The following is a 72,089-nucleotide window of genomic DNA, read 5'->3' as shown; positions in this document are numbered from 1 at the left end:
GGTGAATATCTTAGTCCAAAATTTTTAAGATATCTTAAGGATAATGGCATAGTCTCTCAATAGACGCCTATCGGAACACCTCAGCTTAATGGGATATCCGAAAAGAGGAACAGGACCTTATTGGATATGGTCAGGTCCATGATGAGTTTCACTGATCTATCCTTATATCTTTGGAGATATACCTTGTTAACCATCATTCACCTATTGAATAGGATTCCATCAAAGTCTATTCCTACCACACCATATGAGATATGGTTTGGTAAGAAGTCAAGTCTAAGTTATCTTAAGACTTTAGGATGTCTGACCTATGTTAATAGACAGATGGCGGATAAGTTAGAGGATAGATCTATTATAGTTCGTTTCATAGGATATCCTAAAGAATTCATGGGATACTACTTCAACTTTTCATAAAATCACAATGTAATTGTGAGTCGAAATATCGTATTCTTAGAAAAATAGTTTATTTACGACGGTGGCAGTAGGAGGTTAGTTGAGCTCGAAGAGAAGATCTCTAAAAAGCAAAGAGCTATAGATCCTTAGGAACTCATTATTCATGAGCCAGTAGTCGATATTCCTCAACCACCTCATAGATCTAGCAGGATCTCCCGACTTTTTGAAAGGTACATGGGTATGTTTACAGAGCAAGTAAAGAAAATATTTCTTATGGGAGATAAGGGTCATGATGATGATCCTAATACTTTTGACGAGATGACATCTGACATCGATTCTGAGAAATGATTAGATGCGATGAAGTCAGAAATTGACTCGATATACTTGAACCAAGTATGGACCTTAGTAGATCCATGTGAGGGTATTGTACCCATTGGGTGTAAATGGATCTACAAAAGAAAAATGATGCCGATGGTAAGGTAGAGACCTATAAAGCTAGGCTTGTGGCTAAAGATTATAGTCAGTGCGAGGGTATTGACTATCAAAAAATCTTCTCACCGTAGCTATGCTGAAATCCATCCGCACACTGTTTGCTGTTGCAGCTTACTATGATTATAAAATCTGGTAGATGGATGTGAAAACTATTTTTCTAAATAAATATCTTGAGGAAAATATCTAAATAGAGCAGCCCATGAGTTTCATATCTGGTGATGGTGATCACAGAGTCTGCAAGTTGCAAAAGTCTATATACGGATTAAAGCAAGCTTTTCAGAGTTATTTTGATGAGGCAATCAAATCGTTTGATTTTATCAAAAATGAAGAGAATCCATGTATATATAAAAGGATCAGTGGGAGCGTGATAACATTTCTTGTATTATATGTGGATGATATCCTCCTCATTGAAAATGATATTCTCATGCCGACCACGGTCAAAACATGGTTGTCCAAGAAATTTTTCATAAAAGATCTAAGGTAAGCATCCTATATTTTTAAAATAAAGGTCTACAGGGATAGACCTAAATGGATACTAGGCCTATCACAAAAGCTGTACATAGAGAAGGTACTGAAGAAGTTCAACATAGAAAACTCTAAAAGAGTTCTTTTACCTCTTAAGCATGGTATTAATCTTTCCAAGACGATGTGTCCGACCACATCTGAGGAAGTTTAGCGCATGAGTAGGATTCCTTATGCCTCAGCCATAGGGAGCCTCATGTATGTCATGCTATGTACTCGACTTGATATTATCCTTGTTGTGAGTGTCACGAGCAGGTATCAGTCGAATCCAGGTGAGGAGCACTGGATAGCTGTGAAGAATATCCTTAAGTACTTGAGAAGGACTAAGGATTTGTTCTTGATCTTTGGAGGAGATTCTGAGTTGTGAGTCGAGGGGTATACTAACTCAGACTTCATGTCTAATCCTAATGATAGAAAGTCTATATCAGGATATGTGTTCGTTTGCAATGATGGTGCAGTTAGCTGGAAGAGTTCGAAGCAACCCATCATAGCGGATTCGACCATAGAGACTGAGTATGTCGCTGCTTCGGATGCTGCAAAGGAAAACTTCTGGTTCAAAAAGTTTATCATGAAACTTGGAGTTATGACATCGGATGCTATAGTACTCTACTGTGATAACAATGGAGCCATAGCACTTGTTAAGAAGCCGAGATCTCATCAGAAATCAAAGTACATCGAGCGGCGGTATTATATCATATGCGACTACCTCAAAAAAAATATATTGAGATGCGAAGAGTAAATTTTACAGACAACGTGACAGACCCGTTGACAAAATAGTTGAGCCAATTGAAAATAAAAATCCACCTTGAGAAGATGGGACTTAGATTTGTGGCTAATTGACTTTAATCCAAATGAAAGATTGTTAGATGTATGTCCTAGAAGTCAATATGACTGACACATTGTAATAAATCTAAAACATAAATTTATACTAAATACATTGATTTGATCAATAAAAGGATAAGTTTATTTTTCATTCAAGTGTGATATATCCTTGAATCGTCCATGAAATTAATTTTTGATATACATTCTCAAAGTGTTGAGAATTAGAGACATGTATTTAATTCTTAAATACTTTTTATTATAAGATCATCATGAGAATGCTGATTGATCTGGATAGACTGACGCACAGATTACTTCTTTCGAAATAGATGATTCTCTGATCTACAGTGTAGAGACACTGGACGATGAGTGCGGATAGTTGTTAGAGAACAACTAGTACTGAGTGTGACAATATAAGAAATCACTTGAATTTTTACTCGATCATCAGTGATAGTCTCCATGCTGTAGTTGTGTAACTGATCTTTTGACCTGAGATGGCACTGCTGCTCGCAGTGTGGCTGCTGGAGATTGATTGACACATAAACATGGGTCTCAACGAGCCTTTATAATGGATATTGGTAATAGTTTGTCCACTGTAAGAGTAAGGTGTTTATCAAGATGAGATCTATCGATCTTGATAGAAAGGAGTAGTCCTATAAAATTTTAGAGGCTAAGTTCGAGAATCTGTGGCCACAATAGTGTGATTGATAAAAAAGAATTTTCTTAGAAGTCACAACTGGATTTGTGCTAATCGAATCTATCATATGACTGATGTTGAGGTTTGACGATTTATCCATGACCTGCCATCTAGTCGAGACTCACGATAGAGGGACTAAATCACACGTAAACTACACCTAGAGATTCATTTCAGTTCTACCGGATTGCCATTACATACTGCTAGATGTCACTTATGGATTGTGAGAGCTTACTAGGATTGTTCTGGATTAACAATCCTTGATGAGTCAGAGTAGAATTATTCCGATCCAATGAAAAGAGTTTCAATGATACTTTGATAGAGATCATTGTATATCTCACTACCAAATAGAATTGAACCGGGGTCACACAACAAAGGGATCAGATTTGAAATTAGCAATTAAGCTTATGAAGTGTCAATTGGATTTAGAAAAATCTGATTGGATTCAAGGTAACATTGCTAGCACATGGTTAGATCCAATTTTCTCTTTTCATTTGAATGTTTTATTTAATAAGATAATTTAAACTTAATTATCTGCTAATAATCTAAGTGAATTAGATTCATTGGACTCCAATTGTTGGGTGTCTAAGGTTTAGATCATATGAATTAAAGGTGCAAGTCCCTAATTAATTTCTTTGATAGTTATTATGGGGCACCACCTTGATTAGATCAAGTTGGGCATGTCCTATGATTAGAGGGCTTATGGATCTCATATGGTGTGTCCCTTGAGTGCAAAAGAGGATGTAAAATAATGGGTGCAACGGCTCCAAGAGTTGGCGCCTAATAGGATTCCTAGTGTAAGTTGAATAACTTAAGTTATTAAGAAACCTAATACAAGTAGGACTTGTATATGAGATTGAATAGGATTCAATCCTCACATCTATTTAAAGGGACCTCCCCTAAGGTCCCTAGAGCATCCAACCAGCAGTCCACACACCCTATAGAAAGTGCCCACGCCCTCTCTTCCTCTCCTTTTCTCTTCTCCCTTGGCATCCCACATGCCCTACCTTGTTGGGCGTCCCACTTCCCTTCCACACCCAAGCTGTTGGGCGTCCCCTCCTTATTGGTTCCTAGTGTTTAGTAGCAGCACAAAATAAGGGAGAAAGGAAAGAGAAGAAGAGAAAAAAAAAATCAAGGAAAGAGATCAAGTATTGATCGCGATCTAGGCTTCATTCAGATTCAGCAGGTAAAATTTTTTTAGAGAAAAAAATTCAACTTGAAGAGGACTGTTCTACGCTGATCCCAAGTAGATACCCATAGAGGCCAGATACTTGTGCGGCTAGAAAAAAATTTTTTCTCTTCTAGATACAGATTTGAAGAAAGAGATTGTGAAACATGTATGCGATTAGATCACAATCTGAATTTCAGTATATATCAATTTCAGTACATGAACTAGATGCTTGTGATTTTATATTTTTACGCATGCATGATTCAGATTAAAAATATTTTAATCTTGTATTCTGCAGTAGAGTTTAGAAAATAAAATTTTAAAACACACATGTATGCCCCAAATCTCGATTTCTAATAGTGGTGTGTGAAAAAGTGGGTGAAAATGAAGGAACCAGATCTAGGGTTTCAGGGTTAGATCTTGAAACTTTTTTAAGATCAGGCAGCGGAAGACTAAAATAAATCAAAATTTATCTTATAAAATTAGAGAATCCCTAGATCTAAGATCTTATTACATGATTATTATATGGTATTAAATCAAAAATTAAAATATAAAGAGCAAGAACTACATGTTGATCATATCAACATGTTTCTATACTACATCTAATGTATGTAATATAATAGATCAGATCTATTACCTTGCAAGTTAAACATTCTAACTTCGCTGATCTTAGCTTGAGGATGATGTTGTGAGCCGCACACGCATCCGACCTCTAGGAGTCGTCCACACGAGCTCATGAATCACGATCAGAAGTCCTGATCCAGGAAATCAGCACAGTATGCTAGTACTGCGCTGATTCTTCTTCGATGGTCGATCAGATGCCTCCTTCTTTTTGATTAAGATTCTTCCAAAGATGAAAAGTAGGAAAAGGAGTTTTAGATCTGAGACACTCTCAGAAAACTCAAGATGGAGGAAGGAAAGAGGTGAACACAGCAACCCTAGAAGAAGACCCTCTTCTTCTTCTCTTTGCTCTCACCTAGACACCTAGTCTTGTGTCTATTGTATCTCCATGCCCAACCTTCTTTCTCCCTAATTTTTGCATTCCCCAAAGGTCTCTCTTTTTTCTATTTTTCATGAAAACTTTATGAAAAAATTTATTTTAAATAGAGAGATATGATAGAGTCCTTGTCTAGGTCAAATACCTAGTCAAAGATTATTCAAACATGGCAAGACAAGGGGCGCCCAACTCTTGGGCGCCCCCTCTTTCTTTTTATGTGTGGACTACCAGCAAAGGGTGCATATTATGTGCCATAAAATCCACAAAAATTCTAAAAAAAATCTAGATAAAATAAATGCCATAAAGAAAGAGTTTTGGTTTCCTAAAACTCTATCTCATAGAATTTGAAATCCAAACTAATTCCTACTTTGACTTGATCCACAATCACTTTCCATGTAAGAGAAAAAGAAAGGAAAATTTTGGGCATGTGTGAAGATCTGGGAGAGAAGTTTTGTCGCACAAAATAAGAGAGAGTGGGCATGGGATAAGAAAGAGTGGGCATGGGGGCAAAATTGGTGCAAGGTGGAATCCTAGTCTTACTAGGATTCAATCTATGTCTTGTTCCAATCTGGTTTCTCAAACCAAATCAAACCAAAACTAAATCAACCCAATTAAAATAGGTCTTAACCCAATTAAGAACCTAATTTAATCAGATTAAATTAGATTTAAATCTAATTTAATTTTTTAATTGAATTAGAAATTAGATTGACCCAAGTCCTAATTGAACTAGGACTAGTTTTTCCTTGCACTTGGCTTATCCAATAAACCAATTAGACTTGATCCAATCAAGCCCAAACTAAATCTAATTAAATCATATTCAATTAGACTTAATCTCAACCTATTGGCTTAATCAAATTAAGTCAATTAGTAATTAAATTTCTAATCGATCCTCCTGCAACACTTGCACTAGGTTAAATGTCAATCATATTGATCATTTAACCCTAGAACGATTCTTAATCATTGATCAACCATTCGATCGGATTGTGAACTCTAATATGTGTGACCTTATAGGTCCGAACCTAAGTCTATAGCATAGAAATAAATTTCTGTCCTAATCGAAGTGATCATCTAGCAATGGTATCCGATGGTCGGATAGGTCGAATGTGTAGAACAACATCCTTAGAACCCATGCGGATATAGTTTCCATATAATTCATCACCTTAACCAAAATGCTCATAGGATACCTCAGAGTTCAACTGTCAACTCTGATCAGGTTGTCCACATTGTATTTCAAAATATCAAATCCATCTAATGGATTATCCCGGTCAAGATTTTGCTAAATTGAAATACAGCGACTCATTCTTCTCCAACTCTTGGAGTGGTCAATCCCATCTCGATCACACTCTGACTTCGCAAGTACTTAACTATGCCCAGAAGCCTTCCATCACTGAATTAGAAATTTAGTTAGTCCAGTACCAAAGTACAGTGAGTTGCTTGCAAATCACAGAGGCGATCTCAGGTCTAAGAGACACTTATACCTATATCCCATCAGAGACATTCTCGACAGCAAAATGCTCTGGAGTTGGTCATATTCAATGATGATGTACCCTTACATCTCACCTGTATGCCATACCAGTGTCTCCAAACTCCTTGGTTAAGAGGACAACCAATCCATATAGCCTACAGCGATCTATGCTCGATAGAAGTTGTCGTCCTTATTAACAGCCTATCATTTGGTTATGAATAGTTTTAAGGACTAATCGATAAATCCTCTCTTTATTGAACCTAAATAGTCCTAAAGACTTCATCACAACAACGGAGTTTATTAGAAGATGAAAACTTGTGATGAAAATATCAAAAATATATTTTATTTATTAACAAATTAATTACAACACAAGGTTGCTCAACCGTCAATAGCTTGACGATTGACTTTTGGGACATATTTTTCAACAACTCTCACTTGTCCTAAAGCCACTCGGCACAGTATCTAATACCCATCTTCGACTTGTGGTTGTCAAACTTTTTTATTGCCAAGGCTCTAGTGAAGGGGTCGGCCAGGTTCTCCTTTCTGTCGATCTTCTGAAGGTCGACATCACCTTGATCCACGATCTCCCAGATCAGGTAGAAGCGGCGCAATATGTGCTTCATCCGCTGGTGTGCTTTGGGTTCCTTCGCCTGAGCTATGGCACCAGTGCTGTCGTAGTAGAGCAGGATCAGACCATCGAGGGAGGGTGCTACTCTGAGCTCGGTGATGAATTTTCTCAACCACACAGCTTCCTTCGCAGCATCCGATGCTGTGATGTACTCTACCTCACAAACAGAGTCTGCCATAGTATGCTGCTTGAAACTCTTCCAGCAGATGGGTCCACCATTCAAAGTAAAGATATAACCCGACATACTTCTGCTGTCATCATGGTCAGATTGAAAGCTGGAGTCTGTGAACCCTACAAGTTTCAGATCTGACTCGCCATAAACCAACCATTGATCCTTAGTATTTCTCAAATATCTAAGGATGGCTTTAACCACTTTTCAGTGATTTTTTCCAGAATCAGATTGGTATCTACTCACTACTCCTAGTGAGTATGCCACATCTGACCTTGTACATGTCATGGCGTACATGATAGATCTCACGATCGAGGCATATGGGACTCTACTCATATGCTTTCTCTCTTCAGGAGTTGTCGGACAATCCTTCTTAAAGAGAGAAATTTCATAGCCTATCGGTAGATAGCCCTTCTTGAAATTCTCCATGCTGAACTTCTACAGTACAGTATCTATGTACGTAGACTGGGATAACCCAAGCATCCTTTTAGATCTATCCCTATAGATCTTCATCTCTAGGATATAGGATGCTTCACCCAAGTCTTTCATGGAGAACTGCGATGACAACCAAACTTTTATTCCCTTTAGTGCGGGGATGTCATTCCTGATTAAGAGAATGTCATCCACGTACAGGACAAGGAATACCACAACTGGACCATTTGCCCATTTATAGATGCAGGGCTCTTCTCTGTTCTTAATGAAGCCATACGTTTTGATCATCTTATCAAAGTGCATGTTCCAACTCTGAGAAGCTTGCTTCAATCCGTAAATGGATCTCTGAAGCTTGCACACCTTAGACTCATCTGTGGATGTAAACCCCTCAGGTTGTATCATATACACCTCTTCGATTAGCTCTCCATTCAAGAAAGCTATTTTTACATCCATCTGCCATATCTAATAATCCAGATGGGCAGCTATTGCAAGCATTATCTGAATGGATTTGAGTATTGCCACAGGAAAGAACATCTCGTCATAGTCAATACCATAACATTGACGATACTCCTTGATAACCAGACGGGCTTTATAGGTCTCTATCTTTCCGTCTGCGTCCCTCTTTCTTTTGAAGACCCATTTACACCCAATGGGTTTAACCCTTCAGGTGGGTCAACCAATGTCCATACATCGTTGATCTTCATGGACTCTATTTCGGATTTTATGGCTTCAAGCCATTTTTCGAAATCAGGTCTCTGCATTGCATCTATATAGGTGATCGAATTCTCATCGTTCTCATCGAGTTCGATGGGATCACCGTCTCGGACCAAGAAATCATAGTATATGTCTGACTGACGCGGTACTCTACCGGATCGCCTTAATGGTGCAGTTACATTGGGCTCCAGATATGATCTAATCAAATCCGACTCAGGTTCAGCTATTGGTGTCGGTCCTTCTATCTGTTGAACTTCATCAAGTTCAACCTTAGAGGCAATGGTTCCTTCACCAAGAAACTCCTTTTCTAAAAAGGTTGCCTTAAGGCTGACGAACACTTTGTTCATCAGTATGGTAGAAAAAATATCCTTTGGTCTCTTTGGGGTATCCTATGAATGTGCATTTGTCAGACCTAGATCCAAGTTTATCTGTAACTAACCGTTTGATATAGACCGGGCATCCCCAGACCCTAAGGTATGAAAGTGCTGGCTTACGTCCTGTTCATATCTCATATGGAGTTTTAATTACTGACTTACTTGGAATCCTATTTAACAGATAACAGGCCGATTCGAGTGCATATCCCTAGAAGGATATCGACAAGCTGGCAAAACCCATCATGGATCGGACCATATCTAACAGAGTCCGATTTCTCCTTTCAGATATACCATTATGCTATGGTGTTCCTGGAGGAGTCCATTGGGAGAAAATTTTATTCTCTCCTAGATATGTGAAAAACTCATCAGAAAGATATTTTTCTCTTCGGTCGGACCGAAGAGTTTTAATACTCTTCTCAGTTTATTTTTCTACTTCACTTTGAAATCATTTAAACATTTCAAATGAATCCGACTTATGTTTCATCAGATAGACATATCCATATCTGGATAGATCATCCATGAAAGTGATAAAGTAGAAATATCCACCTCTAGCACTTGTGATCATAGGCCCATATACATCAGTATGTACTAGGCCCAAGAGCTCAGTAGCTCTCTCACCTCTTCGAATAAAAGGTGACTTGGTCATTTTACTAAGAAAATTGGACTCACAGGTTGGAAGTGATTCACAATCACTGACTTCGAGGATTCTTTCTTGAGTCAACTTGTTTATCCTGTTCTTATTTATATGACCTAGCCTGCAGTGCCATAAGTAGATATCTGATACACTATCTAATCTAGAGTGCTTGCCAATAGAATAGACTACGTTAACAGGTTGTGATAACATATACACACCATTGTTCAAATATCCATAAAATATAGTAACACCATTCATAATGATATTACAAACTTGTTTCTTTATTAAAATTTCATAATCATTTTTGGTCAGAAGGCCTACAGAAATAATATTTAAAAAAAAATTAGGACAGAAATGACAATCATTAAGAATAATGGTATGGGACTCAAATATAAATTTCAAGATTTCTAATGCTAGAATTGGAACTGGTCTTCCATCTCCAACATTCAGGAACCTCTCGCCTTGCTCGAATCTCCTACTGACCTGCAACCCCTGCAACGAATTGCAAATATGGTAAAGACTATCAGTATCCAATACCCAGTCAGTTATATCATAAATAAAAAAATTGCAAGAAATTATTATATAAATACCTTATCCAGCAACAGCTTGCTTCTTTCTCTGCCTGTTCAGGTCCAGGGAGGTAATGTACTGAGAACAGTTCTTCTTCCAGTGCCCTTGCTTCTTGCAAAAGAAGCATTCAGCTTGACTCTTATCGGGCTTGATCTTTCTGGTCTGGCCCTGCACAGATGTCCCAGCCTGAACTTGCACCTTCTTCACTTTCTTCTTCTTGTTTTTCTTCCCTTTCTTAATGGGTCGAGAACCAGAAGATGTACCTCCCATTAAGTTCACCGACTCCTTGTGGAGTTGGTGATCCTTCTCAAAGTTCTGAAGCAACCCCAGTAACCCGTGGTAGTTTACTTCAGACTTTGATATTCTATAATGAGTGAGGAATGGGAGATAAGACTTGGGCAGCGAGTTCAGTATTGCATCTTTCCCAAACTGCTCATACAAGGGAAAGCCGAGGTTGCTCAAACACTCCATCAACTTGATCATGTATAATACATGATCAGTGACAGAGGCACCATCCCGTATTTTGGTGTTGAAGATGGCACAACTAGTCTTGTGCCTCTTCACATCATTGGGTGTGCCAAAGGCATCCTCCAACACATAAAGCATGTCCTTTGGTTGAGCCATCTCAAATCTGTGACTGAACTCGTTGCTCATGGCAACCAGCATGATGCAGCACACCGTGGTCTGGTCACTGAGCCACTTCTGATAAGTGTCTCTGACTGTTCCATGTGCATTGGCAGCTGGCTCCTCAGGTGCAGGATCCGTTATCACATATAGAATCCGTTCATGCTCCAGGACCATCTTCAACTTTCGGTACCAGCTACCGAAGTTGGGTCCCACCAACTTTATATTGTCCAACAATGATCGGAGCGATAGGAAAGTGGCCATATCTGTACCAAAAAAAAAATATAACCTAATTAGTAATTGATTCGTTAAACCTAAAGATTTAGACTTTAATCAAAAGGTTTCTCCCACTATTTTATTCGAATTGGTAGCCTCTATCTCCAATTCGAGGAATTATCCTAATTCCTTAGTGGGTACTAGAATCCACTTAGACTGCACACAAGCCCAACTTTGGTTGGCCAACCCATGTACATTTAAGAGTAGGTTCATAACTAATTATTTTTCTAAATAATTTTTAGTAATTTAAATTTTGTCCCAGTCCCTAATCAATAGGCTTTGGCCTCCACTAAAAATGTCTGGTTAGGTCCAACCATTAACATGACCATACTTGGCCCATTTGGCCAATGAATGATTAGACCCAACTTTGGTTGGCTAACCTAACCACCATTTAGAAAGATACCATCAAGAAATCATATTATGAATAACAATTCCATCAGTCGATAAGTACTAGGCCTTTGGGCCTCCAATGATTAACCAACTGATGGACCTATTATCATCCACTTAATGGAAGGCTATGATCTAGTTATCACCATAACTATTTCATTTTAAGGACCCAATAATTTTAGAGGATTTAATTAATTTAGAGGAGGAGGTCAGATGAACCAGCTTATCATGATCCTCCCACTAGCTTCACCAAGTCAGCTTAAGAGAGACCATTAAAAGGGTTGGTCTAAGAGCACCTAAATCAGTCATACTGATTTACCTAGCTAATATGGGTTAGCTCGAATAGTCAAGTGATCCGATCAAAATAAAATTTCACCAAGAGGTCAGGTAAGTTCGATCGATGGGGGGGTCTGCCAAAGCTTGCCTTAGACACCATCAGAAATGACCAGGTAAGTGGGTTGCCAATTAAAAACCATCGGTCTGGTTTATCTTAGACACCAACTGGTTTAATTAGTTTCGATTAGATCAATCTAACAGTTCGTGCTAGATCGCTTAGCCAAGAATCAAGTCCATTTGATTCTCGTTAAAGACATGGACTTGACCAACTACAACTATTATAATTGATCTAGAGAATCCTTGACCTAATCTAAGACAATAATTGATTAGATTTAGTCAATTCTCTAATTAAGTCCATCTTTAATCTAACCTTAGGTCTAACCCAATTAATGGACCTAATTCCTACTAATCCATTAACCCAATGTGTTATGGTTTGTGTCTTAGATTTTTCAATTCACAATCCTAGAACCTAATCAAACAACTTCTTAATTCTCAATTAAGTTTTGGGCTGAGGGTTGGGGTTCGGCTTTTCGAAAATAATTTTTATATTTGTAAAATAATTTTACAACATGGTTCTACCAATCAAGTTACATGTTTGATTCATAATCAAAATGCAAGTGAAATAATCATGAAACTACTTTAGATCTAATCTAAATAGGTTCATGTAAGTGAAATAATTTCAACTTTAAACTGCGCAAATTTCTCGGACAAATATATGATGGTTCTTTGTGCAAAAATTATTAAAAAAATGATTTTATTTTAGATTTAAACACCTTTTAAATCTAATAAATCATAAATTTAATCTAGATCACATCTAACAAATTTATGATTAAAGATAAATCTACACGAATGAGGACAACCTTTGCACTGTAAGGGGTAAACCTTACAGTAGGACAACCTACAGTTCATGATTAATCTAAAAATTTTAATTTTAGATTTAACAATCAGATTATAAATTAGATCTAATCTAAGAAATAATCTAAGCACGTATAAATAATTATGTAATAAATAACCTTGCTCTGATACCAATTGAAGGAATCAGATCTAGAGTTTCAGGATTAGATCTTAAAATTTTTTCAAGATCAGACAGTGGAAGACTAAAATAAATCAAAATTTATCTTATAAAATTAGAGAATCTCTAGGTCTAAGATCTTATTATATGATTATTACATGATATTAAATCAAAAATTAAAATATAAAGAGCAAGAACTACATGTTGATCATATCAACATGTTTCTATACTACATCTAATGTATGTAATATAATAGATCAGATCTATTACCTTGCAAGTTAAACATTCTAACTTTGCTGATCTGGGCTTGAGGATGATGTTGCGAGCTGCACATGCGTTCGACCTCTAGGAGTCATCCACACGAGCTCACGAATCACGATCAGAAGTCCTGATCTAGGAAATCAGCACAGTATGCTAGTACTGTGCTGATCCTTCTTTGATGGTCAATCAGATGCCTCCTTCTTCTTGATTAAGACTCTTCCAAAGATGAAAAGTAGGAGAAAGAGTTTTAGATCTGAGACACTCTAAGAAAACTTAAGATGGAGGAAGGAAAGTGGTGAACACAGCAACCCTAGAAGAAGACCCTCTTCTTGTTCTCTATGTTCTCACCTAGACACCTAGTCTTGTGTCTATTGTATCTCCATGCCCCAACCTTCTTTCTCCCTAATTTTTGCATGCCCCAAAGGTCTCTCTTTTTTCTATTTTTCATGAAAACTTCATGAAAAAATTCATTTTAAATAGAGAGATATGATAGAGTCCTTGTCTAGGTCAAATACCTAGTCAAAGATTATCCAAACACGGCAAGACAAGGGGCGCCCAACTCTTGGGTGCCCCCTCTTTCTTTTTGTACATGGACCACCAACAAAGGGCACATATTATATGCCATAAAATTCATAAAAATTTCAAAAAAAATCTAGATAAAATCAGTACCATAAGGAAAGAGTTTTGATTTTCTAAAACTCTATCTCATAGAATTTGAAATCCAAACTAATTCCTACTTTGACTTGATCCACAACCACTTTCCATATAAGAGAGAAAGAGAGGAAAGTTTTGGATGTGTGTGAAGACCTGGGAGAGAAGTTTTGTCACACAACATATGAGAGAGTGGGCGTGGGATAAGAGAGAGTGGGCATGGGGGCTAAATTGGCGCAAGGTGGAATCCTAGTCTTACTAGGATTCAATCTATGTCTTGTTCCAATCTGGTTTCTCAAACCAAAACCAAATCAACCCAATTAAAATGAGACTTAACCCAATTAAGAACCTAATTTAATCAGATTAAATTAAATTTAAATCTAATTTAATTTTTTAATTGAATTAAAAATTAGATTGACCCAAGTCCTAATTGAACTAGGACTAATTTTTCCTTGCACTTGGCTTATCCAATAAACTAATTGGACTTGATCCAATCAAGTCCAAACCAAATCTAATTAAATCATATTCAATTAGACTTAATTTTAATCTATTGGCTTAATCAAATTAAGTCAATTAGTAATCGAATTGCTAATCGATCCTCCTGCAACACTTGCACTAGGTTAAATGTCAATCATATTGATCGTTTAACCCTAGAACGATTCTTAATCGTTGATCAACCATTCGATCGGATTGTGAACTCTAATATGTGTGACCTCATAGGTCTGAACCTAAGTCTATATCATAGAAATAAATTTCTATACCAATCGAAGTGACCATCTAGCAATGGTATCCGATGGCCGAATAGGTCGAATGTGTAGAACAACATCCTTAGAACCCATGCGGATATAGTTTCCATATAATTCATCACCTTAACCAAAATGCTCAAAGGATACCTCAGAGTTCAACTGTTAACTCTAATCAGGTTGTCCATATTGTATTTCAAAATATCAAATCCATCTGATGGATTACCCTGGTCAAGATTTTGCTAAATTAAAATACAGTGACTCATTCTTCTCCAACTCTTGGAGTAGTCAATCCCATCTTTATCACACTCTGACTTCGCAAGTACTTGACTGTGCCCAAAAGCCTTCCGTCACTAAATTAAAAATTTTCAGTTAGTCCAATACCAAAGCACAGTGAGTTGCTTGCAAGTCACTGAGGCGATCTCAGGTCTAAGGGACACTTATACTTATATCCCATCAGAGATATTCTCGACAGCAGAATACTCTGGAGTTGATCACATTCAATGATGATGTACCCTTACATCTCACCTATATGCCATACCAGTATCTCCATACTCTTTGGTTAAGAGGACAACCAACCCATATGGCCTACAGCGACCTATGCTCGATAGAAGCTGTCGTCCTTATTAACAGCCTATCATTTGATCGTGAACAGTTTTAAGGACTAATCGATAAATTCTCTCTTTATCGAACCTAAATAGTCCTAAGGACTTCATCACAACAATAGAGTTTATTAGAAGATGAAAACTTATGATGAAAATATCAAAAATATATTTTATTTATTAACAAATCAATTACAATACAAGGTTGTTCAACCGTCAACAATTTGACGATTGACTTTTGGGACATATTTTTCAACAACTCCCACTTGTCCTAAAGCCACTTGGCACAGTATCTAATACCCATTTTCGACTTATGATTGTCGAACTCCTTTATTGTCAGGGCTTTAGTGAAGGGATCGGTTAGGTTCTCCTTTCCGTCGATCTTCTGAAGGTCGACATTATCTCGATCCATTATCTTCCGAACCAAGTGGAAGCGGCATAAAATGTGCTTCGTCCACTGGTGTGCTTTGGGTTACTTCGTCTGAGCTATGACACCAGTGCTGTCGCAGTAGAGCAGGATCGGACCATCGAGGGAGGGTGCTACTCCGAGCTCGATGATGAATTTCTTCAGCCACACAGCTTCCTTTACGGCATCCGATGCTATGATGTACTCTACCTCACAAACAGAGTCTGCCAAAGTATGCTGCTTGGAACTCTTCCAATAGATGGCACCACCATTCAGAGTAAAGATATAACCCGACACGCTTCTGTTGTCATCATGGTCAGATTGAAAGCTAGAGTCTATGAATCCCGCAAGTTTCAGATCTGACTCATCATAAACCAACCATTGGTATTTAGTATTTCTCAAATACTTAAGGATGGTTTTAACCACTTTCCAGTGATTTTCTTTAGGATCAGATTGGTATCTACTCACTACTCCTAGTGAGTATGCCACATCTGACCTTATACATGTCATGACGTACATGATAGATCCTACGGTCGAGGCATATGGGACTCTACTCATACGCTCTCTCTCTTCAGGAGTTGTCGGATAATCCTTCTTAGAGAGAGAAATTCTATGGCCTATCGGTAGATAGCCCTTCTTGAAATTCTTCATGCTGAACCTCTTCAGCACAGTATCTATGTACGTGAACTGGGATAACCCAAGCATCCTTTTAGATCTATCCCTATAGATCTTCATCCCTAGGATGTAGGATGCTTCACCCAAGTCCTTCATGGAGAATTGCGATGACAACCAAATTTTTATTTTCTATAGTACAGGGATGTCATTCCTGATTAAGAGAATGTCATCCACGTACAAGATAAGGAATACCACAACTGGATCATTTGCCCATTTATAGATGCAGGACTCTTCTCCATTCTTAACGAAGCCATACCTTTTGATCACCTTATCAAAATGCATGTTCTAACTCCGAGAAGCTTGCTTCAATCCATAAATGGATCTCTGAAGCTTGCACACCTTGGACTCATCTGTGGATGTAAACCCCTCAGATTGTATCATATATACCTCTTCGGTTAGCTCTCCATTCAGAAAAGCTATCTTTATATCCATCTGCCAGATCTTATAATCCAGATGGACAGCTATTGCAAGCATTATTCGAATGGATTTGAGCATTGCCACAAGGGAGAACGTCTCATCATAGTCAATACCATAATGTTGACGATATCCCTTGACAACCAGACGGACTTTATAGATCTTCACCTTACCGTCTGCACCCCTCTTCCTTTTGAAGACCCATTTACACCCAATGGGTTTAACCCTTCAGGTGGGTCAACCAATGTCCATATATCGTTGACCTTCATGGACTCCATTTTAGATTTCATGGCTTCAAGTCATTTCTCAAAATCAGATCTCTGCATTGCATCCATATAGGTGATCGGATCCTCATCGTTCTCATTGAGTTCGATAGGATCACCATCCCGGACCAAAAAATCATAGTATCTATCCGATTAACGCGGTACTCTATCAGATTGCCTTAATGGTGCAGTTACATTTGGCTCCGAATCTGATCTAATCAAATCCAACTCAAGTTCAGCTATTGGTGTCGGTCTTTCTACCTGTTGAACTTCATCAAGTTCAACTTTAGAGGCAACAATTTCTTCACCAAGAAACTTCTTTTCTAAAAAAGTTACCTTAAGACTGACGAACACCTTTTGTTCATCAGCATGGTAGAAAAAATATCCTTTGATCTCTTTGGGGTACCCTATGAATGTGTATTTGTCAGATCTAGGTCCGAGTTTATCTGTAACTAACCGTTTGACATAGGCCGGGCACCCCCAGACCCTAAGGTGTGAAAGTGCTGGCTTACGTCCTGTCCATATCTCATATGGAGTCTTAACTACAGACTTACTTGGAACCCTATTTAACAGATAACAGACCGATTCGAGTGCATATCCCCAGAAGGATATCGGCAAGTTGGCAAAACCCATCATGGATCGGATCATATCTAACAGAGTCTGATTTTTTCTTTCAGATACACCATTATGTTGTAGTATTTTTGGAGGAGTCCATTGGGAGAAAATCTCATTTTCTTCTAAATATGTGAGAAACTCACCAGAAAGGTATTCCCTTCTTCGGTCAGACCGAAGAGTTTTAATACTCTTTTCAGCTTATTTTTCTACTTCACTTCGAAATCGTTTGAACATTTCAAATGAATCCAACTTATATTTTATCAGATAGATATATCCATATCTGGATAGATCATCCGTGAAAGTGATGAAGTAGAAATATCCACCTCTAGCACTTGTGAAGGCATACATAGATCTGAAATTTGTTCTAGATATGATTCTAGTTCATATATATGTGATATATAGATGCATGCATAAAATTAAAAATTATTTTGATCAGATTTATGATTCATGTATGAGATGTATTATTGCATATTTAGGTCTAAAAATTTATTTCAATAGGATTCATGATTTGTATATGAGATATATAATATCATGTTATGATCTGAATTTTTGTTTAGATCTGAATTTTACATACATATATGAAATATATGCTTGTATGTTAAATCTAAAAATTTGTTTCATGATTTAAATTTTTTTTTTTCATGCAAAAAATTTAGATATAAAATTTAGTTTTAAAATCTAAAATTTATATTTGTACATAAAAATTTTAGTCATAAAAAAATCATAAATTAGATCATGTAATTAGATTGCATTTAAGATTTTTGATTTGAACATAATGAACCTAATTCGATTAAATAATTGATCAAACTAAGTCAAGTATTGATTAGGATTAGGTCAATTAAGTTTAAGATCATGCAATTATTATTGATCAAATCGATTAAATCCATATGTAGAATCGATTAATCTAAGGACCTAATTCAGCTTGATGGCTTGAGCCTGATTCACTTAAGCTAACCTATTTAGATCAATTGATCTATCGGTGTCTAAAATAAGTAATTGAGAGATGGTTATTTAATTAATTTTATTTGCTTATCTAACCAATTTATTAATGTCTAGGAAAAGCAATAGGGGGACCCCCATCGATCTCCACTTACCTAGCCAATTTAGAAGATTGAGTCTTGAATAAGGTTGTTTGGCGATTTAGTTTAGCCCATGTCAATTAGATTGATCATATAATGATTGATTAGAGGAGATCTAAACCTAAACTTCTCTATAAATATTAAGTCCATAGGTCTTCCATCATTGTAGATGTGTGGGTGTGGTACTAGTGTTGATTGTTCTCAACTGGTCATAGTGGTTCAGTTGTACTGAAAATACATAACCACTCTATTAGCAAAGAGTTACTCCAAGGTAAAGATGGGGTTGGACTCAATAACTATTAGGTGAGGGATCCAATGACGGCTTTGTACCTGCTTGTGAACGGTGGATCAAATTTAACTAAAGAGTGTGGTCAATAACTATTAGGTGAGCTAACATAACTTAAAGACCAAGTCGCTGCAATATGCTTAAAGAAGCATCTGGGCAAAAGATTATCCACGCATCGGTGTGCATGTTGTCAATAACTGTTAGGTAAGGTATATGACATTGGTGGGACTGCAGTACCCACTAGAAATTCAGTTATCGTGTTAAGATTTTTCATTTTTCACCCGAGGAGTGGAGGGATTTGAAAAAATAATGAGAGTCATTGTTTGCTTCTTAAAGTTTCTAGAGCAAATATAAATTTAAAGTATAAAAATCTAATTTGAATCTCTACTCTCACAGTTAAATAATGTCAGCTTCAAACCCTCTAGTTTGCATCATTGAATCCAACCGTTTGATCAGATCCAATTTTAAAGACTAGCTTAGAAATCTTAGGATTGTCCTGACTTCTAAAAATTAGATCATATATTTGATCAAGAACCCCTAGTATTACCAAACCATCCTACTGCTAAGCAAAAAACAATATATGAAAAATAGACGAATGAAGATAGTCGGGTTAAGTGCTTTGTGCTAGCTTCTATGTCAAACGAGTTAAAGAGCCAACATGAGTATTTGCCCACTGTCAGGACTATGATCACTCACCTATAAGAGGTGTATAGTGAGCAGAGCCGCACAGCACACTTTGAAGTGTTCAAAAAACTCTTCAATCTAAAAATGCGTGAAGGATAATTAGTCCATGAGCACTATATGATAGTGATCAAGGACATTGAGGAGCTTGAAAAGCTCAGGCTTGATATGCAAAAGAAATTATAGATAGATTTGATCTTTCAATCCCTTACAAGTTCATATAGTCAATTTATTGTAAATTTTTATATGAACAAACTTGATTGCACCATATCTGAACTGGTCAACATGTTGGTCATTACTGAAAAAATCTTGAAGAGTTCAAGGGATACTGTTCTTACTGTGGAGCAGATTTTTTCATCCAAAAAAAGTCTGATTGGAAGAAGAGTAAATCCACGAAGAAGCAGAAGAAAGAAAGCAAGCCAAAGAAGGATGCTTCGAAGAAGACTAAAGGAAAAGAAAAGTGTTTCCTCTGTAATGCTGAAGGCTATTAGAGGAGAAATTGTTCACTCTACCTGGAGAGCTTGAAGACCAAAAAGGGTGATAAACATTCAGAAGGTATGCTCGTTATTGAATCTAACTTTAGATTTCTTCTACTTGTAGTTAGATATTAGACTCTGATTTGATTGCTCATATATATACTTCAATACAGGATCTAATAGAAAATAAGAGATTGAGGAAAAGTGACATGATTCTTCAGATCGATAATGGAGTAAAAATTACTACAGAAGTCGTTGGCACTTATCCTCTTCAATTACTATTAGGATTTAGATTAATTTAAAAGACTATTATTTTATTCCTGTAGCTAGTCTGAATTTGATTTCGATGTTTGTGCTAGTATAGAATGGTTTTAATTTTAATTTTAATAGAGACTTTTATTTTATTTATTTGTAAAATAAATTGATTGCACATGATCTTTTAATTGACAGTCTTTATCACTTATATATTGATGCGAATATAAATTTAACTGAGTAAATAGTGAGTGCCATAGGTCAAAAGAGATCCAGAGATGAAATTAACCAAAAGTACTTGTGGCATCATAGATTAGGCTATTGGAGAGGATAGGATAAACAAACTAAAAAAGGATAGAATCTTTGGCTCTTTTGATTCAGAGTCATATCCAGCTTGTGAATTTTGCTTTCAAAAAAAAATGATCAAGTTACCTTTTGTAGGACATAGGGAAAGGGCCATCGAGTTACTTATCCTGGTATACACTGATGTGTGTAGGTCATTTGATGTGCAGATCAGGGATGGTTATAACTACTTCATTATTTTTATCGATGATCTATCACGGTACAAATATGTATATCTGATGAAACATAAGTCTGAAATCTCTGAAAAGTTTAAGAAATTCAGAAATAAAGTAGAAAAACAAACAGGCAAACCTATTAAGGTTCTTCAATCTGATCGAGGAGGTGAATATCTTAATCAAAAATTTTTAAGATATCTTAAGGATAACAGTATAGTCTCTCAATGGACTCTTCCTAAAATACCTCAGTTCAATAGAGTATCCAAAAAGAAGAACAGGACCCTATTAGATATGGTTAAGTCCATAATGAGCTTCACCGATTTACCCTTATATCTTTGGAGACATGCCTTATTAACTGTAATTCATTTATTAAATAGGATTCCATCAAAATTTATTCCTACCACACTATATGAGATATGGCATGGTAAGAAGTCGAGTCTAGATTATCTTAAGACTTAGGATATCCAGTCTATGTCAAGAGATAGATGGCTGATAAATTAGAGGATAGATCTATAATAGCTCATGTTATTAGATATCTAAAAGAATCAATGTGATACTATCTTTACTTTTCATAAGATTACAATATGATTGTGAGTTGGAATGTCATATTTTTTAAAAAATAGTTTATCCAGGATGGTGGTAGTGGGAGGTTAGTTGATCTTAAAGAAAAGACCTCTGAAGAGCAAAGAGCTATGGATCCTCAGAAATTCATTATTCATAAGCCAGTAGTTGATATTTCTCCACCACCTCATAGATCTAGCAAGATCTCCCGACCTTCTGAAAGGTACATGAGTATGCTTACAGAGAAAGTAAAAAAAAATATTTCTTATGAAAGATAAGAATCATAGTGATGATCCTAATATCTTTGATGAGGTGATGTCTGACATCGATTCTAAAAAATAGTTAAATATAATGAAATTAGAGATTAACTCGATGTACTCGAATCAAGTATAGACCTTAATAGATCCATCCGATGGTATAGTACCCATTGGGTGTAAATAAATCTATGAAAGAAAAATAGGTATCGATGGTAAGGTATAGATCTATAAAGCTAGGCTCATGGCAAAAAGTTATAGTCAGTGCAAAGATATTGACTATCAAAAAATCTTCTCATCTGTAGTCATGATGAAATCCATCCATATTCTGTTTGCTATCACAGCATATTATGATTATGAAATCTAGTAGATGGATGTGAAAACTGTCTTTCTAAATGGATATCCTAAGGAAGATATCTATATGGAGCAGCCTTTGAATTTTACATCAAGTGATGGTGATCATCGAGTCTACAAGCTGCAAAAATCCATATATAGATTAAAGTAAGCTTTTTGGAGTTGAAATCTTCATTTTGATGATGCGATCAAATCGTTTGATTTCATCAAGAATGAAGAGAAATCTTGTGTATATGAGAGAGTCAGTGAAAATGCAATAACATTTCTTGTATTATATATGGATAATATTCTCCTCATTAGGAATGATATTCCCATACTGACCTTGGTCAAAAAATAGTTGTCCAAAAAATTATCCATGAAAGACCTAGGAGAAGCATCCTATATTCTTGAAATAAAGATCTATAGGGGTAGATCTAAAAGGATGCTAGGCGTGTCACAAAAGCTGTACATAGAGAAAATACTGAAGAGGTTCAACATGAAAAATTTTAAAAGAGAACTCTTACCTCTAAGGCATAGTATCCGTCTTTCTAAGATGATGTGTTTGACCACATCTGAGAAAGTTCAGTGTATGAGTAGAATTCCTTATGTCTCGACCATAGAGAATCTCATGTATGCTATACTGTGTACTCGGTTTGATATTATCCTTGCTGTGAGTGTTACAAGCAGGTTTCAATCGAATCCAGACGAAGAACACTAGATAGTTGTGAAGAACATCCTTCAGTACTTGAGAAGAATTAAGGATTTGTTCTTGATCTTTGAAGGAAGTTTTGAGTTGTGAGTCAAAGGGTATACTGATTCAGACTTCATATCTGATCCTGATGATAGAAAGACTATGTCAGGATATGTGTTCGTATGCAATGGTAGTGCAGTTAGCTGGAAGAGTTTCAAGCAACCCATCATAGCATATTCGACCATAGAAGTTGAATATATCGCTGCTTTGGATATTACAAAAGAAGGCTTCTGATTCAAAAAATTCATCGCAAAGCTTGGGGTTATGACATCGAATGCCATACTACTTTATTGCGACAACAATGGAGTCATAGTACTTGCTAAGAAGCTAAGGTCTCATCAGAAATCAAAACACATCGAACGACGGTTTCATAAAATACTCGACTACTTCGAAAAGAAACATATCGAAGTATGAAGAGTAGACTGCACGGACAATGTGGCAGATCCACTAACAAAACAATTAAGCCAAACAAAGATAGAAGTCCATCTTTAGAAGATGGAACTTAGATTAGTGGCCAATTGACTTTAGTCCAAGTGGAAGATTGTTAGATGTATATCCTAAAAGTCAATATGGCTGATACATTGTAATAAATCTAGGATATAATTTTGTACCTAAAATATTGATTTGATCAATAAAAGGATAAATTTTAATTTTTATTTAAGGGTGATGTATCTTTGAATCGTCTATGAAATTAATACTTCGATACATATTCTCAAGATATTGAGAATTAGAGGTATGCATAAAATTTTTAAATACTTTCGATTATAGTATCGTCATGAGGATGGTGATCGATATGGATACACCGATACGCAAATCACTTCCTTTGAAATAGATGAGTTTCTGATCTACAGTGTAGAAACACTGAGTGACGAGTATGGATGGTTGTTAGAGAATAACTAGTATTGAGTATGATCATACGAGAGATCACTTGAATTTTTAATCAATCATCAGTGATCGTCTCGATGCTGTAGTTGTGTGATTAGTCTTTTGATCTATGATGGTATGATTACTCACAATAAGGCTACTGAAATTTGACTGACACATAAATATGACTTCGATGAGATCTTGTAGTGGATGTTGGTGACAGTTGATCCACTATAGGAGTAGGATATGCATCTAGATAGAATCTATCGACTTTGATAGAGAAAAGTAGTCCTATAGATTTTGAGAGGCTAAGTCCGAGAGTCTGTGGCAACAGTAATGTGATTAATGAAAAATAATTTTTATGAGGATCATAATTAGACTTGAGCTAATTAAATCTATCATATGACTGATGATGAGGTTTGACGATTTATCTATGACCTGCCATCTAGTCGGGACTCATGATAGAGAGACTGAATCACATATAAACTACATTTTGAGATTCTTTTTCGATTCTATTAGATTGACACTACATACTGCTAGGTGTCACTGGTGGATTGTGAGAGCTCACTAAGGTTGCTCAGGATCGACAATTCTTGATGAGTTAGAGTAGAATCATTCTAATCCATTGAAAAAAATTTTAATGATACTATGGTAGAGATCATGGTATATCTCACTATTAAATAGAATTGAACCTATGGGGTCACACAACAAAGGGATTAGATCTGGAATAAGCAATTGGACTTATGAAATATTAATTGGACTTAGAAAAATTCTATTAGGTTCAGGATAATCTTGCTAGCACATGATTAAACTCAATTTTCTCTTTACACTTGAATTACTTATTTTGATAAGATTAATTCGAGTTAATTATCCACTAATAATCTAAATGAATTAAATTTATTGAGCTTCAATTATTGGGTGTCTAGGGTTTTGGATCATATACATTAAGGGTTTAAACCCTTAATCAATTTCTTTGATTGTTTACATGGGATGCCACTTGATTTGATCAAGTTGGATATGCCCACATAAAAGAGGACATGAAGGACCAGCATGGGGCATCCCCTAAGCCCCATGTAGTGTGTGAAAAAGTAGGTGAAAAGGCTCTAATAGTTGGTGCCGCCTAATAGATCTCCTAAAATGGATCAAATATCTAAGGCTATAAGGATTCCTAATGCAAGTAGGACTTATATTAAGGGACTATTTGGTTTTGAATAGGATTCAAATCATTTGCCTATTTAAAGGGGTCTTCTTTAAAGCTCTTATGATTAGATTTTCAACAGCTCCCACGCCCCTTAAGATCTCTCCACACCTCCCTCTCTTCTCCCTTCTACTTCCAACGCCTAAAGGATTGGGGCATCCTCTATCTCCATGCCCAAGAAGAGCTTGGGCATCCCCTTTAGTGGTTGATTTTTAGATTTTGATTGCTTTATAATCAAAGAAAGGAGAGCAAGAAAAGAAGAGAAAAAAAAAGATCAAGAAAAAAATCAAAGAGTTAATCGTGATCCAGGCTTCGATCAGATTCGTAAGGTGATTGTTCTTGAAAAAAAAAAGATCAACACTAAAGAGAACTATTCCAGATTGATCTTGAGTGGATACCCATAGAAGTCGGATACTTGTGCTGCTAAAAAAGAATCTACTCTCTTTCAGATCCAGATTCGAAGAAAGAAATTACGAAACAGGTATGAGATTTGATCACATTTTTAATTTCAGCATAAAATTCAGCATGTATTCAATTTCAGCATATGAAGTAGATCCTTGTGTTCTATATTTTATGCATACATAATTTAGATTAAAAGATATTTTAATTTTCTATTCCACTGCATTGTTTAGAAAAAAATTTTGAAACACACATATGTCCTTACATGAAATTCTAATATATATTATATTATACTATATTATATTATATAAATATATATTATTATATAGTATCATATTATATTATTATATTAAATATATTTTTTTGAAATATAAATTCAATTTTTTTTAATCTTGTTTATAATTAACATAGCAGGATATCTTAAAGATGATGGACAATCCCAAACTCCAACCATATAACTTGTATTAAGGTTAACAATTAATTTTTTATGCAACTAACAAAAATTATAACATATACTTTCAAATTTAAAAAAATTATAACATTAATTTTAAAATAATCTAATCCAATAGTTGATAATTATAAAATTTTTTAGCAAGAAAAAAAAATGTACAAGTATCATAACTATCGAGAGACATATATATCAAGATACTGGGGCCTCCTCCAGATCTGCCTCTCATAAATGCATGTCATCTCTGGTTGCTGGCATGATGGCTCAAGCATAGTATCGATCGGTGGGGTGGGAGTTGATGGCGTGCTCGGCCTATCAACATGTGCCTGGCGTTTACCTCAGAAAACTCTCAGTCGACCTCTTGTTGACCTTATGATTGATTTTAATGATTGTCAAATTTTAAATAATTATGATTCTAACCAAGTATTTTAAGAGTGGTTGTAGATCTTTTCAGATACTTAAGGTGAAAAAATAATCCAAAGAAAAGATCTCCATAATGTCACCAAGTCAAGGGTCTCAAAGAAAAAAAATCAGATCTTAAAATTGGTGGAGTCGACCCTAGAGTAAAAAGAGCCAACCCATTTGCTGAAAAAAGGCTTAAAATAAAGATTTTCAAGTTTCAGGTGAATTGAAGTCGATCCAAAAAGATTGGAGTCGACTCTGGTATGAGGAGAAGCACTGGCATGGGGGCTAAGTTGATTCGAGCAGAATCTGAGTTGACTCCTCAAAAATAAAAAGCTATTTTTTAGATCCTATAGTCGAGCTGACTCGACAGGATTTTAAGTTGATTCGGGGGTGACAGGAGTTGACTTGAAGACAGTCGAGTTGACTCGAGCCATAGGACAAACTTCAACGAGTAGTTTTCAGTTCATCCCTAACGGCTCATTTCATCTCCAACGGCTAGTTCAAGCCCTCCAACAATCCAATCTCAATCTCCAACCATTGTCAAATCTATTAAAAGGTGAAAAATCAAAAGAAAAAATGGAAAAATGGATTATCAAAGAAAAATCATTAAAAGTGTGAGCTTCATTATAAATCCAAAAAAGGAAAAGAAAAGAGAGGAGTGTGGGCTTCAAATTCAGAGAACATTCAAGAGAGATCTTCAACAAGTTTTCTTCATCCTCTCAGCCTTCAAGGAAGAGTGTTCAAGCTTCAAAAGAGTCAAGTTTCAGCCTCTTCCTCATGCCTCAAAAGAGTTCTTTTTGTTTTCCTATTTTATGCCTAAATTTTTATATATTATTTTGTAATTTCTTTACAACTTTTTTTTGGGGGAAAAAAACTTGAGGATTAGACCAGTCCAAGCCTGTAATTGGATGCTATAAAGATTTTGATTGGTTGACCTGGGTTAAAACTAATTGGGTTGTTAGTGAGTCCGAAAAACTAACGGTATAGAGTTATGGTTGGTGATCCCAAAAAAATTAACTGAATTTGTTTGTGAATCCAGTAAAACAAACACACTGTAATCGGATGATTATAGTGAAATTCTGAAAAAAAGCTTGGGGAGTAAATGTAGGAGCGGCTTGCTCCAAACCACTATAAAATTTAGTGTGTTGGTGTTGTGCTCTTTTTAGTTTATCTTTCTTGCACTCATTACTTCGTTTATATACCTTGCATGCTTTTAATCCTTGCTTAAATTTATTTTTACTCTGGCTTATCATTGTTTACATTTTAAATCTGCTGCTAATCATCTTGTTTACATCTTAACCTCACATCTTAGTTTAGATTAAAGCACATATTTGCCTTAAGGTTTAATTTAATTGAATTTTTTAAAGAATCTAATTTATCCCCCCTCTTGGGTTGCTATCTCTGGACAACAAGTAGTATCAGAGCAAGTGCTCTGTTATTATTTGTTGACCTAATAATCAAGAACTAAAGATCAGGGCAACTTCAAGTGGTTTTACATTCACCAAAGGATAATCCACCTCTAGGCCACCACTTTTTGTTGGAACAAATTATTCTTTTTGAAAAATTAAAATGAAAATTTTCATACAAGCTCTAGACTATGATTTATAGAAAATTATAACTAGAGGACCACACACACCCATAATTAATATTAATGGAGTTCTTTCCAAAATCAAAAAGGATTGAGATAAATATGATAAAAAAAATGGTACAATTAAATACAAAAGTCATCAATATTCTTTATTGCTCTCTTAATGTATCAAAATTTAATAAAATATCCACTTGTACATTAGCAAAAAAAATTTGGAAAAGATTAGAGGTGATTCATGAGGAAACAAGCCAAGTAAAAGAGTCCAAAATCAACTTGCTTGTTTATAAATATGAAATATTTAAAATAAAAAATATGAGTTAATTTTTAAAATATTTTTTAAATTTACTAATATTATAAATACTTTAAATGGCCTTGGCAAGACTTATTCTAACTATAATCTTGTTTGCAAGGTGTTGAGATCTTTGCCAAGAGAATGGGAAGCAAAGGTGACGACCATATAAAAAGCAAAAGATCTTACAAAGCTATCCCTTAAAGAGTTGATGGGTTCACTCATGATCCATGAACTAAACATGACTCAAAAAGAAGAATAAGAAGAGGAAAAGAAGATGAAGACCATCATCTTTAAATCTACCACACAACATGAAGAAAGCGATAAGTCAGATGAAGAAGAAGACAATGAAAAAGAAAATGATAAAGATGAGGACTTGGCACTTTTGACAAGAAAATTCAAAAAGTTTCTCATGGAGGAAAAATATCAAGAAGAAAGTGAATGAAGAAAAAAGAAGGGTCACTAGCAAGCACCCTAAAAGAGAAAAGAAAAGAGCTATGCTAGGATTACAGGGAGATAGTGATATGCCAAATTTGGATGAGGAAGAGTAGAATGCAAGTCTTTGCCTCATGGCTATGGAAGATGAGATAAATCATGAAAACTTTTCTAATTTTATTTTTGATAAATTATTTGATGCCTTCAATGAATTAATGGATGAATTCAATAAGTTAAGGCTGAAAAACAAAGAGCTAAAAAGGTCAAATCTTCTTTTGAAAAATTAAAAGAATAAATTATTGAATGAAAAAAAAGATATCTTGAAAGAAAAGAATATCTTAGCTAATGAAAAGAAAGAAAGATTAAAATCTGAAAAATCAGTGGCTAAAGAAAATATTGAAATGAAGGAGAAAAATGCAAATTTGAAATCTACCCTAAAAGAAAATGAAAAACTTCAAAAAGAAAAGAAGAACTTATAGAAGAAAATAAAGAGTTAAGAAAGGAGATTGAGATTTTGAAATCAATAGTAGAAAAGTTTACTCTTAGTTTTCAAAATCTACAATCAATGATAAATAATAGTAAGGTTGTTTTCAATAAGATAAAAATTGATTTTAATCCTCTAAGAAAACAGCAACATTCTAAAAATCTGATTGCAAAAGCTTTATTTAAAAATCATTGTATTAAATGCTTTAAATACAATCAATTTGGCTACAAAATTTCAAAATGTAACTTTAAAAAAGTTGATCATATATTGGTTAAACAAATTTGAGTTTCAAAAGGAATCTTGACCACTAACCCCTATGGACCCAAGAAAGCTTGGGTATCAAAAATCATGAAATGATTTTACAGGCACACCAAGGATCCAATGGAATGAAGAAAGAAATTTTTTTATGAATGGATGCCTTGGAAATGAAATTGAATGGGTGATGATGTTGGTAAAATCTAAACTTTTCTCATCATATCATCAATGTTTGTTTGATTGATTTTAATAATCTTTCTATATAATTTCATATTATAATTGCGTGATTGAAATATTTTTCATGCTTCGGTAGAATTAGTATAATAGATTGATTTTGATGATGTACTTAAAATGATCATATTCTGTGGTTTAATAATTTATCTAATGCTTGAGTGTTGATCACTATGGCTTTTATCTTATGCATTTTCTAATGCCTGATGAGCTTAAATATTTTGAATTCGACAAAATGTATTAGTCTCCCACATTATGCTTATTTGTGAAATTTAACTTAAATTTTGAATGGCTACGCATGGATCACTTTGATTGCAAAATGATAAATTGAGCTAAATTTTGATATTTTTCACAAAATTTTGAATTATTGAAATTTTCTTAAAATTTGCATGATCTAAGTAAATGGAAGATAAGACATCCATAAAAGATTGAGTGATTAATGTATTGCTTTGCATTATAAGCTAACCCCAAGGATCTGCACAATCCCTTAGGTGAACCAAAAATACATAGAGCCTTTATTTAGTTTCCATTCTGAGTTCTCCTAATTTGATCTTTATACTCCAAATTTGATCAACCTTAATTTCCTCAAATTTGATTTGAATAACTTTCTTAATCCCTAATTTAATCTTCAAATTGATCTTTCATTGAATTTGAAACTCCTTTGAAGTGGTTCTGTATTAAGGAGTCGACTCAAAATTTAGTGGAGTCGACTTAGAGACTGAAAAGTAGTTTGAAACAGTTCTGTGAGGAGTCGACTCCTAGTTTTTCTGGAGTTGAGTCTTTTTTAAGAGTCGACTCTTGATTCAGCAGGAGTCGACCCCTGTGTTTGGGATGAATTTCTTGATTGAATTACTTCAAGGCTCTGTTCATCTTTTCACAGTTCTTTCGAGCTAAAATCTTTCTCAAACCCCTCTCCCACCAAAATCAGATCTCTCTCTCCTACTAGCTAGTCTAGACCCACATCTTAGGATGCTAAAATTCTCCTTTTTAGTGCATTAGTATCCTTAGCAATCTATATTTTTTATACAAATAGTCCTCATGTATTTTGAATGTACTGATCAAGTCTTGAAATTATATTTTAACAAACTATAAAAATCTGACCTCTTTTAAAAAATTGAGTATGGCTGAAGATGTTTGATTAAAAATATACTATAAAACTAAGGAAAGATATTGATGATTAATCAAACTAAAGAAAAATGAGAGAATTAAGAAAATATTATCTAAACATTATAAAAGAAATCACTTTTGAAGTTAAATGAAGGTTTTGATCATTCAATTAGCTTTGAGCAAAATATTTTGACCATTAATTTTTGATAATCAATCATTTTTTATCCAAAAGAATTTCTTACAAATACTCATATTTAATTTGATTGATTGATAATGAAGATGAATTTAAAAAATACTCTTTTTAAATCTTTTGAAGTTGATATCATGCCAATTTTTCAAGGAAATTGTCATTTATCTTTAAAGCCAAATATTTAAAGATGATTTTTTTTATTATTATAGACAGCTTACTTTCTGTCTTATATTTCAGTGTTTTATTTTTTTTTTAACAAAAAGAAAAGAATAGTTTTATCTTAAATCTATTTTTGGAAAGTTTATATTCTTGATAAGATATTATTTGAGATAAATCAAAGAAATCAATATCTTTTCTAATCCTAATTGCTTAATATCTCTTGTAAAAAGGATGAAATGATCTTTTAAAGAAAAAAATCATTTTATAATTTATCTTGAATTATTTGTTGATATCAATTCAAAATAATTTATCACCTTTTAAAATTTTTAAAATTATTTGAATTTCAAATCAAGTGGTATAAAGAAAAATCTTTCGACAAGCTATTATTTGATTACATTAAAAGAAGATTATTTTTGCAATTGGTATCAAGAAGATTCTTCTTAAGAAAATTCTCACTTGATACCAATGGTATCATTATTGTCTTGAACTTTATTATATTATTTTTGACAAAAAAAATAAAAATTTATCTCAAATATATTTTTCATTGATATATTTTTGACATGATATCATTTGAGATAAATTCAAAATTTTATATTTTTTTCTGAACTCAAAGAGGTTAATAACTCTTCAAGGAAGAAAGAAACAATCTTTACAAATTTAAATATATTTTATGCTTTGCTATGAATCATCTATTGAAATTCGTAGTTCTGAAATTTCTATCATCATTGGACCTTTAAAGCTAAAAGTAATTTTATAACTAAACTTGAAAATTTATTTATGCAAAAAGAAGGAGAACATACTTAAAGAAATAATTTGATCTTAAAAGGTTATCTAATTGAAAATATCTTGACTTATAAAAATAGGGAGAGAAAACAAAACTATGATCTTCAAAAGTTAATTGATTGAAAATACCTTAATTTGTAAAACTAAGGTGGAGTACCAAAAATTGTAAAGCACAAGTTTGCAATTTTTTTTAAAAAAAAAGGGAGAGAAAATATTAATCTAAATTTTAATATGCTTAATTTAAAGGGGGAGATATATAGTTGAAAATTAAATATATCCAGCATTAATTATGAAAAATAGAGTGAAAAATAATTTTTAAATGTAATAAAAAAATCATTATTAATCTTAAAGAAAATATTTTTACTGATTTTAGCATCATGCTTGTTTTTATCTTGTGGATGTATTGGAGCATTTATGTGGTGTTCTTCGTATTAATTCATTTTGAAAAATAATTTTCATATTTTATTTTGAAAATTTAAATTATTTTATGTTGAATTAATGTTAATCTTAAATTCTCAAACCTTTGTATGGTTGCTTTTCCTCATTTGAGCTTTCATGTGCATTTTTCATTTGATTTACTTAATTTGATTGTCAAATCATCTTTGATGACTGATTGGAGTTAAAATAATTTTAAAACTTATATATAAATCTAAACATAATATTAAATTTTTTCATGTGCCAAACCTTATAAATTTGATTTGCATCATTCTCAAAAATGAATGGGAGTTGAATTGAATTGAAAAAATATTTTTACTCCAAGAAATATATTTCAAAGTCCAACCTTACAACTCATTTATAGATTTAAAAATGATATTGAGTTCTTCCATGTGCCAATCTTATAAACTTGATTTACTTGATTATCCCTGAAAATTAACTTAGAATTAAACATTAAATTTAAAACTTTCTTCAAATTTTTTGAAACATAACACAAAATCTAACTACATTACATAATTTTTTACTTTGCTCAATAAACTTGCGATACATATCTTTTTCAAATTTAAATGATAGAGTTCTTTTTAGAAAAGAAAAGAATAAATTTAAAGAAAAATGTTATGGTTGATTTTACTATTTGAATCTTTTGAAAAGCACTATTCTCTTTACACGTCCAAAGCAATTACTGATTTTGATTGAAAATTTGAATTATAGATACAAATTCATTCAAAAAGAGAAAAGCTTTTTAATTTCTAAATTCAAGCTAACTTTAAGAAGATTGATATGTTTTAAATCTATTTTGGATCAAAAGATATCACTTCAAAGGAAGATGATTCATTTAAGTTGAAATTTGATACATCCTTATATTCTGAATTTATTATTGATTTTGATGATCTTTCTTGTCCTTCCCTTGAGCTTTTTGATGTTATCAAAAAAAGAGACAGAAATATTGAGTATATGCTTGAAACATTAATACTTATTGATGCTTGAAATTTGATGCTTGAAACCTTAATATTCATTGATTTGAATTGAAAAATTATTTTAATATAAGTATATGGATATTTTAATATGAGTATATAGATTATGAGGGGCATTCATGAAGTGTGCATTTATATTTGTACATATTCTCACTTCATGATTCATATTAGTCAGTTAATTGAAACACATTAATTTTATTTTGTACATATACTTAAAATTTTACTATCATCAAAAAGAAAGAGATTGTTGATCCTATGATTGATTTTGATGATTGTTAAACTTTGAGTAATTATAATTCTAACCAAATATTTTAAGAGTAGTTGTAGATCTTTTCAGGTGCTTAAGGTGAAGAAATAATCTAAAGAAAAGATCTCCATAAAAATCATCAAGTCAAGGGTTTCAAAGAATAAAAATCAGATCTTAAACTTAGTAGAGTCGACCCTAGGGCAAAAAGAGCCGATCCATTCACTGAAAGAAGGCTTAAAATGAAGATTTTCAAGTTTCAAATGAATTGAAGTGGATCCCAGAAAGATTGGAGTCGACTCTAGCACGAGAAGCACTGGCACAGGGGTCGAGTCGACTCAAGCAGAATCCGAATCGACTCCTTCTCAGGAACAGACAGCTATTTTTTAGACCCTATGATTGAGCCGACTCAACAAGATTTTGAATCAACTCGAGGGTGATAGGAGTTGACTCGAAGATAGCTGAGTCGACTCGAGCCACAGGACAGACTTCAATAGCTAGTTTCCAGCTCATCCCCAATGGCTCTATTTCATCTTCAACGGCTAGTTCAAGCCCTCCAACGGTCCAATCTCAATCTCCAGCCACTGTCAAGCCTATTAAAAGGTGAAAAATCAAAAGAAAAAATAGAAAAATAGATTATCAAAGAAAAATTATTAAAAATGTGAGCTTCATTGTAAATCCAAAAAAAGAAGAGAAAAGAGAGGAGCGTGGGCTTCAAATTTGGAGAGCATTCGAGAAATATCTTTAACAACTTTTCTTCATCCTCTCAGCCTTCAAGAAAGAATGTTCAAGCTTCAAAAGAGCCAAGCATTCAGCCTCTTCCTCACATCTCAAAAGAGTTCTTTTTGTTTTCCTATTTTATGCCTAAATTTTTATATATTATTTTATAATTTCTTTATAAGTTTCTTTGGAGGAAAAAAATTTGAAGATTAGATCGGTCCAAGTCTGTAATTAGATACTGTAAAGATTTTGATTGGTTGATCTGGGTTAAAACCAATTAAATTGTTAGTGAGCCCGAAAAACTAACGGTGTAGAATTGTGGTTGGTGATCCTGAAAAAATCAATTGAATTTATTTGTGAGTCTGGTAAAACAAACACACTATAGTTAGATGATTATAGTAAAATTTTCAAAAAAAGCTTGGAGAGTGGACGTAGAAATGGCTTGCTCTAAATCATTATAAAATTTAGTATGTTTATATTGTACTCTTTCTAGTTTATCTTTCATGCACTCATTATTTCGTTTATATACCTTTCATGCTTTTAATCCTTGCTTAAATTTATTTTTACTCTGGCTTATTATCATTTATGTTTTAAATCCACTGCTAATCATCTTGTTTACATCTCAACCTCACATCTTAGTTTAGATTAAAGCACATATTTGCCTTAAGGTTTAATTTAGCTGAATTTTTTAAAGAACCTAATTCACCTCTTCTCTTGGGTTGCTATCTTTGGATAACACCCCTGCCTCTGGCCCTTCCATACTAATCGACGTGCTGCTCATCGGGTCAGTATGATGTGTCTTTCGGCTCCCTCATCCTCAATAATATAGACGCATTATCTACGAAGAGGTCGAAGTCGAGAAGCCAGGATATGAGGTGTGCTGGGCATATGAAGAGATACTTGGATCATCCATCGATGGTATAATCTGAAGTCATCTATCTTTTGAGATGACTCGCATAATATTGATAAAATCGTCCATAACATTGGCAAATGCTCGATTCTTGCACCCAACAGTGATCGAATAGAAGCCGCTCCTTGCCGTATGGTATAGCAACATGATCCTCTGAATTATCAGTATGAAAAAAAATATATATATTTTTCATAAGTATACCAATAACAACATAACAAAATGAGACAAAAGTAAAATATACTTATCAAAATATCCATCATGCTGTCCGAAGGACAGAACCTCATCTCGAGCCGCTCACTCATCAATGACGAGATGAATCACCTAGTGATGCTCCAATACCACTACAGATATGGATCATAATAATCCATCATGGAAATCATGGGTGGACCAGCCACAATCAAATCCTCCCGTCGTTCTCATGCATCAATATGCTTCTGATACTCTCAAACCCAATCATGGCAATACCATCCTCGTCCATCCAAACTATGGAGAGCATCACAAGTGTTGCATGATGTGGGGATGTCCTAATGCATGCTAAACTGTCGCATCACGTGCTTCGAATAATAGATCTCCACGATGTCGAATCAAATGAGAGGTGCGCATATCCTCCATACATGCTGATCTGATCTACATATCTCAGGCAATGCAGCCAATATCTCTAATGTGTAAGGCACCCATACCATCTGATCGTCATGCTACTGGTCAAACTGATCCCTATAGTATATAACTGTGTGTGGCATCAGATTACTAGCACTAGTCAGTCGAGTCTTCCATCTATACAAAATAAAGTCACTATATTATTGTGTGAAAACATGCAGTTATTTATAATATAAAATCAGTGCTACTGGTTACATACCTGCATCCCAGTGGATCAGCCTGGTCGTACTGTATGCTATCAAATGGGCCCTCAAAACTAGCATCATCCACATCTAATGGGCCATGTCCTGCTACATCACCTTCCGTCATTGGCTGGTGGGCTCTTATCCTGGGAAGCATCCGATTTGGCCATCCGACATGTAAATGCTCCTATATTCAAAGCTGAAGCAACACCAACGACCCTGCTATCTCATATATATCTGGTCTGGTGGCCCCGCAGAGCTCACGATATAAGAAAGCTAAGGTAGCGCTGCCCCAACTCCACTGCCTACATGTGTCGAGATCACATAGTAGGGATAAGTACAATAATTGCACATAAAAATCAGATTTATCGATGGACAGATGGCCACCGATAAGGTAAAGAATAAATGCTTGTGCATGCCTCCGTATGATCTCATCATCCGCATCATCCAACAAATGGTGGAATGTGTCGCAAAGCCAATAAAATCTCAATGAAGTTTCCGACAATATCGCCTCTAACGGTCTAATCCCAAATAACTCATCACATAGATCCGACTAGATAATCCATGCAGTACCAGTGATGGCAGGCCCGTACACTCATAATCCAAGAAGAACGGCAACGTCCTACAAAGTAATCGTCGCCTCCCCGATGTGTAGGTGGAAAGTGTGAGTCTTCTGACACCATCGCTCCACCAGGGTGTGATGAGGGCCCAATCCAACTGTATATCACAAACTCTAAATACTCCATAAAAATCTAATGTATGAAGATGTTCTCGGATCCTCTCATGTGGCCGCTAGGCACGCATGGCGGTTGAACCTCTATATCTATAGTATAGGGGCCCTATATCCTCTCCAGAATATATATTGTCACTACAGTATCGAGTCTGGAGATAGAGCATAGTAGGATCAGTTAACATTAAATAGCCAACATTAACAACAGGATCATTTCATAAATTTTTTTAAGTGTTTACATGACATGATTATATAACCAAAATAGTTTAAAAAGAACACAAGTGATACATAAAGATAGTCCACATATCACATGAAAAAAAAGATAAATCAGTACCGTTGGAGGCATCTGCATCGGTTGTGCCCTATCTCTTTGCACAATCCATACCGTATAACATTTTGGCGCTCCATTACATCCATATCATTTCGAATCCTCCTCGATTGTGGATGTCCCTTTTTTTATCTTCTTATGGATGGGTGTGGTATGAGTCTAGATGCAGCCCACTCAAGCCAATAACGTAGACTATCTAGGGGATGAAAAATAGGTACATATACTGCTCATAATGTGCAATAGTACAACAGTCATCAACGAACTACTTCCAGTCCAAATTTTTACTAGCATATATAGCAAACAAGTGGGAGCATGGGTAATGCAGTAACCACCACTTCCTACATATGCATATGCGTGCCCCTAGGTCGACTGTTTGTGTATAATTAGGTTCATTGAGGCTATAATGCCTTCATCTCAAGCAAATCTCATACAAATCTGATTGATTATTGTACTTAATCACACAATACTCTCTAGACTTTAGTTGGCATCCATTTAACTTTCGTCTAATCTTAATGAATATTCTACTAGCCTCCTTTTTTCGTACTACAATTGCACATCTGACGTTGAACCACTTCATCGTCGGATGCATCAACTAGCCCGAATTTAGGAAAAAGAGATGCCTCATGTGGTGGAACATTCTCTTCTGAATAAAGGGTGCCTCTATCCAATAGTATGAATCCAAAATCTACATAGTAAAAAAATTCCACAATAATTGGGGTTCCATCCAATGACAGCATAGCAGACTTGTACAAATTCTTGATATGTTGCATTACGGTCTATTATGGTCATCCGGATCCTTCCACTATCATGATATATACCATTAGCATCATGACTGATCCTTCTATCTCAATGAAAAATAACAGTGACAAGATTTAGATCCGTTTTGTTAAAAATTATTGTGAGAAGTAACTGCATGAATATATAAACAGATATTCATTAGGAGGAAGTACTTAACATTTAAAATGACTTACATAATAAATGCATCCTATCACCATCTAATAGGTAAAGTTAGGTTCTATCCCATTCAAAAATTATATTAATTTTATAAATAATTACAGTAATCAAACGAGACACAATAGGGATCAAAAAAAATTTTGATAGTATTTTTTCTTAGTTCTCCCCATCTGACTGAAAATATGTGAGAAGAACTAAAGAAAAATACTATCCGAAATTTCTTTCAGCCCCTATTATGCATCGTTTGATTATCATAATTATCTATAAAATTAATTATAATTTTCAAACTGTCCAAACTAGACAGTCAATTGATCAATATACATAATTCTCTCATTCGTACAAAAATATAAATATACAGACGTCTTAAAATATATACATTAATCAAAAAATGGGTCTACGGTTCTATATAATGCAAAATTTTTAAAAACAAATGACTGAGTAAGAAATTATTTTGATAATTTATTTATAAATTAATATTATTTAAGTTAAATTACCTTCCTCCTGTCCAATGCATATATTATTGAACAAATAAACTTATAATTCATATAAAAAAATAAAATTATAAAAATAAAAAAAATAAAAATTACCTTCTTGATGGCGTGATGGCATCTCGGGATGGAGGGTGGGGTGGCGCACCAAGGACTGCCGAGAGGAAGAGGAGGTCAGGGCACCAGTACGCAGGGGGGTGGGTCGAGAGGAGGGAGGGCCGTCGAGGACCAAGCGGGAGAGGGAGGGGGGTTCTCATCGAAGAACACGAGGAGGAGGAGGGAGCGACAGCGGTACATCGGGAGGAGGAGGGGGGTGGGCCGAGAGGAGGAGAGAGGGCCGTCAGGGGCCGAGAGAGAGAGAGAAAGAGGGGTTCTCGTGCCGAGAGAAGGAGAGAGAGCCATTGGGGATCGAGAGGGAGTGCAGGATTCTCGCGTCGGGGATCGAGAGGGAGAAGGAGGGATTCTCGTATCGAGGATCGAGAGGTAAGTTAGAGGATCATATGGCGAGGAAAGGCGAGGACCAAGAATTAGTTAGGGAAAGGCGGGGACTGAAGGTTTAGTTTTTTTTTTTTGTTTTGTCCAAGTGACAGAGAGAGGGGAGGGAGTGGTTTAGTCGAAGTCTGAGGGCTTCTAAGTCATCCTATGGAAGGGCGACTCATAGAGTCGCCCTATGATAAAATAGCTCCATGAATAGAGTCGCCCTATGATAAAATAGCTCCATGAATCGCTCTTCCATAAGGCAACTATATGAGTCGTTTTTGGATACAGTGGCTCTCTATTGCTAATTCATCTTTTCATATGATGTGGATTATGATGAATTGGTATATAAGATCGAAGGAATGTTTTTTTGATAATTTTTATAAAAATAATTATATTTTGATAAAAAATTCGAAATTGCATTATTCCCTTCCCATCATGGGATAGAGATAATTTGTCCCTGTGCAGATAACGAGGACCACCTAACATTACTCAAAAAGAAATGATTTGGTAGTCCTACACCATTACTGGTCGTTTCATGTACTTAGTAATAATGCCAACGTGACTACAAATCAATAGGTTGAACTCGAACCCATTGTGAGAACAGCGTGCCATTATTTGGTTTTTAAAAGACGAACCTGTGCTGCTTATTCATCCCTGGTACTTGCTATCGATGTGACTAAGGATGCCATCATTAGTCGCATCCATGTCTTTATACAAAGTTAGCACGGTGACATAAAAGGTGATCAATCCCACGTATTACGTTCCTCTTGGTTATACAAAATGAAAAGATTACCATGTGACCTATTATGCTGCTTTATTTTGTTCACTTTTCTTAGCTTTTATGGTGACAGTACACTTTCTAGCGCAGATAAGGATATGATGAATGATTCGAATCTGAAACACCCGAATGCACAGCATGTGTTACGTATTCAAGAGGAATGAGTATTTGATTCATGATTGTGTTCTTATCAAATCTTGACCGTTCAGATATCGAAATAAGGGCCGTCAGTAAAGTCATGACTAGAGAAATACAAGGTGTCAGGCTTGTGGCTCGCAAAATTTTGTTTATATAATATATAAGAGAACTATTATTTTGTAACGATCAATTGTGGGTCTAATTATAAGATGGACCACGTGCAGTGGACCATTCTAGTCGTCACCGCCATATCAACCCTTGTATTTAAACCTATACCAAAAAAAAAAAAAATCCTTGCATTTAAACATTTCAAGATCCAACGAGTGTTGTTTGTTTTCTAGGTGCCTCAGGATTTGAACTGGTCCACTGGACGTGGTCCATGTAATAATATCTATAATTGTGGTGAGGGCCTAATTATTATTCGGATCAGATCTGACGGGCCACACCAAACCCAACAGTGGATAATATGCCACATTATCCCTTGTATTTCATCAATTTGTGTTATCTACCATACTCCGGGATTTGCTATTTAGTTGGTCCATGCAGTAATTTCTCGTGATGAGAGATCACGAAGGTCACCATGCCTCAACTCGGAGTAGATATAGATTCTAAAAAAAATATCCGAGGTGAGTTCGGATCATATACGGATAATGATATGCTCTATTCTGAACCCAACTCAATATAACCTTAATATATATTTTATTTTCAAAATTATATTAATTTTATAATATTAATAGGTATTCGACTCGATGCAAACCAATCCAACTCCTCATATATCTCATTTTCAAAATTATAATAATTTATAATGTTAATATCTCCATTTGATCTAATGTGATTCGATCCACATCCCTATTTGATCTGTTCCGACCTAATATGCATCTCCACTTGATCTGATCTGACCTGATTTGAGATAGGCATATAGCAGATATGAGTATGATATTTTTAATTATGAAAAAAATATGGATATCGACTCCGATCCATATCCAACCCATTACCATTCCTACGAAATTTTTTTTTCTCTTTTATATAAAAAGACCCCCCCACAAAGGCCGGAGCTTCCCCGCACCATCCCACTCAAAGCCATCACTGCCTCCTTTGTCTCCAATCCCCTCGATGGCAGTCTCCAAGAATTTAGAAACCCTAGCTCTAGATGCATAATTGCCGAAGGCCTCAAAGCTTCACCAGCAGCCAACCTCCTTCGTTGCGATGCCAGCAGTGCAGGACTCATCTTCAAGAACGAGCTCTTTAATCACCAAAAACACAAGTGTAGCGTCCAAAGGCAACTCTGAAGCAGGAGAGCTCGGCAATGCTATCCAACTTTTTGTGGACTCATCTTGTTCTTTGTGAATCCTTTGCGCGGATGCCAGTACCATACCCCTCACATTCCAGTTTGATATAGGCTTCAGACCACACCTCAACAGATCGAAGAGATGATTCCTTGATTCGGGTCCGAAGAGAACCAAGCAGAAGAAGAAACGAAACCTTTTTCATCATAAAAACGAACAGTAGGCCGCGAGCAGCTAAATTTCTTTTCAAAGCAAAGCAGGCGATTGCACAGGATTACAAGAAGGACAGGAAACAAGGGGCGTTTGATATAAGGTAATCTATTCAAAATCAAAGATGATGTAAATGAAGATAATAAAATCATCGTATTTGGTTATACCATGATGATCCTATATGGTGGTGATTTTAAAATATCCCACTCCCACTCCTCAAATTACCATACAATGCCGTGATAAGAAATCCGTTCTTGAAGATGGGTATCCAACATCGTTCCATCATGATGATTTTATATTAACATACATTAACCAAAGGAGAAAATATTTTATTTTTTGCCGTGATATTTTTTCGTGCATGCATCCAATATTATTTACGCGTTGGGTGGATAGCTTCATGAAGAAAAAGAAGGAATTTTTTTTTTTTTTTTATCATGATGATTAGAAAGAAAAAAAATTTATTATATATTTTTTTAAAATTTTTTCTGTTCTAATCCTCAATCCAACTCAAAATTTTATTGAGAGGGTGATTCAAAACGATGATTTCATTTTCTCAATCCAATCACGATCATCCAAAATTTTCCTCCGTATATGTTAGAAATATTAAAAATATTTTTGATATTATATGATCAGTGATCTTAAATTTTCATTGCATACCAAACAAGTTATTTGTACATATCCGAAGATATTTAATCATTACACTCTAGTCAACAAAATATAGTGATTTTTGATCACTTTAAAATTTGGATCATCAGTGACAACAAAAATGAAGGATCAAAACCATAGGCTCCGTATAACCTGTCAACATCCGTCAATTCCGAAGCATTATCACGGATAAGGTACATTGGCGTGTTTTTCCTCTGAAGGAAAGCATTATAGAGCATGGATGTGCATTACGTAAATAAATGCCCTGCTTTCTATCATACAAAACATGAAATCAATTTTTCTGTACAGCAAAGAATAAATTAAGGCAATAGGTTGCCATAAACTAAGAGTTGCAAGTAAACTCTAAAGGTTACATGTCCAAGGCAGTAAACTCTGAAGGTTTTCTTTTTTGGTCGATGGAAGAAGTTAGGGTGCTGTAAGGCCTGCATGCTCACGCTGCCATGCAGTAGCGAGAGAGAGAGAGAGAGAGAGCGAGCTAAAAGCATCTGGCATCTTTGATGATAAAATATATTCATTATGGCAACACAATTGGAAGAAAAACTGATAGGAATTTAAAAAAATGATGTGACTATATTCATAAAAAATATAAAACAAAAAAAATATTGGAGAAAAATACCGTAAAAGCATCTTCCATCTTTGCTAATAAAATATATTCATGCTATTGTTACAATTGGAAGAAAAACTGGCACAGAATTAAAAAAATAATGTTACTTTATTCATAAAAGAATAAAAAAATACTACATTGGAGAAAAATACCACGATACATAAATTGACACGATGCAATTTAATAAATGCTTACAAAGTTAATTGATGCCAAAATGGCAATCACAATTCGGTCAGTAGTGTAAGGTTAACAGATGTCCGTTATGTACTGTGGCCGCCGCAAATGTTGGAGGATAAATATATGGGTGGACGCTCCAATTCAATGGACCGCAAAATTGAATCAAGCAACCATACAACATATGGTGGAAGAATTCATTCAAGATTCTTGAGAAGCATTTGATCCTCCTACATGATGATGTTGCTGCAGAATCTTCTCATTGCTCATTATTCTTTAATTTTTGCGTGTGTGAAGGGGGAGGGGGTTGCAGGGTTAGTTGAAGATGGTATTCTTTTATCAGAATTCCAAAGAACTGCTCTTGAACTTTCAATGCAGCATTGATCAACATTTCAAAAATACAAAGATACTCTGATAGCAACTTTGTCTTGTGGACTTGGAAGTACCACCAGGATGAGGTAACCAAGTTCTTTAGATAACAAAAACCTGTAATTTAGACATGCATCGTCGTCACTAGGAGTCAAGAACAACAACAAAAATAGAGAGTACCATACTTCATTGGAATCTAAATTCTGTGTAAAGCTTTATAAAATAGCGTTTTGATGTTCAATAATACTAGTAACTTCCAATTCAAACTAGATTAGTAGTCAATATATGGTATACTTAATTCGCAAGAAACAGTTCAAAACATGCAAGCATTGCCCATTGACCAGTTGCCCTATAACTGTACAGGTGACACAAGACACTGATAGATGATGTGAATACTATTTGGTGAAAATTCAGTATCTGACTGCTTCAATAATTAAAAAGTCATGACATCAAATTTTGATATGCCAATGAAAAAAAGAACTTCAGCCTGAAATGTTTCACTAGAAAGGGCATTAAAAAAAGTCATGTTGTCATCTCTTCATATTTGAGGGCTTGGCTTCAAATATCACTGAAAGTTTTCTAACATATAAATAAAATAAAATAAAATAAAAAACAACTATGGTTGGCCTGACTGAACTTGTTTGGAATACATGAGAAGTCTACTTTTTTGATATATGTATACAAGCTGAAAATCCTGAGGGGAGGCAAAAAAAAAAAAAGGAGCAGACTAGGATACGAAGACTTCAAAAATACTGGAAATCACCTTCTTAAATGGAGTCTGGCATCCCTTAGAAAAAGAAAAGTGACTGGAGGATTGACAGCCTCTTATAGATTTCTTAATTTACTCAATCTTAAGCTACTCAGAAAATCCTAATGTAGGAGAAATCATAAGGATATGGAGACCGGACATCATCCTATCAGAATTTTTAGTCTCCAAAGGAGTTGCCACCCTATCAGGCAAGTCAGCTAACCAGTTAATAAAAGAACCCTTGGCCTCTCTGTGCCAGTCTGACCAAATAGGCGCAGTTCGGTAATTGAGATTTGAGACCTGGTAAAATTGAAAGAAGGCTTCTAGTTCCATGTTCAGATAACCAAAACAAGGCACGATTTATGAACACTGAAAAAATCTATTACATGAGACAAAGGATTGACTTATTATCCTCCAAATATGGGTCAGAACATCAAATAATTATTTGAACTTGCATCTAAGAGCTAAGAAAAAAAAGGAACAGGAAAGAAAATCCAGAATACCATAAAATGAAACAGTTAAATATAAGCAAAACAGATCTACTTCTTGCTAATATTGGCAAGCAAAAAAGAGGTAAGAAAGCATGTAAAGAAGAAGAAAAGCTGAATGCACTATTGGAGTCAAGAAATGCAAAACCAAAAGAGAAATGGACATGTACGTGCTCTTACTCCCATGTATAACTTGAATTCTCATACTTTTTCCAGATTATCTACATCCCAACAATGTAGTTTGCATACCCTGATCTTCAGATGGTCAAACAAGCTCTGTATTCTATGTCTTTCTTCAAGAGTCATATTAAATTTGCTCGACCCCTGCATTATATATACAAAAAAAATATTAATCAGCACCGATCCATTATTCTAACTTAAAATAACCAAGACACTTACCTAGGCAGCACTATAATCTACAGAACCAGCTTGTTTGAAGGCAACTAAACATCAGCACATGAAATTTAATTTACAATTAGTTTGTTTCCATGGCAGTGCCTATACAGGACAACTAAAAACCATGTTAGAAAACATGGTTTCGGTATTGCCTCTTTTTTTTTTTTGGTTTTTTTTTCTCGTGTGTGTGTGTGTTCTTTTTTTTTTTTTTTTGTAGGTGGGGGGGGGGGGGGGGGGGGAGGGGATGGCTGGCATCATGTAGTATAGGTTTTGGTGATTTCATCTCAAGCCAAAAATGAAAAATACAAACATAAAAGTACACATAAAGATGAACAGGATACAATGGTTACTATCACATCAAGTGCCAGGGATCAGCATGCAAGTTTGTACAGCATAAGACTTAAGCTCAGATCTTGCAAATTCAGGCTTAAACCTTGACAATCCACTACCTGAGGACTTGATCTACTCATGGATACCTTCCCCACTGAAAGCTTAAAAAGATTTAAAAAATAAAAACCCCAAATCTTAGACAAGAAAAATTTGAACTTTTGGAACCAAAATGCTTACAATCTTAAAATATATATATATATATATATATAAATACAATTTTAGACTTAAGGCTCCTCCACAAATCATCCATGAATAAGAATCGCTAAATATAAATCACAAAAGGTAAAAGAAAAATGACCCAATATTGACACCATATTCTTGTATATACTTTTGAAAAAAAATGACTTCCGGTGGATCCTGCATACCAAAAAACTAATGAGCAAAGCATCCACGTTCAACTTTAATTCATTTCAGCCAAAACTACACAGAACCGCCAAACCAGACTCAAACCAACCGATCTCAACCAAAATAGAGTTTCACATATTTTTTTGAGCCACATAAGAATTATATGAAATAAAAATAATCAGTGCTCAAGGCATTCATGCTTGTACTGTAAGTGCTTACCAGTAACCTGCATATGTTCTGCAAAATATGTTTGATGGTTGCTTCACTTGAAGACAGATTTCTGTGGAGTCTCCCATCATTATACATGAAGATTAGGATAAAAATAACTGCATGTGCTTTTCTTAAAGGCTCAGATGCAAATTTAACATCAGAACAAGAAGAAAGTAGCATGTTGTCTTCTATTATCAACGAATCAAGGAACTTCAATATGTAATATAAGAGCTTGTCACTTCTGTAAAACAGGAAGATGCAAGGCTGGAAATAGTATTGATATATGCTGATTCCATCAGAGTGAACGACCACATCAATGTTTTCTGGTATGTACTGTGTCAAAGAAAGAAACCACCACATAGACAACAAAAATAATTTTCAGTCACAATTAGCACAAAATAAGATTTATTGTCATAAAAACTTGAATCAAACAATAAATCATCACAAAGGTACCAGTAACTTCAATAATAAGACATGTTTGAAACACATCTTAAATAACATAACAGAGTGATGAATAAGTAAACCAAAGAAAATTATTCACTCTAGACATACAAAACTTTACAAGGCCCAAGTCACTAATCAGATGTCCTAGCATATAGGATAGCGAATTAATCCATCTAACGGAGCCCAGATCCCTGCCACACATACTTTGTGGGATTTATATTTATGGTAGTTATTGCTGGCACTGAAGCTGGAGTTAGTATTATTAGGTGTTAGACACCAGCGCAAAGAATGCTATGTTGTTTAATGACAAGCTAAAATAGTGTGTTACTAACACATAGAAGCTTGAGGTGTCTAAATGTCTTCATACAACATCTACAGTTTATGGAATTGGCTAGAGTGAGAAAGAAATACCAAATAAATGGCAATGCTTAGCAATCAACAGCAATGACATAATATATGGTAAAGCCATCAAATATGAAGCACAATAACAGTTAAAATTTGGTTTTCCCAAAATAAAATACCAATATTTGATACCCAAATTTGAGAATTCTCAAGAAACGTAAGATAGCATACAGACTTAAACCCTACCAGGGAAAAAAAGGAAAGTTTCATTCAGCCTTAAGTACTTCAGAACCCAAAATACCTAACAGCTTCCAATTTTTTCTGTGTTTACAACATCTATATGTTTAATCCCATCAACATGCTACATAAAAACCCAAAACACTATCCACAAGGACGGCTCCTCCAGAGGTTCAAAATTCAATTCCGACTTTGGTGTCACAACTCACAAGGGCAAACTAAGTTCTGATTTCCACAGTTCCAATGGATTTTGCTCCAATTATCGTAGTTTCCACCTTAAAATAATCTAAATTCTAAACTATAAAAAAAAATCAAAAAACACATAAAGAAGACAAAAAAGGAAATGAATCAAGACAATACACTAGTGAGACATGAAAAGTTGTGTGTTATAATTATGTGATTCCTTTAGTGCAAATTGATACCATGATAAATTATTAAAAAAACAGTTCTAAATCAGGCAAGCCTCATATTCTTCTAAAGTAGTATATCATTCATTAAACTGCTTGACGGCAATTCAACACATGAATAGTTTATAATCTATAGAAGTATGAGTCCACAAGGGATGAACTGTAAAATACATCTATAAAGCAATTTTTTTTAAAAAAAAAAGCAGTTCATTAAGTATAATCTTAAAAAAATTAAAGATAGAACCATACATGAAAAGATCATAATCAACAAGACAAGTTCTACCAGAGAGTGTCTATAGCATACAGAGAGAAATTTTTGAGGTTTTGGGACTCAACCCCCTACAGAAGACTGTGGACTTTAAATCTCACTTCAAAGCTTAGATCTTGGGAATCATTGGACAAAACTAAGCTTCTCCGAAAACCTTCATCTCCCATTTCCCCTCTCTCACGAACCCAAAACAATATCTTAAATCCTCCAAAAAAATTTAATCTTTATCATGAATTTTTCAGAAACAAACACTTAATGCTTCCAATCACAACAGAACTTGCAGAATCCACGTTTAGTATTAATAAATGCTCCCTACAATTAAAGTAAATCAAGAAATAACTGGAAAGATTGCATGATCTGCAGTCAAAAGAACTTGGATACATTCAGTGGCTCCTCGTTTTATCATGTTGCTGCAAGGGAAAGGTTGCAGGTTCAAATCTAGAAGATCACATGCAGGATTTTTTTTTTTTTTTTTTTTAAAGATGGGGAGTGGAGGAGGTGGGGGCATAACTTTCCCATATACACATAAGCAGTGCCCCATGGTCCAGTTTTAGTTGAAACCTTGAAGCCAATATAGTTATGGATTTAACTAAAAACCAAAACATGTCACTTGAGTTTTACAGTCTTGGCTGAAAACCAAAATCCCAGTTTCCACTTAATGCTCTACTCATGAGTTTCAGATGGGTCACTGATTTTCTTTAAAAATCATTGATTAGATCTGTATCACCTATGCAAATAAATAAATAAATAAACAAATAATAAAGCCACCACAGAGTATCATACAAAATCAGGAACCCAGAACTCGATAATCTCTGTACAAGGCAATGTTATTGAAGGACTTGCATGAAAAAGTGACAGCACAAGGTGAGATAATACATACAGAAGCAGCATCAACCATATAGCTAGAGAGGCAGTTGCCTAGGCTGCTAATGTTCTCCTCTGAAAGTTTCGTGGGCCTGGTATCAAGTGCATTGATCATTCTGAGCAGCCCATGAATGTTATCTAGAGGTGGCTTTTGTGACTGCGACAAAGAGCAAAATACAGTAAGATCCACATTGTTCAGCTAGGAGCAGAAATCTTCACCACAAGTCCACAACACCAATCATTAGCAAAACAACCATTCAGGGATCGCAGAAACATCAAAGTACTAAAAAACACAGCACTTAAAAAGCATCAAACTCAATAGCTTCTCCAAGCAAAAAGAAAATAAGTTAGGGAAGGTTGAAAACATACTATCTCATTAAATATGTTCTGGCACAGCACGTTTAGAATCAAGGAATTGTCACCCATCTGAGAAAGGCATGTGAAAATAGCACCAGTGAGAGACTTGAAAGTTTTCCGATTCGAGACCATTCCTTCATTCTCCATGCAAATCTCCTCTGAAATAAAAATTGCAGTCTTAAGATAAAAATCAGCATCCATGAAAAGAAACTAATTTGCTGCTTTTTTGACTTCAAAAACTATTCAAGAAATTAGCCTTCAAAAACTAGATGAAGAACAAGATTAAAAAAGAAAAAAGGAAATTTGCTATATCAAGTGGAGAATGACATTCATGTGACAGCAAATACCAAGATGAGAGATTCATGATTGCAAGCCAATGCACCTAAGACAACAACAAACCTGATAAATCTTTTTATAGATACTGACACCAGATTCATTATAAGTAACACTTAATATCTACGGCTACATTAAGTTCATCACCTTAGGGTAAATATAGATGCTAGATAAATGGAATCATCACTAGCAAATCAACATAACTCAACCAAGTCTTAATCCCAAACTAGTTGGGGTCAACCACATGAATCATTTCCTCCACTCTGTTTAGGGCCACACATCTTGAAAGATGTAGCAATATCAAGTCCTTACTACTTTATCCCATATGATTCTCACTCTACCTTTAACCCTCTTCCATCTACATGTATCAAATCACTCTATACTAGAGTATCCCTCGACCTATATTGTACATGTCCAAACCATCTAAATTGTCCTTCTCTCAATTTATTTATGCTACCTCTGCTTTTACAAAAGACTTAATTTCTTATTCTACCTTGTTCTTCTATTGCTACACATTCATCTCAACATTCTCATTTCAAGCAACTCATCTTATATGCATGTTATTCTCTAACTGCACAACATTTTGTACCATAAAGCATTGCTGGTTGTATAGCTGTTATATAAAATTTTGCCTTCAACTTAGCAAGTATCCTACAATCGCATAATATCCTGTTTGCACTTCTTCATTTTATGCACCCTGGGTAATCCTATGGATAACATCATCTTCAATCTCCCCTTCCTTGTTGATAATCGATCCTAAATACCAAAAATAATCACTCTTACGAATTTCATGCCTCAGTTTTCACTTTACCTTCATCTATGTTTCTAATTTTACTAAAACTACATTCGGTATATTCCGTCTTGGTTCTACTTAACTTAAAACCTTTTGATTCTAATGCACTTCTCCATAATTCCAACTTGCGATTAACTCCAATCTTAGTTTCATCCCCTAAAACTATATATTATCCGCAAATAACATGTGCTAAGACATAACTTGGTTAGTTTTTACACAAGCACTATGATAGCAAAATACAGGTTAGTGTCCTATAAAACTCCATTTCTTATAGGATGTAAGAAATATTGGTTAAGGACAAGGATTTACATATCAAGGTATCAACCTATGCTGGTTACCAACCAGTATGGTAAGTGCCTTGGTACTATTTAGCCAAAAAATTAAAATAAATAGAAAAGGTATTCAGCACTAAAGGGGTACCAAGCCCTTGTGTACCCGTACAAGGATGCATGCACAACTTTTCAAATCTTGGTTTAAAAAAAATTCCAACAAAAATGCATACAATTTTGTTTACAATATAATTTGATCTCGACAATTGTGAATGTACTGCAGAGCTTTATGAATAACGTATGACTGGAACACGTCTCCATCAGTTTTATATATCATATCATACTGCATCAATGTGATGCTAGGATTCTAGTGTGCCTAGTCTCACTTTATAGAAGATATGGAGTTGAAAAGGCTATATATCAAGCATAAAGATCTCCCCATCTTATCAGGTATTACACAAGTCAAACAAGAGGCTGTAAAACCATGCAGGGTAGCTTCCTTCATGGCCAAATCGCCAAGAAGGATAGAGGAAGAAATACAAACTTGGGCACATAGCCAGCAAGGAATTGGCAGGGAATAGGGATTTCCAATAGACAACTAACAGCAGTTTCTTGACTGACAAATATCAAGGTTAAGCTTCATTTCATTTCTTTTTTTTTCTCTCTTTTACCACTTGCAACTTTCAATTTCCTCTTCTTCCTCATATCCCCTTCCTGTACCTGCTAATTTACAGTTTTGCCTCCTATCCTTTTATTCTTCCTCCTATTAGCTCCACTTTTGCCCCTCCATGTAGCTGCTTCTGTTAGTTCTTCCTAAACATGCATGCTACCACGAAACCTATATCCCATGTTCAATGTATGAGAGCCCATGACCAATAAACCTCACAATTACAATGTGGTCTGATTCCATGGTATATAAGCCACATTTGATGGTGTCTCATGGTAGTTTCCCCGCTTCATGTAGTTTACTTTGGAACTATATAACAACTATTATGTGCATAACATTTTCCTGATAGACTAGAGATGAGATTTCCACTACAACTCAAGAGGATACAAATCATCAACTTCAGAATGGTAATGGAGATCAAAATCAATCCTTCCTAGGAAGGTTAGATTAAATAGTTGGTCAAGCATAAACATCATACTAAGTTCAAAATTCCTGATCAATGGGGTCCTTGACCCTCTCTTCTCAGTTAGAATTCCCCTGGTAGCAAATTTTGAATCAAAACTAGACCCAAGCACAACCTGGCTAAGCTTCATTCTGCTACTTTCAAGAATCATTTCCTTTTGGAACTCTTCTTTCCACCTGATGTAAATAATTCAGTGTAGAATTACATCACTCAAGAAAATGCTTCAGTTTCCAAGCTTATACCATGGAAGCAATTCCTCAAAAAGAAAACTGTTATAACTGAGCATCATAGGCATGTTGAGTGGGAACCCTTTGTCTTCTCTTATTTTTTGGCTCTATTTCTATTAATGTTTATCCATGTTCTAACTTAAATAACTTTTCTAATATTTTTTTTTCTGTTACAATCTGCCAAGGTGGCCACCTTCCACCTGCAACTGATAGCTTCTTAGCTTCTATAGTGCATTCAATTTGGTTTCAAAATCTAATATTGTAAGTTATGCTGCATCAAAATATCTCCAAATGCATTGGAGAAAGAAGGAAATTAATTTGAAATACAATCCTTCAACAACTTCCACAGCAAAAGAGTTCACTATGTCAAGCTTCCACTAACACCAAAAGAAGATGATAACCCATGTCAAAATGAAATCATAAAGGGAAAAGGACAAGAACTAAGTCATTGAAAATGTCCTAATAAAGCCATATTTCACTTAACAAGATAAATATGAGGCATTAGTAACATTGTTTTATTACTCCACTAATGCATAGTTTGCTCTTATTTACATTAGCATGAGATGTATATGTGGTATAAACCACCTAAGAGCCATAAGGGCATAGTAGGGAACTCGGTCGATTACATAAAGCTATGAATGAGGTTAGGAGACCCAATCATATAGCTGCTGATTGTGGGTGATGTCTATAAGATAGTGACAAGCCTTCTTAATACAAAAGTAGATATTCCATATTGACACTTTTGTATTATATTGATTGACTGAACGGGGGCATGTTTTCTTGAGACCATACCATTTGGATAAGTTATTCTCATCTTGTAATAGTATTTGCATGTTCCCTAACTTGAGTGATGCATGTGAACTTGCGAAAGTCATGATCTCTAATAGCTAAGCACAACCAACACCAATAATTGTGTCGGCCAGTGACTAGCACGATATGATACCGGTCCATATAGTACCAAAGCATGGTGGACTGGAACTGTGAGCAGGGACAGGGAGGACTGAATAGGGAGGAGGAGAGGGAGGGAGAGGGAAAAGGGGGAGAGGAAGAAGGGAGAAAGACGGAGGGACAGACTTCAGACTAACATGAGAGAGAGAGAGAGAGAGAGAGAGACCAGACAACATTGTCGTCATCGTCATCGGTGCGACAAAGGGAGAGAGTCTCTGGACCAGAAATGTTGAGAAATTATATCCTACATTGTGTGCGCCATTAGCCGTGCACACCACCAATCACAGTCGCTCGTTCTTATGGGCTCCATTCATCAAGTGCACATCTCAATGCACAGCTATAGGAACAAGCGGTTGTGATTAGTGGTGTGCACAATTATGTGGTGCACATAATGTAAGATATAATTTCTCCAAAAAATCTCAAATTCACCTGAAAGAGAGAGACCGAACATCATCATCGTGAGAGATTCCAGACTCACCGAAGGCTTCAAAAAGGGTGTAGAGAGAGAGAGAGAGAGAGAGAGCTCACATGGCATTGTTGGACGTCTTAATCATTGTCGATGGGGATCTAGGGTTTCGAACAGGAGTTAGGAGAGCCAGAGAGGGCTTCGAGCCTTCATTTCTGAGAGCAAGGTATATCTCATTTTGAGCTAGCTGAACCATACTAGCAACAGATCGGACCGATTTGGTTCATCCCAAATCAACTGGTTTTGGATGGTCTGGCTTACCTTGCTACAAATACAGTTTATGCCCAATGGCTCATTAGGGTGCACATGGCCTATGTCAAGGGGTGCATTAGAAGTCAAAGAATCCACCATCTAATATGGAAGCATTATCGAGTTGAGCAAAAGGATTGACAAGGCAAAGATCAATCGATACTGTACCATATCGGTACCAAACTGGTACACAGTCTCATACTATACTAACACAATACATCTCGTCATCTCAATACCATACCGCGTACCGACACTGTAATAGGATGCTATCAGTACAAGGTCCGATATTAAGATGCGAACCTTGAGGCAAAGTAAGCCAACCAGTATTTTTTTGCAAAAGTTCCAATAAAGTTTAATTTATATATAAGATAATTATAAAGTATATTAATTTATAAAAAAAAATCTAAGAAATTTTCCAACATCTAAACATACTACAAAAACCAATGGATGTGTTCGGTTAACACTTCAACAATGTTAATACATTATATTAAGAACTAATAAAACTTAATGGATTAAGATTCGCTATGTGGGTACTGGGGCCCATACCAATCGGCCGGTAGCACGGTTTGGTATGCCCCCATGCCGAGCCCGAACCGACATAGCAGAGAGCAAGGGAGGGGGAAGTGGAGAAAGAAAAAAAAGAGAGGGGGAAGGGAGAGAGGGAGAAAGGAAAAGAGTGAAGAGGAAGGGACAGAGGGAGGGAAGAAGAGAGAGAAGGCGGAGAGGCTAATGGTGGCCACTAGAGGGCTGCAGAGGCCCATGGGTGACTAAAGGAGCAGAGAAAAGGAAGAACCAAGAGAGGAAAAGAGAGATAGAGAGAGGGGGAGGGAGGGAGAGGAAGAGAGCTGGAGAGGGCAAAGATGCCCTCGATGGCTGTTGGAGGGCTGCTGAGGCCTTCGGATGGCCAGATTTTCCTTGACCTCCACTTGATTGAAACTAGGGTGACTTGTCCCCTATTCCGATCAGGATTTTAATTATTTTCCTAATTCACAGTGACATCCACAACATTGGGATTTTATTTTTTTTCCTAATTCACAATGAAGTTAGCAACAGTGTTGTAAGTTTCATTGTAAATTGATAAAACAAATGAAAATCCTAATCGAAACAAAGGTAACTCGCCCCTATCGATCCAACGAAGGTCAAGAAGGAAAATCCGACCATTCGAGGTCCTCTGTGGCCCTCTAGCAGCCAGCACTGGCCTCCCCATCCTCTCCCATTCTTTTCCTCCCTATCCCTCCCTCTCTCTATCTCTTTAGTTTTCTCTCTCCAAAGGAGGCAAAGCTCCAAAGGCTTCAATGGGCCTTCCCGACAGTTCACTCTCCTTCCCTCCTCTCTATCTTTTTCCTCTCTTTTCTTCTCCCTCCCCCAGTCTTCACCGATGTTTCGTTTCGAACACTGGAACCATCTTGATCAACCGCTATTACAATTCAGCACGCCCCGAGCTAGATAGATCGAGATGATTTGGCAAACCTTATAGTGGATATTATGAAGGGAAAATGTGAATGGTTGAACTATCAAGCAAACAGACTAGTATCTCAGGGAATTTGCTATAATAACAATTTCCAAGTCATTGATAACTTCAGTGCAGGGGGTCATATGAGATATGATAGGTCCTACATTTGGAGGTTGGTTACCTTTATATATGATATTCTTTTGACTAGAAACCTATATCCTCATATTGATAGCATTACACCATAGCATGATTCAGTTCTGGAATGTTTGCAAAAATAGGACCACAAAGTGCACAAATTGGCACATGGAAGGTTACAGGGCATTAGAGCTTGTGTACTATGAGTGTAGGGCATAAATTACTTGTAGAAGATGTCGAGGGTGCTATCAAGCCCATTACCAGGCTTGCTCATAAGATAACTAAATGGGAACACCTGTTTAATGGGCACGCTTTTGTTCTCCTAATTAGATTAGGATATATGGGCCCAATTACATGGGATGCTGGCCTCTTTTGTAAATCCAATTAGAAGAAAGGGGATGGGCCCCTTCAAGTGAGAGCTCCCTCCTCGGTAGAGTGGGAGCAGGATGGGTGGACACCAAAGGACCTCTTATGTAAAGAAAAAGGGATGCCCCCCTTCTCTCTCTCTCTCTCTTTCTCTCTCTCCCCTCTTCCTCTGCATCTAACCTGAACTAGGATTTTAAAAAACACTGGAGGCCTCTTCCAAAGTGAAAAGCAGATCCAAGAAACAACCTAGCACAAGGAGTGGAGACCATGGGTTAACATTCTGCGGGGTTCAATTGGGCGTTAGCGCAGATCTCTTATATTAAGCGCATCTGATAAGTTACACCTAAATCATATTTGTTTGGTTCCATGAAAATTTTGCATGCACAATTCAATCAGTGAGAATGTATTAATGAGTTTTCTGCTCTTATTCCTATTTGTATCATGTTTTTACAGGTAACTTTGATAACATAAGAATAAAAGGAGGAAATGAAAAATGAAACAAAAGAGCCAAACTACTACAGTTTGAAATTGGCCAATGGCAACAACAGAGGGCATCACTAGAAGATATTAACTAATTATTTACTTAAATTTTACTGATTGCAATAAAAGGTTATCTTTAACATGAAAATAAAAGTTGCCTACTGTTATAAACTGGTCAATTACCTAGATTCAGCCGAATGTTCCAGCATTTAGATCATAACAGACATATAAGAACAAAAGGTCAAGGTACAAAAGATTCATTCAGTATGTAGACTAACAAAAATACTAAACAATGAAACAGAAAACTAGGTAATAGCAAAATGTGATCAAGAGATTACCAGGAAAAACTTTAAAGCGTGCAACTAAAGCGACCAAGAAACCAATTTGGTCTGAAATTTGAACATGACCAGCTTTATAAGACAAGTGCAAAACCTCTATAATTCTTAGTAATATAAGTGGCTCCAAATCATCACCTGCATTAAGATGTGGTGAAAAAATGACTAAAAGTAGAACATGCAAGAAAAATCAAGAATTCTCCTGGGATGCATTGGATTTAGAAGAGAAAAAAGTTTTTTTTTTTTTTTTTTTTTTTTGGGGGGGGGGGGGGGAGGAGAGATGGGGATTGGGGGATTGACATTGAATGCTAAATTAAGCATGAATTTCTCTAGATTTATCAACTCTGACAAACTCTGGACCAGAATATTCTAAATATGAGATGGAACACCCCAGGTATCTTCATAACAAGAAAAATAGAACAAGGAGAAATAAGAATATGACTGATATAATAGGAATAAGAGAAAACTTAAACATCAAGAAGAAAAGACAAGCTCGTATGCTAGATGATTAAAATAAACTTTTCTTCAACATATATAATTTTAACTGGCCAGATTTCCAAAATATAGTATATTTAAAATCAGTAATTAAAGAGAATATTTCTTCTTTTTTTTTTCAGGCGGATGACAGATACTGAAAAGAGGATCGAAGCCTCTTCTACAACAAGACAACAGAAGACATTAGATGGAACACCCCAGGTACCTTCAATTAGATTCATTTTCCACGACTTAGGATGTTTTTCCTTATCAAATAAGCACTTTTGAAATTGAAGAATCTATCACCCTTCTGATACAAATACATAGGTGTGTCCATAGGAGTTTGACGCCAGTACCTTGGCCAAGTAATTGTATCCAAGCAACACAAACATGCCCAACTTATAAAAACCTCTTGTTTCAATTATTCATATCTAGTTGGTGATACTAGCCATGGAAACAGAATTAAATTGGTAAGTTTTCAACAAGGGTTTTGGTTTCTAGTAAGGCATTGATACTATAAAAAATCATTGTTTACTGTCTGTTGTTTTTCTCTTGTATGTGTCACACAATGAAAATCCAACAAGATCTTACCTATATTTTTTTGTTCCTAGTGCTTTCATGCATTAAAGAAACATTTGACGCACTTACCCATAACAAAAAGGAACCACTTGATGCACTACACCATGTCAGGCCAGTCATGTGCTAGCACTTATACATGATATAGGGCCAAAAAAAAAAAAAGGGTGTCCATCAGGAATTGCCACAGACAGATATGGATTGAAGCACAACAATGCTGTGTACCACCTGCAGCATGTTTATGTATGACTAGTGTTGTACATATCATATAACACGGATTGGCACGACACAGTGCTTGAATCCATGGACATGATGCAACCCCTCCCCACCTCAGGGAAAAAAAAAAGGGCCCCCTTAAGTAATTCTCCCTTAATCTTCTAAACTTAAAAAACCAGACTATAAGCATGGGATCTATTATTGCATCTTAAAGATGTTGAAGCTTCTAGCCCTCTGGAGAGTGAACATACATACATATATATATGCATGTGCGCGCACACGCACACCACACACACATATATTTGTGTGTGTGTGTGTGTGTGGATACACACACACATATATAAATACACACACATGTATATGTGTGTGTGTGTACACACACACACACATATATAAATACACGCACATGTATATATGTGTATCTATGCGTGTACACACACACACAGATATATATATATATATATGTATATGTATATGTATGTATGCATGTATGTGTTGTAATGCTATGGTCATCGTTTCGATTCCAATAGCTGATTTTTTTTCTCTATCGATTTTTCTATGATTGATACTCTCTCCTTTTTTCAAAATGTTAGATCACCGATCTATTATATCATGGTAACAGCTAATGTGTGAAACTCTCCGCTATACACACACACACGTACATATACATATATGTATGTACACATACGTATGTACACATATGTATGTACACATACGTACATGTAGATATATGTATGTATGTATATATATGTATGTAGATATATGTACATGTATATATATGTATGTATATATATGTACATGTAGATGTATGTACATGTAGATATATGTACATGTATATATATGTATGTATATATATGTACATGTAGATGTATGTACATGTAGATATATGTACATGTAGATATATGCACATGTATATGTATGTATGTATATATATGTACATGTATATATATGTACATGTATATATATGTATATGTATGTATATATATGTATATGCATGTATATGTGTATGTGTATATATATATATATGTATATATGTATGTGTGTGTGTGTATATGTGTGTGTGTGTGTGCGCTATGTATATATGTCAGTATGTATGTGTTGTAATGCTATGGTCATCGATTCAATTCCAATAGCTAGGTTTTTTTTTCTCTATCAGTTTTTCTATGATTGATACTCTCTCCTTTTCTCAAAATGTTAGATCACCAATCTATTATGCCATGGTAACAGCTAATAAGTGGGAACAAAGGCACGCCTGGAAGGGTCCTCACATATGCCCCAACTTAAATCCCAGCATCCTCTACAGGCTAAGGGTCTAAATCCATTCAAATTCAATTACAAACACCATGATTGGCTCATAGCTAGGGCCCAAAGGAGCCCATGTTGTAGTGTCTCCTAGTTCACATGAGTTGTGGGTCGGGTCTACTCTAATACCATTTGTAACCAAGGATCTCACTCAAAAGAGCTAGTCAAAAGTTGTTATTTAGGTTTCTTAACCCTATGGATGTACCTAAGATCTCCCCAACTAAGGTGGGACCAAATGCACACCCACAAGGGTCTGTGCATACTTCCCCATTTAAAACTATAGCTTCCTCACTAGGCTAAGAGTCCAAATCCAATAAAATTCAATCACAAACACTACAATTAACTCATGATCAGTCCCAAAAGACCCTATGCTACAACACCCCCCATCACATGGGCTAAAGACGAAGTCCACTCTGATACCATTTGTAACAACCAAGGACTTCACTCTGAACGACTAGTCAGAATGTGTTATGTGGATTACTTAGCCATGTATAAGTGTATAGGTACCCAAAGATCTCCCCAACACAACTGATATGGGACTGTATACACACCCCTACATGGGTCCTCACTCCCCCACTTTAAACCTTGACATTCTCACTGGGTTGAATCCAGTTAAATCCATGCATAGACACCCTGTTTGGCTTGTGGTTAGCCTAAAAAAGCCTGTGCTTTGGTGTCCTCCAGTCCATACGAGCCGTGTATTAGGCCCGCTTACGAGCCGTGTATTAAGTCCGCTCTAATATCATTTGTAATAATCCAAAACCTCACCTAAAAAGGCTAGTCAAAAACTGCCATTTAGATACTTTGGTCATATATAAGTACCCAAGATCTTTCCAACACACAACCAATGTGAACCTAAACACACACCTGTGAGGGTCTAAACATGGTACCAAGCCAAGAGGCTTCCAACACTCTCTATTTGCTTTCACATTTCTTCACAAGATAAAAGGCTGGACTTTATCAATGGCAACATAGCAGTAGAGGAATGGATCAAGGTATACCTTTTTTACAATGACTGTTACATATTTTAACAATCAAATTTCATACATTTGGTGCTCATACATTGTCAGGGTGTAATGCCATGCAATATTGCCTTAAACTGGCTACTGCATGGTAATCAATACAAAAATGTAGATTTTTTGTTTTTAAATATCATTTGTTAGTTTCGATTATTTTTTTTATGCAACATAATATCCAAGAGCCTTAGAAGTTTAGAATAGTTTCAACAAAGAAGAAAAACTAAACTATTAACTCATGCCCATATGCCGGTAAAACCAGTTTTTGCACACAGCATGCCATGTACTAACATAGCACAGCAAACAGCATGTAATAGGCCAATGTAGAACCAGCATGTGACACTTGAATGCTTGGCAGAAACTAAACTAACAAGCATGCACCAAAACCCTTTACTCTGCAAGTGATATTGCTGATAATCAGTTGATCAAGTGTTAAAGAATACACTTGTTATTTAGTTAACTCAAGGACGCAATAAGAATCACACTGCACAACTAATCCTGTGACCAAAATATCTAGCAAATGTTAACCAATCTAGCATTTTCTAAGCAGAAATCGAACAGACATAGTTAAACACAGATGACATTTTTCAGCTAGAAACATTTAATCAATGTAAATGACATCCATCTACTAGGCTAAAATGATTGCAAACTTCAAAAATGTAACAGTTAACCAGACTTATTGCTCACAAAGATTAGTAACAACAACCACCACCACCTTGCAGAAAATCCATATCCAAAGTCAAAAGGCCACAGAATATTCAGTAGCTTATTGACACAGATCAAGGAAGATCAGCATAATAATAAAATCATCATATTGTTTACATCTTTTGACCACATTCGAGTAGTGAAGACGAGAAATCAGCCTTAATATCAGTTAACTTTGCATATTCTGTTGCACTACGTAGGGAAAGAAAATTAACTAGAATTGAGTGATGTAAAGTGCTTACATAAACAACAGTACATCAATGATTTGAGAAAGTCTGAACTCAAATTTGAGAAATAATATAAGCAACAAAGGGCAAGTTCCTGACAATCATTTGGGAGTTTTGTAAAAGGTCCATATTGTATTGTCCCTGCAATAACTGAAAATCCAAACAATTATTGTTAAATACCAAACAATCAAAAGAAAAAGGGTTTGGAAATGCTTTCATATATTGAGGCAGCAGGCGCAACAAATGAAGATAGAAAGGCAGTCAGCCTTTAAAAAAAAAAAAAAAAAGGTTTCATATAGGGTAAAAGGAGTTACTACATTCCTTATACTTACTTCTAGTACTATAGAATTCTCTCAGTGGCCATTGCAGATAGTCATACTCCAATGCAAGAGGGGAGTTTGGCAGAGAGGACTGGCCAGTTTTAAGTATAAGTTTTAAAACAACCTGCAAGCATTATTAATGAATATATTGAGAAAGGAAGAAAGTCGGAGTGCCAACTAAAGTTACCAAGTACATCCTCCAATTATGTCACTTTTGCATGCCAACTAAACCAAGTTTAAATATACTGCACATGATTTTAAAATAGAATCAAGTAAGATGCAATACTTCAGTCCTTGACAATAACACAATTTATCAACAGTTCTAGTAAAGGTATCATCATCACCATGCTGATTTCATCTAGTCATATATACCACAAAGCAAAAAATATAACACATAAAATGATAAGCTATGACTAAGTCAAAAAAGGCAAAATAATATTCAGAGGGATACCTTTGACAAAGAGGGGTGTTTGTCCCCTAATTGCAATAGAATCTTAGGAAGCTCTTGTACCCATGCAATCTGATGGCTTAATAAGTCTGGGTAGCTGAATGAAAATGACAGCAGACTTTGATTTTCCATCTTGCAATGGGAGAAAACGAGTGAGGACATCAAATACAATGAGTACAATCTTATTTACATGCAACATGTCATCTGTTGTGCAAGAAATTTAGGTAAAGAAGGCCAACCAAATTTATTAGAACTCAAATTATATTTTTCAATGTGAAAAATATGGTAGAGTTGTCCCAATAAACATTTTGAAGAATTTATAAATATTGATCCTTACAGGAAATAGCATTTCTTCTAATGCAGACAAGTATGCCAAAATCAGCTTGCTATCCACCTTGCAATTTTTAAATGCACCAGTAAAACCCTGCAACAAGATTTACAAGTCCAAATTATTATGCATTATTCTCTGCAGATAAGTCATATGATAGTGAAACATGGCATATAACCTAGAAATTTAGCAGCAGATGACATGTTGAAGTAATTAAGCTCTCAGGACTAACAAAGGCAGTCTCCTGCAAAAAGTAAACTAAGTTGGACTTTCACAGTGTCCTCTAATTTCAAATAAATAGCATGGGACAATTTTCCCCCCACAAGAAACCAAATTAATAGGTTACATTACATATATTGGTAAGGTAAATGCTGTTATTTCATGAAATGCAGACAAACCTCTAGAAGACGAGTTTTCCAACTGCCCATAACTTGCGATACAAGTCCTGGTATGTATGGCAACACTGAGCCTAAATGCTTTTCCACGTGAACCTTTTTACGTAGCACATGGGTCCCAGCCTGCTATAGACATTTCTATTAATATCTTTTGCCAGAAAACTTACTGAAACATCTGCAAACTTTGTATCCACAGTAGAAGCACAAATTTCTCTTTAAATAGTCAAAAAAAAATGATATTAATCAAATAGAGTATCCAGATACATAGCCCTCAAATTTATCAACGAAGTGGTGTTTGCAGGAGATACAAGCACGTGCATAAGTCATTATCAGATACTTATGGTTCAAATCAAAATTTAAAAAAGCCTGAGGACATTAAGTTCTAAATCAAGTACATCAACAGTGATATTTCCATTGCTCCAACTTCAATGGAATTACGTTAGCAAGTTATCTGTTTCTCTAAATTTGACATCCTGAAATTTTTGACAATGATAGCCAATGAAGATCAAGTGAACAAATCCTGTTGCAAGTTGAAAGGGTTTTCTTCTCATACTTTCTCACTAACAATGGAGATTGTTAAGCTTTTCAGAGGCCTTTGGAATAAAATTGTCAGCATAGTAAGATTCAAGTAGCAGGTGAAAATGGACTAGAAGGAGCTGAAGCATTCCAAATTATAAATTATATGAGGGAAATTTTATTTATTTCCTGGCCTCTCTCACTAGAGGGAGAAACTTTTCCTCTTCTAACATCATCATTTCTTATAGAGGAGACAAGTAATCTTTACTATAAGTTCGGAAGAGCAAATCAGTCTTATAATCTGAAGGAAAAAGATAACGAGGTAAGCAGATCACATCACAAGTTGGTGAATACAAAAAGAAAGAAACAGTAGAACTTTGAAGAAAAGAATAAGGAACCAAGCTTCATTCCAAGATATGAAAGAGGAAAAGATTGAAGGAAGTTAAGCTCATGGCTATGGAGAATAATTGCAGCTTTAGTTCAAGCTAGCTTGGGCTTAGCTTACAAGAATCTTCTTAAAAGGTGCTTCTCTTTTTATCAACTTTGGGATTTCCATACTGCCAGTCTCACACCAAGAGTACACAATATATATGTTGAAGGAGGATTTGGCTTTTTTTTTTTTTTTTTTTGTGTTCCTCTGCTTGAAAGGTAAAAGGGAACATTTTGTACTTTTCATTCTTAGTGTGGTAAGAAAAGAGGGGGAAAATATAATGAAATGTATAATAAGTGCCTTCGCCATAAAATGTTAGAAGTACTAATGAAACTGTCTTGGTTTTGGAAGAAAAATGTAAAGGGCCAAGAAGAAATGCAAAGAACTAAATAGGAATTGGTAACAAATATCCTCGAATTGAAAAACTGGATGAGGAAAGTTACTACACATTCATAATTGATATTTATAGCCAATGAAACAATTATAAATTCAATCAAATTTTCAATCAGCAGACATGCAGCGTGATAAAATAAGCACTAGAAACAGCAAGAATACATAATGGTAACAGTCAGCAACATAAGAAATTCCATAAATGGACAACTGAAGACATGCTCTAAACAGGATAGCATTAACTGAGCTCATAACCTGCCCAAGTAGAACATTTTCAATGAATTCAAGAAATTTCTCAGTTGCAAGGGTGCCATCATTAATCCATTCACTCAGGTGCAAAAATATTTCAGTGATAGTAACATTCAAGGTGAAGTATCTGTCATCTTCCTGCAAATAATAACAGAGAAGGAAGTCAAAACCAAGTGGCAAAAAAACGGTTCATTTTTAGAAAAGGTAACAGGTATACATTATGTTCACGTAGGGAATTTTGCAAATCATTTGCATGGTTGGAGTTCATTCTAAAATCCAAGGAGGCCTTGCCAATAAAAAAATCACGTTGCAATCATTGATGCATCAATGCAAACAAGCATGCATGAATTCTTGCCCAAGTAAGGGCACAAATATATAGCAATAAATGTGCGTATGAGGCTCCTTCAACATTCCCTAGTGAACAATTTGAGTAGATGTTCCACACCCTTATGTTCTAATCATGTGGACTATAAATTCACATATATTACATACTTTCCCACCGTAATCTAAGACAAATGATTTGTAAATAGTAACAACCTAGATTTGAGGCAAGCATTAGCTTCGTTAATAAAACCTGGCTTTACACTCAACAACTTGATGCATGGAGGATGGACGGCAAAGTAAATTTAAGTTTTAGCCATTTGAGATTATCAAGACTGTGATAGACAGTGTGGATCATCAACAGTGATGTCTTGCCATTCATTTTGGCACAAGGGAAAAACTGCATTAACCATTGCCAAGAGCAAGGAAAAAAGGAGTGTTAATCATAGTTCAGTACTTCTAGATTTTTCAAAAGAAGGAAAAAGATTTTTGTTATTATAGCTTACTTAGTTACAGCTAAGATTGGAATGGTTATGTATGAAGAAATTTAAGTCATTTTTCCATTTAATTTTCCGTGTTCTCTATTATTTAAATTTCCAAAGGCACCTACATACCTTCTCCCTATCTTTTCATATCCAACACCTAGACAAAATTAAATATGTTTCTCCTTAATAGACTAATCAGCCAACTAATTTAACTTTCCTTAACCAATCTGTACTTCTTAAACAAATGTTAGCAAAAATTGGATGTTTAAATACAATACATTATGGTAAAACATTACAGCAAGTAAAAAAGAGTGTTATTTCATTGGAATGAAGTGCAATACCATCAGATGGTGCAGCCTGTGAACGACTTAGACAATAATGACTTAACAGACTAATGAGAAGAAGACAATACAGTTACTACTTAAGACTAATGAGAAGAAGACAATACAGTTACTATTTAAGCATTAGAAAAATGAGATAATGATCATAAGCTATTCAAGAAGCAAAAGAGCAGACCTTTTCAGCGGATTGATGCATCTGGACAATTGGAAATATTTCCCATAATTTCTTTAAGTATACAAACATGGAACTTCTCATCATATCAGGCCCATCAGATAGTGATGGAGGAAAAAGTCCAGCACTCACACAAGGCTTCTTTATCTTCTGAACAACAATTTTGACAGCCAGATTTATACATTGAAGTGTGCACAACATACAATCAAATGACTGGGCATCGATACCAGGCATCACACGAATCAATGTTGCGGATTCTTGGAAACAATTGATGAGAATTGGCACGAGATCTACCAGTTTCTCGTCAATAGAAGAAATTCCTGCAAAACAGCAAAAAGTAATAATACCACCACAAAACTTTATGGAGATATAATAAAATAAAAGCAGAAAGAATTATGCAAAACATGTGTTATGCCTGTTATAGTTATAGGTTGACATGGTAGACCTGTAGTGCTGTATTGTGCCAAGACCTTAGCACAGACTAGCACAAATAGATACCTGTCTTGCAGATAAGCATCCTATATGCTTGGTTAAGCTACTTTAATCACAAAGATAGACAAATTTTGACTTCTATACGCTGATGTTTTAGATAAAAATAATGTCTTAAAAAAATAACATAATTTTAGCTATGATACATAATATTAAGTGTGATATAATGACCTAGCATCACAAATCACCCTAAAAATGTAAATACAAATGCATCTTAAAACATCTGCATGCACATTTCTTAAAAATGCTAGTGCACATGCATGCATCCATGCATGAACACATCGCCAATTGTTAAAGTCTTATTTATCATGTGCATTAAATAGTTTCAAGTTATTTACTAAATGAACTAGCATTAGAAAACTATGTTTATATGCTAACACAAGCAACCTGGAATTGTGCATTACAAAGTTATAAATCACAAAGAGATACAAACAAACTACTTAAAGATCATGAACAATGGCATCCCAGTCAAAGCATGTGTCAACATTACAAATGGACTATATTTACATAAAACAAAAGGATTTTACAGAACATCCCAAAGTTAATAGATAAAAAAATAAAAATATGAATGCCCCAAGTAAACAAAAATAAATAACATGGATGCACAAGAATATATCAGTACCTGCATCATCCTTGCATATCTCAGGTTCAAAAGTGTGCAAACGTTTCTTTTCAACAACATTTCGGTTCTATGAACAATAAAGAAAGCAAGTGTTATTAAAAAATATAACATAGAAATGAAAGACATATCTTTTTACAATCAGAAATAAGAAAATTTTCTAGCTTACACTAGTGGGCAGATAGGAGAAAAGCTACTAAATCAATAGAAGAGAGAGAGAGAGAGAGAGCGGAAAATCTATTTCCTATGTAGAAAGCCAATAAGAAAATAGAAGTTTGTGCTTCACTTTCAACCAAAGATTTGAGGTACAAAGAGAAAAATTGCAAGCCAGAAAATAGATAACATGTACATATCTACGTCTATATCTTCATATCCACATGCACATACGACTGTATATATATACAAATGACTGGTGGAACATACATAACACTTCATAGAAGTGAAAGCAAAATAGTCTAGTCTAACCAACATTAGACATATGCCTTGCTACATCACTGATATTTCATGTTGCCACTAGTACCATTTTATGTGTCTGTTTTTGCATGTTTCAGAATTAATTGAATCCATAACATGACATATCTCTCACTTCTTCAGGCTAGGTCTCAGTTACCTATTCTCTCTAAGGATTAAGAATATCGTAAAAGTGGGCCTCCACAGATACTCCATAGATATGCTAACTGTCCCTCCTCAGTCAGGCCTTCCTCGATCTTCACTGCATATAACCAAAACATCTCAGTTCATCTGATAAGACATGGTCCTTTACAAATTTAAGCCATAGTCCACGTCTAACTCTATTTTTTCAAGTTTTAGAGCATATCCACCTCAATATCCTCATATTTAGTCAAGTTGTTCTTTATCCATTCATCTTTTTACTGCCTCCTACTTATCCACAAAATATAGCAAGCATGTTTATTGTCTTATACCAAGTCATTCTAGCGTGCACCATTGCAAGAACCCAATTGGCACCACTATTCTTTGTCTTAACTTGTAGCTACTATTACAAATTTCTTTCGTCTATCACCCTATTCTCTTGTACAAGAGATTAAGGTATCAAAGGAGCACTTTACGGTACTTCATTATTTGGGACATAGATTTAGTTTTCAGTTGAGCTCCATCAATTCAAATACTCTATCATGGTATGATTGATTTCATAAGATCATAGCTAGTACACCCCCTATACCAACTGTCGGTTCCAAGAGAAGTGTTGTACCAACACTCACGAAGCGTGCACTGATCACTATCAATATGGGTGCCCAACCGGTACTTAAATTCATGATTGATTTCTTGTCCTTTTGTCTTAGTATGTTTTCCTCTATAACTCCAAATTACTCATTAATAAATCATCATCTATTACTATATCAACATATAATATTTTGCTTGGATCTATGTTCTAAACATGTTCAAGATATAAAATGGTATAGGCTTAAGGTTGATCTTCACCCATAAACTCATAATAGGTAAGACCTGCTCACTTCACACAAGTCATGCATCTACTAAATGACCCCAAGGAAGCACTATGGAAACTCTTTCTTAATGCCAATTGGATTGTCTCACATGGTGATTATATGAGCACTCTTCTTCTCTTAAAACATTTCTCACAATTAATGAACGAAAACTGCTTCCACAGTTACACCCTCTGGTATGAAACCAAATTGGCTTTTTGCTAATCTGCTACTTATCTTGATATTTGTTATACCACACTCTTAAAGTCCAATTCCTTGATCACATTTGCAATTCCAACCATTTCTTTTATCATATTTCTCAAGTCAGCAAGCCTATTTTTTATAAGATCTCATAAACACGATTTTTTACTATTGCAACTTAATTTCTCGATTATTTTTCACACACTCCAAAGGGATAATACTAGTTACTCCAATTATCTTCACCACACATTCTATAAGTCCTCTACATTGTTTGCACACTAACCCACATGATTTGCCATACCAGACCTAACAGTATGGGTAACATCGCATTGATAGAGAACTGATACTTGGGACAGGAGGTGTATCGAGTGTCAGTACCACGAACTAACCCATATCAATACTTTACTTGCATGGTACCAATACAGGTACCGAAACCAATATTGCAATCCATACTATGATATGCTTGTATCTCCCATGGATCTTAGTTTGCTACCCTCAATCTATCTCCGAGTTCAATAATATAATGAAAAAATTTCCCATCTATTCTCTATCCAGGCATCCTTCCCCAAGAACACATCTGCCTCAACTATAATGCATGTAACGTGATGACATCTATAATCTTGCTTTCATTCATCTTGACCAATTTGTTTATATCTCATCCTCATACCTAAACTACCACAGTAAATTGTCTACTTTGTCATGTTAGTTTTGCATATTGTTTTAACCTCCTGTAAGTTCAACTTCATTTCTACCATCAACTTTCATTTGAGAGTATTATTATCATGAGTCTGTCTGGTCACCTCCATAGCTGATTCCCAAATCATTCGGCATTGTTCACCAACGTGACAACTACTAGTGCATTTAGGATCCACTCTACTCCAGCCCTTGAAATTTGTTTACCTTTTCCCTTTTAATTCCATCAACTATTGCCGGAATGTCTTTTGATTCTCATACAATGTTTTACATTCATGTTATGCACATAAACAACCACAAGCCTAAGCTGGGTGGTGAAAGCTCCTGCCATGATAACTTTAGCTTTTTCGGTGCCTTCTTTTTCCTTCTGTTGGAAAATAAGTTTGAGATGACTATGTCACACTTTTCATGAACTAATACACAAGATTATGCAAACTAATTATTCAGAAAAAAGAATGAGAACAACATTATAAATCATCAAAAGGAATTATGTACAAATTTTCAACTGAATAAACTCCTGGTGTTACTTGACACCTAAATCATGAGGATTCTCATCACAGTATAACACCAAAAAAACCACTTTTATCTTTTGTAAAGGCATGCGAAGACATGAACATCAAGTCTAAACAATTCATATGACACTAAAAAGCATGCTACGTACATTATAGCATCAAGAAGTGAATCCCTTTAAAGTGGAATATTGGTATACAATAGCTACAATCAAATGCTTCTAATGGAAGATATATAAACCATAGGATGCATCAAATCCCATCAAATGCAAATGAAAGAACATGAAAAGCGGAGGTCAAGATTTTAAAGAACATTAATTTAACATCCAGTTGTCGATATTCACACAACAAAACAAAGTTTAAGAACCAGATTATATACAAGAAACAATACCGCCGAAAAAAATTCTTATATAATCAAATTCTTGCGGTAAACCTGAACCAATAAAAATTCAGCATGTGTCACATACTGGTTCATGTAACCTATCCTCCTTTTCATTCTTGCTAGCCAACAAAGAAAGGCACTGAACAAGCCCACCAAGAGCATTCTTAAGTTTGTTCTTGTCTTGCAAATAGATTTGGTTGTTTCTTAGAACATCTATATAATAGTCAAGAACCTGTCAAATGAAGAAAAAATATAAATATGTTGTGAGTAGGAAACCAAAGACAGGTGAATAAATTACAATAAGATAATTTGGCACTAAATTACAATAAACCACTGTTTCACTAAAGCCCCAAAATAAGAAGAAAATATAAGCAAGAAGATATCAGGAGAAACAACTAGGACACACTTAACTGATTTATTATTTAGCAACAGCGACACATTTAAAAAATAAAAAAGTTCATCATGCATAATCAATATGGAAACAATACAACCAAGTGCCAGTATTGATATAGGCTGGCAACATGGTTAAAAAACTTTGGTAGCTGAAACTGCGGAAGTACTAAGCACTAAAAGCATTATTGACTAATGTAAAAAACTAAAATTAACAAGATCTGCACCATTCTAGTTATTGGTCCATATCATCTATGGAACTGATCCAATATGCTACATAAGTTTTAGAGGAAGTGCTCGCAGAACAGATATACCAGATATTCAACGGACAACAACAAAATGGTTATATGAAGCACATCCAGTTCTGGAAGCATTGAGGCACAAATCAAAGATCTAGATGCCTGATGAAGGACTATATGCAAAACATTAAGCAAAGACTCCCATGAACTAATGTTTAAAAAGCACAGCATCAGATTTGCTGCACCAAGTTCATGATTAACTTATAAGATCAAGTTCTAATGCCATAATTCTGAAGAAATATAGATTTGTCATGATCTCATTAAAACTGTGATGAACATGACCAACATAATAAATTCCTAGAATGACAAAAAATTAATACATACAAATATCATGAATCACATTCAGTCACAGCGGTGGTTCATATACTAACAGAACATACTTACTTTAGAATTTATACTGACCTTTTCAGCATACAACATGAAGGAGGATGGATAGTTCAGAACAAGAAGCTCAAAAAACTTGAAAGCCATCAGTCGAATATCAACTGCCATATAAGTCATTGCATTGAAGATATATGCCATTAATAAAGATATCACCGCCCCAGTTATGTCCTGCAAGGGAGGAAAGTTGATGCCTGATACTTGATGGGGAAAAAAAAAGAGAGAAACAAAATTTATTTGCATGTTAAAAAAGAAAGCTTACAACTTTGGTAATAATGTGAGGGAAAATTATGAAAAAACTTATAGTCAAGCTAAGTACTAGTTAGCCTCAGTCAAGTGCCATTGAGGAAGTAGATGGGTGGCACTTCAACATGTAATTGTTATCCAAAAATATAAGTTGACTAATGACATCTTAAACATATCAAACTGCAGCATGAAGGGCACATCCTCCTAAATACCTCTTTCAAAGAAGGAAAGATCACAGTCTTTAAGAGCTGATACAAGGTTTCACGAACCCCCTTGTCATTGTCACAAATCCGTTCACGCAGCTTCTCTATGATGGAAAGTTTGTGGAGTCTAAGCTCTGATGGATGTTTTAGGACAAGATCCTTGATACCAGTTAAAGCAGCTTCATCAAACCAAAAGAAACGTTTTGGATTAGCTACTTGGTCATGTAGCAAAGAAGTTATACAATGAAGTAAATTAATTAGCGTCAAAATTAAAATTACCTTTTCTTTCTGTTAAAAGGAGAGAGAAAAAAAAAAGATATCTTAAAGCAACAAATCCATGTGTAAAAGGGAGGGAAAAAAAGAATTTTTTAATCTCAAACCGAAAGGAATTTATCTATACCAAGAGAAATCAATTCTACTTAAAGAAAATCAAAGAAAGGGGATGAAAGAATATACCTTTCCGAATCTTCGCATTGTGATGGGACGTTTGCTGAAGGAGCTCTCTTAACGTCAACCCCTTCTTGTTCACGGCCAAGCCAACTCTCTCCGATGCCACGCTTTGCTCCGGAAGAACAATCGCTGTTCACCGACAACCAACCCCCGCAATAACTAAACTCCTCTCGTTTAAAGCCGTTACGAATCAATTGCTCATTGAATTTTAAACGCAAGAACGGCGCGTACCTTTGGATTTGATTTGGGTATTGGTGGCATTCCTCGGCGGGGGCAGCTTCCGGCCTATCTTGTTCTTTATTTTCTGGCAAGAAATGGAGAGAAAAAAAATATCAAGATATAGCGAGGAAAAGAGATTATTGGAGGAGAGGGAAAACTTTTTACTTTGAAATCTACTCCCCGTTTTGGCTTCTTGGGAGCTGCTTTTGATCGCACCATGGCAATTCTATCCAAGAAAAACAGATAAAAAAGGAAAAATTGATCCTTGTTATCCTATAAAAGAGGAACTGTTTCAAAACAAAAACGATCGAATATGAGAAGAGAAGAAAAGAATGGAATTCTAACGCATTGGATTCCGCATGAGACTAACAAAGAAGTGAAAAGGTGGTTTTGGGCGAATAATACCTCTGAGAGGAGGAGGGAGATCAAGGAATCAAGAAGAACGAAAGGAAGCGCTTCAGGAGGGTTTAGGGTTTTTGAGACGTTAACAAAGGATGTTGTGGAAGATACCCAGCTCGGAACGCCCACGCTTCTTGCTTCCGTCTTCAAGTCCATCTGAATAAATCACCCACCACAGTCCATCCAATGATCGACGGCAGGTGATTGAAGAGATGATGGGACCCATTGTCCAAAACGTCTGGTGGCTTTCGATGCCGTCCACTCAACTTGGAGATGCGCGTAAATGAATCTGGAACCGCAAAACGGACCACGCATGCGAGTCCGCAAGAGGAAATGCTTGCTTGCTTGCAAACCGTGCTCGCATTACGTAAGGCGGTTGCGGCGTTGCGGAAACAAAATACCCACCACGGTCCATCCAATGATCGACGGCAGGTGATTATAGAGATGATGGGACCCACCGTCGAAAACGTCTAGTGGCTTCCGATGCCGTCCATTCAACTTGGCGATGCGCGTTGATGAATCTGGCACCGCAAAGCGGATCACGCATACGTCTCCAGGCCGCAAGTCCGCGAGCAGAGATGCCTGCTAGCAAACAGGGTGTGCAACAGAATCAGCCGAACTGCAAATCCAATTCAAACCCACTTTTTTTATTCAATTTATATCAATTTTTTCGAATTTAATTTAATTTTCATTTAAAAAAATATAAAATTAAAAAAATTTGATCCAACTCAACCAGATTTTATCATTGTTATATTCTCCTACAATTTTAAGTTGCCCATGATGATTTTGTTCCATTATTTCAACGCAGAGGATATTTGTGAGCAAGAAATATCATTAAAAAACGAGACTATAAAGTCTACAAGATCATTCCTGATTCAATATTTTGGAGA

General features: G+C 35.4%; 1 protein-coding gene across 3 annotated transcripts; it reads right to left on the bottom strand.

Moving 5' to 3' along the window:
- Positions 1-42,603: 42,603 nt before the first annotated feature.
- LOC105049896 (uncharacterized) lies at positions 42,604-71,344 on the bottom strand. Of its 3 annotated transcripts, none has more exons than XM_019852047.2 (21): positions 71,206-71,344; positions 70,966-71,026; positions 70,813-70,885; positions 70,588-70,710; positions 70,141-70,310; positions 69,704-69,853; positions 68,698-68,844; positions 65,389-65,455; positions 64,281-64,597; positions 62,965-63,096; positions 61,377-61,496; positions 60,988-61,074; positions 60,654-60,782; positions 60,215-60,326; positions 59,898-60,032; positions 55,370-55,504; positions 48,195-48,340; positions 47,842-47,982; positions 45,273-45,596; positions 44,093-44,246; positions 42,604-42,803 (listed from the first exon to the last, which is right to left on the bottom strand). In XM_019852047.2, the coding sequence occupies exons 2-20, from the start codon at positions 71,017-71,019 to the stop codon at positions 44,124-44,126; spliced, it is 2,685 nt and encodes an 894-aa protein (XP_019707606.1). In that variant the 5' UTR covers positions 71,020-71,026; positions 71,206-71,344; the 3' UTR covers positions 42,604-42,803; positions 44,093-44,123. The 3 variants fall into 3 exon arrangements, with proteins under 3 accessions (XP_019707606.1, XP_010927983.1, XP_019707607.1); XM_010929681.2 differs by having other exon boundaries at positions 42,609-42,803; positions 44,103-44,246; XM_019852048.2 differs by having other exon boundaries at positions 42,609-42,803; positions 44,103-44,246; positions 70,966-71,087; positions 71,206-71,337.
- Between the last annotated feature and the right edge of the window lie 745 nt (positions 71,345-72,089).

Source organism: Elaeis guineensis, chromosome 8 (assembly GCF_000442705.2).
Source record: "Elaeis guineensis isolate ETL-2024a chromosome 8, EG11, whole genome shotgun sequence".
Taxonomy (NCBI): domain Eukaryota; kingdom Viridiplantae; phylum Streptophyta; class Magnoliopsida; order Arecales; family Arecaceae; genus Elaeis; species Elaeis guineensis.
The sequence above is the reverse complement of the archived record's forward strand: the minus strand, read 5'-3'. Positions and strand labels throughout refer to the sequence as shown.

Excerpts from the sequence above, each read along its gene's own strand:
- LOC105049896 (XM_019852047.2), bottom strand. The coding sequence starts at position 71,019 with ATGGTGCGATCAAAAGCAGCTCCCAAGAAGCCAAAACGGGGAGTAGAT. Across the intron at positions 70,311-70,587 it reads CAATGCGAAGATTCGGAAAG|CTGCTTTAACTGGTATCAAG; the intron begins GTATATTCTTTC and ends GGTTTGATGAAG. Across the intron at positions 65,456-68,697 it reads AGGATAGGTTACATGAACCA|AACCGAAATGTTGTTGAAAA; the intron begins GTATGTGACACA and ends TATTGTTCATAG.